Genomic DNA, 72,089 nt, shown 5'->3' with positions numbered 1-72,089 from the left:
CATGGACCCAAATGAACAAAGCTTGAGCTAAACACTTGGACTCAAAAGTTCACAAACCTTTTCCAAGTTTAGCTTAATGCCAACTGACTCCACTAAAGAGTTGACACTGAAAATCTCTCGGTTCAAATGAATTTATTTTCTACTCAAGAATTCACCTAATTATAATGAGCGGATCCATTGAATATTATCTATGTTTACCCTTCATGAATGTCATCAGCTAGTCGGGATTTACTAAATTACCATTTTACCCTTCTAGCTGTTATTTCCTCAACTCCTTTGTCGCTTGTGAATAAGTTAGAAACAATGTATTGACGAGGAGCTAACAAGTCACATTGTTTCATCCAAAAGAGTCAGGACTCAATTTGGACACTGGCCAGTTCATTTATTCACACTCCAAGGAACAAAGCATGAGGTGACATACATTGCATTTCAGCAATCTTGTACATGAATTCCATATCTATGAGAACTTCACAAAGTTACTCATGACAGACTCACAACTTAGTACTTCACCAATAGGCCCTGTTCGGAATGACATAGTGAGTCCGAACTCTGACTTTCTCAAATGAGAATACTAAGGTGTGAAATGGCATGTCTCATTTCAGGATTAAGGTAAGCATGATGCAATTCATACATAGTGACTTCGAGACATAAGAGGTTAAATGGTTTGTTCTTATATTGTCTCTAGAAGTGCACTGGTCAATTCAGTACCTTCGGAAGATACCTAGAAGAACTATAGAGTCCCCAACTCTCAATGCCTCATAACCAGACATCATAGATTCTTCTAACAATCATACTGAGGTCAATAGTCCTTTGACCCTAAGATTGCGAATATATCGTTTTAAGCAAACTACGAAGAGTTTGTTCATGCAAATCTACATTTGTCTCTTCGTAAGTTGTTAGGTTTGTTTATGGACTAAAAGACCAGGGTTTTATCATAAAGCTTCAGACAAGGAAGATTGAATGAACGTTTCAACTTTTTATTAATGAATAAGCAATTACAAGCAAGAGTCTTCGTAAGACTATATGACATCAAATGTACATAAATAGACACTACTACTCTTCTTGTGGGCACCATTGACAACAAACTCCCACTTGACTCAAAGAAGATGTGAGTAGTCCTACATGCCTAATCCCTCTAGAAGTCGGTCGAAGACCATGTTCGCTAGGGCCTTGGTGAATGGATCTGCCAGAGATCTACTTCACCTCCACGTCTCCGCGTTGCGCGATCTCTCGAATCAAATGGTATTTCCTCTCAATATGTTTAGAGCGCTTATGGCTTCTAGGTTCCTTTGAGTTAGCGACAGCCCCACTATTATCACAATAAAGGGTCATGGGCTTGTCGACGTTTGGAACAACTTCCAAATACTTAAGGAATTTTCGAAGCCATACAGCCTCTTTGGATGCTTCACAAGCAGCCACATATTCTGCTTCCATTGTGGAGTCAGCAATGCAAGATTGCTTAATACTTCTCCACACAACAGCTCCACCATTAAGGATGAACACAGATCCCGAAGTGGATTTCCTGGAATCCTTATCCGCTTGAAAATCGGAGTCGGTATATCCCGTCATAGTCAGGTCAGTACCTGAGTATGTAAGCATCAAGTTCCTAGTTCTTCGAAGATACTTAAGAACATGCTTAACAGCAATCCAGTGCTCGGGTCCAGGGTTGGATTGGAAACGGCTAACTACGCCAACGGCGAAACATATATCAGGTCTAGTGCAAAGCATAGCATACATGAGGCTTCCTACGGCAGAGGCGTAAGGAATCTTCCTCATGTCTTCAATCTCTTGTGCAGTCTTGGGAGACTGGTCCTTAGAGAGTGAAGCTCCATGCCTAAAGGGTGTTTGACCCCTCTTGCAGTCTTGCATCGAGAAGCGATCCATCACCTTATCAATATAAGATGCTTGAGAGAGCGACAGGGTCCGGTTTTTCCTATCTCGAAAGATTTGGATTCCCAGAATGTACGCGGCTTCTCCTAGATCCTTCATATCGAATTGCTTTGCTAGCCAGACCTTAACCACAGATAACTTACCCACGTCATTACCAATGAGTAGTATATCATCGACATATAGTACCAGAAACACAACTTTGCCTTCGTGTATTAACTTGTAAACACAAGGCTCATCTATTGACTGTTCAAAGCCGAAGCTCTTTACAGTTTCATCGAATCTAATATTCCATGACCTAGATGCTTGCTTTAGTCCATAAATGGATTTAAGCAACTCACAAACCTTGGTCTCTTGACCTTTATCCACGAAACCGTCTGGTTGAGCCATGTAAATGCGCTCGTCAAGATTGCCATTCAGAAAGGCTGTCTTGACATCCATTTGCCAGATCTCATAGTCGAGAGCTGCAGCTATGGATAGGAGTATGCGGATGGATTTAAGCATCGCGACTGGCGAGAAGGTTTCTTCATAGTCAATCCCTTCTTGTTGGGTATAACCCTTCGCCACAAGTCGTGCTTTGAACGTCTCGACGTTCCCATCAGGACCCCTTTTCTTCTTGTATATCCACTTACACCCTACGGGTTTAATCCCTTCAGGAAGGTCTACAAGTTTCCAGACTTTGTTGACATACATCGAGTGCATTTCAACTTTCATGGCGTCAAGCCAAAGGTTTGATTCAGAACAAGCCATCGCTTGGCTATAGGAAACAGGGTCATCCATGTCGGAGACGGCTACAAGAGAGTCTCCATAAGACATGTACCTGTCAGGCTTTTGAGTAGCCCTCCCACTACGTCTAAGTACTACTTGACGAGATTCTGATGAGTTAGGTTGTGTTTCAGTTGGGGTAAGAACAGTTCTTACAGATGAGGTAGAAGCTTCCTCACCCAACTTTTCTTCAAGCACAATTTTGCTTCTAGGTTTTGCATCTTTCATAAAGTCCTCCTCGAGGAAACGAGCATTCGTGCTAACAAAAGTCTTATCGTCCTCGGGACTATAGAAAGTAAAACCTTTGGTTTCCTTTGGATATCCCACAAACAGGCACAATTCTGACCTACTAGCCAACTTGCTAGTCTTTTGCCTCAGCACGTGTGCAGGGCAACCCCAAATTCGGATGCGGCCAAGATTCACTTTACGGCCAGTCCATCGTTCATAAGGAGTACCAGGAACCGTTTTGGACGGAACTTGGTTCAGAATGTAGGCGGCTGTTTCGAGGGCATATCCCCAAAAGGAAAGCGGGAGTGATGAGTAACTCATCATTGATCTAACCATCTCCATTAGAGTTCGGTTCTTTCTCTCTGACACTGCGTTTTGTTGAGGTGTGCCAGGTGCGGTAAGCTGAGAAGCGATACCTTCTTCTTTAAGAAAGTCATCGAACTCTCCAGACATATACTCACCACCTCGATCGGATCGAAGGGTTTTGATCACTTTGCCAGTTTGCTTTTCCACTAAAGCCCTAAAGACCTTAAATACGTTAAAGGTCTCGGATTTGTGTTTGAGCAAATAGACAAACCCATATCGTGAGTAATCATCAGTGAAGGTAACGAAGTATTCGTATCCTCCACGTGCCTGTTGGATGAGCGGACCACATACATCAAAATGTATTAGTTCCAGCAACTCAGTGGCTCTTCGACCTTTATCAGAGAAAGGTCGCTTAGTCATTTTTCCTTCTATGCGGAATTCACAAGTAGGTAGTAAACCTATTGCAGAGGCTTGGAGTGGACCATCCCTCACAAGTCTCTTAATCCTTTCTAGACTGATATGACCAAGTCTTAAGTGCCATAGGTGTGTTGATTTTGTTAGATCGGAGGATTCAGAAAGTTTGATCCTCTTTGGCTCCCTAATTAGATCATTATCTATTTCGGTGTCTAAAAGAGAAGGTTGGGTGGGATAGATGTAGAAAAGAGCATTCTTCATACATGCATCAGTGACAAAAGAATTATCAGGAAACGAAATACGAATTCCATTATTAATGAACTTTAAACAATAATCTTGCTCACGAAGACGAGCAACGGATATTAAGTTCTTCCCAAAGGTAGGAACAAAATATACATTATTCAAGTTTAAAGTGCGATCTTCAAAAGACAGCGTCACGGATCCCACAGCCTTTGCAGACACCAGGCTCCCATCACCCCATTTGAAACAGAACTCGCCTTCCTCTAAGCTTTTGGTTTTCTTGAAACCATTCAAGGAACAACAAATATGGTTAGTAGCAGCGGAGTCAAGAATCCACGTTGATACATTATCAGCTACTAAGCATGCTTCGGTAACTAGTACAATACTATGTTCCTTTGCTTTGAGATTGGCAGGACAGTTCTTTTTATCGGCCTTGTGAGGTCTCTTCTTAGTTCCAGAGGCGGAGGCTCTTTGCTCAGTAGCATGTGCCTCTCCTTGATTCCTCTTTCTCTTAGTGAGACCTTCAGCAGTGTGAAACTCCTTCATAAGCTTGGTAATAGTGTACTCTAGCTTGTTTATGGAGTAGTTCATCTTGGCGGTATCAAGAGATGCGGGGAGAGTTTCTAAGATCATATCTATGATATTCTTCCCATCAATCTCAGATCCTAGGATTTCCATTTTATTCAGAAAACTAATGATCAGTATCATGAAGTCTCCAACAGGAGTCCTAGCCTGCATATGACAGTTCATAAACTGTCGGACTACTTGTAGCCTTGTTTGACGCCTTTGCCCTCCAAACATCTCAAGGAGATTGTAGAGCATGTCAGCGGCAGTCTCGAAGTCACGATGTTGCTCTTTCAGCATATTGTTCATAGATGCCAAGATATAGCACCTCACAATCTCATCGGATCGAAGCCAGGCCGCTAAGGCGTCATTGTCCTCTTGAGTTGAATCATCATTCGTCAGAGGAGGACACGGGGTGGTGAGTACCCATTTGTGCTTGTTAACGGTAGGTATTATGTCGAGGTTACGTTTCGAGTCTATGTAGTTTTCGTTTTCGAGTTTGTTCGAGGAAAGAATGAAAGAGAGAGAGTTGGGAGACATATTGCCTATAAAAGTTGAAACAAGTTTATGATTAGTCTTTGGTTTAGGATTTAAGTTTGTTTAAGACTTTATAAAATCCAAAGGTGTTATGAACGAAATGACACTTTACTCCTTCGAGGGAAGGCCGCAACGAGTCTCCTTTCATAAGTAAATGACTCATCATTAATGCATAGCCAAGATGTCAATACATCAATTTTGACTAGCCACCTTGTAAATTGGTTTGATCACTCACATCCTTTCGCAGGGCCTCGAGGGAGGATTACTAGGGATTGAGTCTAAGTGTGTAACCAACCACTTAGTCCAAAAGATTGACTTTGAAAAACAATCCGCCGAGGGGAGGTCTTGTCATCATCGTCTCACTCTCGGACGTAGCTCATTGAGCAATGATAAGAGCAAAGCGCCCTTGAGTACTCTCATTTAAGAGAGGGCCACGAGGGTGACTCTTAGTCCGGCGACACTTGCACTTTTCATTAGTGTTGGGGATCGTGGGTTACAAACAACAAGTATAACCCTCCCACTTAGTTTTTGGAGTTGGTTCATCGACTCTTTTAACTTCGGAAACAAATTTCCTAGTTAGAGAGCGACAGAGCGGACAACTAGAAGAGAATCCTAGATCGACATGTTCAGAGCAGTATTAGTGCATAAAGGCACAAGGTACATACTCGATCTTTTCCTATTTTCTATTTCGGGAAAGTGCGTGAGGGAAGTGTGAACTTCAACTCACTCGAACACTTGAAAGTTTGAGATTACACATCTTTTTATTTTTCGGCTTGTCTACAAGGAGACCTCCCACTCAAATTTTCAAGAGCATATAGATTTTGAACATATGTGATATAGATATAGTTTTGAAAACATTTTGAAAACTTATTTGATATGGGTGACAAAATATTTTTCAAGTTTGAAAGTGAAAACGGTTTTTCAAAATTCAAACTAGTTTTGTAAAAACTCAATTTCAATTAATCTTTCGAAAATCAAAACTTTTAATCTTTACACATCATGTTTATAATCATATGAAAAACATTTTTTCTCAAGAAAATTTTCTTATTAGAGTTCTATAACTCATGGTAGTGGGGTTTGAAAATCCGGATTTCTAAAAAACTGGAGTTTCAGACAGCCGCGCACCTTGGAGTAAAATCGCCATATCTGGCGGCTCCGATGTCCTTTTGAGCCGAAACCGGTGGCATTGGACAGAGGACAGACAGAGCTTTAATTTGATTCAAGAATCATTAAATTTCGATTTCTGAGCAGAGAGTTATACCACTTTTAATGCGGGTTTACTCCAGCTCGAAGAAAAAGAAATAAATTAAAGCTTGGTCCTTTTTAGGTGCGAAAAAGAATCGAGTGTAACGGAACGTTTTATGAAGGTTGTTAAAGCTTTTATTTGTGTTTTATTAGCAAGGTAATAACAAGGCATAAAAGAAATAACAACAAGCATAAAACGATTCAAGTAAAAATAAGAAACTAGCAAGATAACAAAACTAGTCACAAAATTTTACTCGAAATTTCTCAAACCTTTAAAACACGTTTTTCAATATAAAAAATTAAAAACTTTTAGAACTGATTCTAATGTGTTTTAAAAACATCCCAAAATCATAGAAAAACAACATGGTTTTTAATTTAAAGGCATGAGCAATAAATTAAAAAAAATCTAAGATTACAATTCTAACTTGTCACAAAATTAGTAAACTTTCGAAAACGATTTTCAAGCTCATAATTTTAAAAACATGTACATGCATCTCTTTGACCATAGCTCTGATACCATTTGTTGGAATTGATCTAGGGTTTAAGAAAAAGATTAAACGCTTCGGGAAGCGGCGGAATTTTAAAAAATTTCTTTTCAAGTAAAAACAGTTTTTACTAACCTAGACAAAGAGCAAGTACATGTAATTAAAACCTATTATGAGTATAGAAGTTTACTAACCTTTCTTGAAGCTTGAACTTTGTAGAAGCTTTTGGAAAGTTTGCAACGCTCGTCTCCTCGCAGCACGTCTCTCTTTCTTTCCTCGGCACCTCGAGCAACCACGATAGTTTCTATCACTAAATCACTCGAAATAAAAGGAATCAGTGAGTGGGCACTTTTAAACACTACGACTTAAGAACGAGTCTTGAAGTCGCAGAGCTAAACTCTAGGTCAAATGAGGACCTAGGTGCCAAAACAAAATCAAAAATAAACTAGAGAGAGAGAGAGGAGTTCGGCCAAAGTTCTAGAGAGAGAGTCTCTCAAATCTCTTAAACTTGGATGAATGAAATGTGAGGAATGAGGCTCCTATTTATAGGAGGAGGATTACCTTCAAAAGGTAGTTTCCTCTTTTCCTATTGCCTTGCACGTCCAACATGCCTCATGAAGGCTTAGGATTTGTTTCCTCATTTGATTTCCTCTTAGTTGGCCGAAAATGCACTTTCCTTCTTAAGGAAATTTGTTTCCCCTTTTTCTTTTGGCAAGTATCTTCATACATCAATGCACAAAATAAACTCTCTTTCCCACTATGGCATGAACGAAATTCAGCCTTATTTTCCTTGGGTTGGACGAAATTTGAGCTTCTAGAAGGAGCTTCTAGATGTTTCTTCATTTGTTCATGACAACATAAGAAAAGCCCATTAAGAATTTTCAAGTAAAATTCTATGAAATGAAATAAATCCTCAAGGCCCAATTACACTAATATGGCTGAGTAATATTTATTTCATTTGTCATCATATGACAATGTCAAAAATATTTATTGACATTTTTTTCGTCCTATGTCCAAAAAGACAAAAATACCCTTTTGACAATTTTCGTAAAACTGTCTCGTTCTTGTTTTGACTTAGCTTTCAGTTTAACTATTCCTACTCGATGTGATTCGTGACAGTGACCTCATGGACCCAAATGAACAAAGCTTGAGCTAAACACTTGGACTCAAAAGTTCACAAACCTTTTCCAAGTTTAGCTTAATGCCAACTGACTCCACTAAAGAGTTGACACTGAAAATCTCTCGGTTCAAATGAATTTATTTTCTACTCAAGAATTCACCTAATTATAATGAGCGGATCCATTGAATATTATCTATGTTTACCCTTCATGAATGTCATCAGCTAGTCGGGATTTACTAAATTACCATTTTACCCTTCTAGCTGTTATTTCCTCAACTCCTTTGTCGCTTGTGAATAAGTTAGAAACAATGTATTGACGAGGAGCTAACAAGTCACATTGTTTCATCCAAAAGAGTCAGGACTCAATTTGGACACTGGCCAGTTCATTTATTCACACTCCAAGGAACAAAGCATGAGGTGACATACATTGCATTTCAGCAATCTTGTACATGAATTCCATATCTATGAGAACTTCACAAAGTTACTCATGACAGACTCACAACTTAGTACTTCACCAATAGGCCCTGTTCGGAATGACATAGTGAGTCCGAACTCTGACTTTCTCAAATGAGAATACTAAGGTGTGAAATGGCATGTCTCATTTCAGGATTAAGGTAAGCATGATGCAATTCATACATAGTGACTTCGAGACATAAGAGGTTAAATGGTTTGTTCTTATATTGTCTCTAGAAGTGCACTGGTCAATTCAGTACCTTCGGAAGATACCTAGAAGAACTATAGAGTCCCCAACTCTCAATGCCTCATAACCAGACATCATAGATTCTTCTAACAATCATACTGAGGTCAATAGTCCTTTGACCCTAAGATTGCGAATATATCGTTTTAAGCAAACTACGAAGAGTTTGTTCATGCAAATCTACATTTGTCTCTTCGTAAGTTGTTAGGTTTGTTTATGGACTAAAAGACCAGGGTTTTATCATAAAGCTTCAGACAAGGAAGATTGAATGAACGTTTCAACTTTTTATTAATGAATAAGCAATTACAAGCAAGAGTCTTCGTAAGACTATATGACATCAAATGTACATAAATAGACACTACTACTCTTCTTGTGGGCACCATTGACAACAGAAGCGTCAGCATCAAGTACTCATTTTTCATGCACAACCAAGGTGGCAAGTTGTACACAGTTAGTACCACGGGCCACATACTGTACGCTAGACTCATTTTCCCAAACGAGTTGAACCCATCAGAAGCTAGTCCCAAACATACGTTACGAGGCTCTGCAGCAAAATCTGGGTATCTCTCGTCTAGATTCTTCCACATCGAACCATCTGCAGGATGTCGCAATACGCCTTCTTCCTTGACGCGATCTCGTTCGTGCTGCATCTTAAGAGATGTGTGTCGAGAAGCGTACAATTGCTTCAATCGATCTTTCAAGGGAAAGTATCGCAATATCTTTTGTGACACATTCTTCCCAATTGGCTTCCATCTGCTCTCATTGCAAATTGGACACACTTCAGCTTTCTCGAGATCTTTTTGAAATAACACACAATTGTTGATGCACGCGTCGATCATATCATATCCCATGCCAAAACGCTTCAACTTCGCCTTGGCCTCGTAGTGTTTTTCCGGAATTCGGTTACCAATTGGATGAGACTTCCTCAAGAGCTGCAACAGTTCTGTAAACGACTTGTTCGTCCAATGGTTCGTGACTTTGATGTGCATCAACGAAACCAGGAATGACAAAGACGAAAACTCTTTGCATCCAGGGTACAATTCCGCTTCCAATTCGACGAATAAGTCTTCCACTTGCTCCTCTGCACGCACTTCACTCGGAGTCGGATCCGCAAAGTCGTTGAAGTCCTCGTGATCCATTATATCATGGAGAGCATCGTGCAATCCACCGACTCCTCTCTGGTTAGTTTCGTTGGCATCTTCTACTTGGGTAAGCACATGACGTTCACCGTGATGATACCATTCGGTGTATCCCAGGGTAAACCCCTTGTTCAAAAGGTGATTCTTTACGACCCGATGTACTGTCATCTCACGTTATTGCAAGACTTACAAGGACAATGATATTGACCATTTTCGTTCGGGAGTCTACTTGCAAGACGGATAAACTCGTTAACCCCTGTTTTATATTGCAAACTCAATCGATTATTCTCGGTAATCCAATCTCTACTTGGATTTTAGATTCCGCTGAATGAGAGGGGAGGTTGAGAGATAAAAATGAATCGGAGAGAGACAGAGTGAGATGGGGAGATATGTGAGACAGAGAAAGAGACGTACCTGGACGGGGTGGGGCGGGGCTGGACGCGGGGTGGCGGGGCAGCGAGGCTGGTCGCGGTGCGGCGGGGCGAAAAGGGAGAGGCTGGTCATGGCGGCGGGGGCAGGGATGGGGGCTGGTCATGGCGGCGGGGCGGGGCTAGTCGCGGGCGGCGGGGCGGGACGACCTGGTCAAAGAGGAAAATGGTGAGATTGAGAGAGACGTGAGACAGAGAAAGAGAGAGAGAGAGAGAGGCGTACCGGGGCGGGGCGGAGAGGACGCAGTGGTCACCAGAGATGGGCCGAGGGGCCGGAGATGGGTCGAAAAGGGAGAGAGTGAGATTGAAAGAGAGAGATGTAGACAGATTTGTCGCACCTAGTACTCATATTTGGTGCGACATGTCGCACCAAATGTCGCACAGAATATGAAATCACACAGCCAGAGAAAGGTCGCTTAGTCATTTTTCCTTCTATGCAGGATTCACAAGTAGGTAGTGAACCTATTACAGAGGCTTGGAGTGGACCGTCCCTCACAAGTCTCTTAATCCTATCTAGACTGATATGACCAAGTCTCAAGTGCCATAGGTATGTTGATTTTGTTAGATCGGAGGTTTCAGAAAGTTTAATCCTCTTTGGCTCCCTAATAAGATCATTATCTATTTCGGTGTCTAAAAGTGAAGGTTCAGTGACAAAATACCATTGAAAATACCATTCTTCATACATGCATCAGTGACAAAATAATTTGAAAAAGAAATACGAATTCCATTCTTCATAAACTTTAAATAATAATCTTGCTCTAAAAGTTGAGCAACAGATATTAGGTTTTTCCCAAAGGAAGGAACATAATAAACATTATTCAAATTTAAAGTGCGATCTTCAAAAGATAGCGTCACGGATCCCACAGCCTTCGCAGACACCACGCTCCCATCACCCCACTTGAAGCAGAAGTCGCCATCCTCTAAGCTTTTGCTTTTCCTAAAACCAGTTAAGGAGCAGCAAATATGGTTAGTAGCAGCGGAGTTAATAATCCACGATGATACATTATCAGCTACTAAACAAGCTTCAGTAATAAGTACAATACCTTTTACTTTGGTTTTGATGTAGGCAGGACAGTTCCTACGCCAGTGACCAGGCTCATTGCAGTGGTGGCATTTGTCGTTAGACTTATCCACCTTCGAAGCCTTTGGCGCCTTCTTCTTCGTTTGAACCTTAGGTTGGTTCTTCTTCTCAGCTTTGCGAGGTCTCTTCTTAGATCCAGAGGTGGAGGCAGTAGCATGTACATCTCCTAGAGCCCTCTTTTTCTTAGTGAGTGCCTCAGCGGTTTGAAGTTCCTTCATGAGCTCGGTAACAGTGTACTCTAGCTTGTTCATGGAGTAATTCAGTTTGAAAGTATCAAAAGTTTCGGGGAGAGTTTCCAAGATCATATCTATTTTAGTCTCCCCATCAATCTCAGATCCAAGGATCTCCATTTCGTTTAGATAGCTAATGATCAGCATCATATGATCTCTAACGGGAGTCCCAGCCTTCATGCGACAGTTCATAAACTGTCGGACCGCATGTTGCCTAGCTTGACGTCCTTGCCCTCCAAACATCTCATGGAGATTGTAGAGCATATCGGTGGCAGTTTCGTAATCACGATGTTGTTGTTGCAACACATTGTTCATTGATGCCAGAATATAGCACATCGCAATCTCATCGGATCGAAGCCAGGCCGCCAGGGCGTCTTTTTCCTCTTGCGTCGAATCTTCATTCGTTTGAGGACAGGGGGTGGTGAGAACCCATTTGTGCTTGTCGACAGTAAGGACTTTGTCGAGGTTACGTTTCCAGTTGACGTAATTGTCGCCTTCGAGTTTATTCGAGGAAAGAATGGTTGAGAGAGGGTTGAGAGACATTTTGCCTATAAAAGTTGAAACAAGTTTATGATTAGTCTTTGGTTGGATTTAAGTTTGTTTAAGACTTGATAAAATCCAAAGGTGTTATAAACCAAACGATAATTTACTCCCTCAAGAGAAAGTCGCAAAAAATCTCCATTTATAAGTAAATGACACATCATTAATGCTTAGCCAAGATGTCAATACATCAATTTTGACTAGCCACCTTTTAAATTGGTTTGATCACTCACATCCTTTCGCAGAGCCTCAAGGGAGGATTACTAGGGATTCAGCCTAAGTGTGCAACCAACCACTTAGTCCAAAAGATCAAGTTTGAAAAACAATCCCCCAAGGTGAGGCCTTGTCATCATCGTCTCACTCTCGGACATAGCTCATTGAGCAATGATCGATGCAAAAATGCCTTGGAGTACTCCCATTTAAGAGAGGGTCGCAAGAGCGGCTCTTAGTCCCACGTTAATTGATTCTTTCATTAGTGTTAGGGATCGTGGGTTACAAACAACAAATATAACCCTCCCACTTAGTTTTTGGAGTTGGTACATCGACTCTTATAAGTTCGGAAACGGTTTTCCTAGTTATAGAGCGATAGAGCGGACAACTAGAAAAGAATCCTAGATCTTCATGTTCAGAGCAGTGTTAGTGCATAAAGGCACAAGGGACATACTCGGATCTTTTCCTATTTTCTATTTCGGGAAAGTGCATGAGGGAAGTATGAACTTCAACTCACTCGAACACTTGAAAGTTTGAGATTACACATCTTTTTATTTTTCGGCTTGTCTACAAGGAGACCTCCCACTTAAATTTGCAAGAGCATATAGATTTTGAACATATGTGATATAGATATAGTTTTGAAAACATTTTGAAAATTTATTTGATTTGGATGACAAAATATTTTTCAAGTTTGAAAGCGAAAATGGTTTTTCAAAATTCAAACTAGTTTTGTAAAAATTCAATTTCAATTAAACTTTCAAAAATCAAAACATTTTAATCTTACACATCATGTTTATAATCTTATGAAAAACATTTTTGCTCATGAAATTTTTCTCATTAGAGTTCTATAACTCATGGTAGTGGGGCTGAAAATCCGGAATTCTAAAAAACTGGACTTTCGGAATAGCCGCGCACCTCGGAGTAAAATCGCCATAACTGGCGGCTCCGATGTCCTTATGACCCAAAACCGGTGGCATTGGAAAGAGGACAGACAGACCTTTAATTTGATTTAAGAATCATTAAATTTCTATTTCTGAGCAGAGAGTTATGTGACTTTTACTGCGAGTTTTACTCCAGCTAAAAAAAAAAAGAAATAATTAAAGTTCGGTCTTTTTAGGTGCGAAAAAGAATCTAGTGTAACGAAACGTTTTAGGAGGTTATTAAAGCTTTTATTTGTGTTTTATTAGCAAGGTAATAACATGGTATAAAAGAAATAACAACATACATAAAACGATTCAAGTAAATAAAAGAAACTAGTAAGTCCATTCTGTTGAGGTGTTTGGACACATGAGCTAAGGTGAATAATACCATGAGACTGACAATAATTGTTGAGTTATGAGTTGAAATAATCCTTGGCCTTATCTGAATGTATGATTTGTATGTCTGAGGTGAACTGATTTTTGATCATTTTGTGAAATTGGATGATGATTGAGCTCGCCTCATATTTGTCTTTCATAAGGTATACCCAACTTAGTCTAGTGTGATAATCAATGAGGGTTAAGAACCATCTAGCACCATTTAGATTTTTTACTCGTGAGGGACCCCAAATGTCACTATGTAAAACTAAGAAAGGTTTTGATGGGACATATTGCTTAGGGGTATAAGTACTACGAGTATGCTTTGATAATTTACACACATCACACTTAAACAAAGCTGTATCTTTATTAATGAATAATTTGGGAAAAATTTTCTTGAGATACACGAAATTAGGGTGGCCTAAACGATAGTGATGCAACATAATATCTCTATCCGCTTGAGAGAAGGCTAACTTATTTTGAAGAATTGAAGCTGAGGCAACTTTGCTGGAATCAGTGTTTGTCTTGATGAGATAGAGTCCACCACACATTTCAGCACTGCCAATCGTCATCCCTGATCTCTTTTCCTGAATTTCACAAGACACATCATCAAAAATTGTTAGGCAACATTAGTCCTTATTTACTTTATAAACAGACAAAAGATTGTAGTGTAATTTAGGCACATGTAGTACAGATCTCAATGTGAGTTGATTGGAGATTTTTACTGAACCAATCCTAGCTACCAAAGCCTTTAAACCATCGGCTATTTTGACATACAAATTCTCATTACTTGGTGTATAATTGGTGAATAGATGGAAGTTGCTTGACATGTGATCTGATGCCCCAGAATCCATGATCCACACAATTGAGAGATTTGTAGTCACATGGTATGCTGTAAGGCTTGAATAGCTCTCTTATTACCTCTTTGAGCCACCAACCGAGATGAATTAGTTGTAGGCGAGTCACTTGGTTGGTTGGCTTTTCTGATGAGGCATGTGAGCATCTCAAGCTGCTCAGGACTGAATGGATTTGAAGATGCTGAGTTGGCTTGTGTCTCCATGTCTCTTGAGTATCTTGACGGCTTTCAGTTTGTCGGCTTTCCATGAATCTCCCAGCATGTCTCACGTCTGTGTCCTGGCTTCTTGCAGTGATCACAGTAGGGTATTCCCTTCTTGGCCTTGTTGTAGGGTGCCTTGGCAGCAAAGGCTTGTGATTCTTCGTGAGTTATCAAAGCAGAGGCATCATGAGGACTTGGCGAGGCTGAGGTGATTTATGTAGTCATCATGAGCTTTCTACAGCTTTCTTCATGTCTGACCATTGAGAATGCCTCGCGGAGTGTTGGAAGTGGCTTGATGCTCAAGATTCTCCCTCTGACCTTGTCTAGTTCTTTAGTGAGACCTGATAAGAGCTTGAACACACGTTTGGTTTCCAAGCTTTTTGCATAGAGAAGAGAGTCTTCAGGGCAGCTCCACCTGTGTTGGTCATAGACATCGATTCTTTGCCATGATCTTGTCAGTGTGCTGTAGTATTGAGTGACAGACGCATCTCCTTGCTTTGATTCATGAAGGAGATTTTCTGTCTCAAATAGCTCTGAAGTGTTTTCTGAATCTGAGAAGGTGACACGTGCTGCTTCCCAGATTTCTGATGCAGTAGAGTAGAGCAGGAAATTTTCACCTATTTTCGGCATCATAGAGTTAACTAGCCATGACATGACCATGTTATTCTCAGCCTTCCAAATTCTGAATTTTGGATCATCTGTCTTCGGAGCTTTGGCTTCTCCGGTGAGGTGATCGTCTTTCATGCGACCATAGATGAACATTTGGACGGATTGGGACCATTGAAGGTAGTTTTGGCCATTGAGCTTGTGGCTGGTGATGGTGTGAGGGTTTTGATCGGCTATGAAAGTGTTTAGGGAAGAGGTTTCGGATGAGGATGCTATGATGTGTGATTGGCCGTATTTAGTCATTTTTTGATTGAGATTAACACTGCTCTGATACCATGTAGAATTAGGCTAGTGTTTGAGAGAATACTCGATGATTTTATTATGCTTCATAATCGTACTTAAATACACAAAGTAGAAGAGATAAAATAGCTAAACTTATAACAACCTATTAGCTATAAAGAAGGAAACAAATATGACTTAAATCCTAAGCTAACTCCTCTAACAACTCCTAAACACTAGGAGACTTGACTAGCACGTCAACTCCTAATACCCGAAATTCTATACAATGAATTCATATGTCTCCATGCAAAATTCCCGATGATAAATATTTTGAAATAAATGAAAAATTTCTTTAGAACCGTTTAAAACCCTTAATGGCCACATACAAAAACAGAGAAAAGCATAAATAATGTGAACACACACATCATGATCTAAAAAAAATGTTCTTAATCATATGTCTCTGTAAGGAGATTTAAATAATTACTACGAAGACGAAAAAAGCTTCTCAGGCGCGCTAATTGGACGACTAAACGGAGGTCACGAAGAAGGTCAAAGCCTCTAGCTCGACCACTTCGCAGACATAACTACCGTCGACCTCAAGACCTCGTTGACCTTCGCAACCTAACAGTAACTTGACACATCTATGAATCCTCTCTAGCTCAGCCGAGACTTCCTTCATTGATGGCCTTCTCTTTGCGTTCAAATTCAGGCATCCCTCGGCCAGAGCTGCGAATGCCGCCACGGATTCCTCGTCCCTTTCTTTCACGACTCGCCGGTCAACAATATCGAAAACACGACTCTCCTCCATGGAGACCATGAACACTGCCGCCAGACTCCATCCCTCGTTCGACTTTGTGACCGTGACCACCTTCTTCCCGGTCAAAAGCTCGACCAGGATGACTCCGAAGCTGTCACGTCGCTCTTGTCCATGAACTGGCTTGATCGGAAATACTCCGGGTCCAAGTACCCGAACGTGCCGTGGACCAATGTGGTGAGATGAGTCTGGTCGATGGAGACCGCCCTTGGTCCCGAAATCGGCGAGTTTGGCTCGGTATTTTTGGTCCAACAGAATGTTGGTCCATTTTATATCTCGGTGGTAGATTGGCATGGCTGCTGAGGAATGCAAGTACGCGAGTGCTCCAGCGCGATTCCTAGGCGCGTTTCCCACATGGCCGGAATATTCTCTCCCTCCGGGTCTTGGATGTATTGAGAGAAAGTACCGTTTGGGATGAACTCGTAGACGAGGAGAAGGACTTTGGCTTCCAAACAGCACCTCAACAGTCTTACCACGTTCCGGTGATTGATCTGATAAAGAACAACGACTTCGTTGATGAACTCTGTGACTTTGTCTCCGTCGAGGATTTTTTACTTTTTGACGGCGACGATGTTTCCGTCGACGAGCATTCCCTTGTAAACGGTGCCCTGGCCTCCTTGTCCGAGAACTCTGTTGTCATTGAAATCTTCAGTAGCTTTCTTCAGCTCTTCTATGTTAAAAATCTTAGTTTTCTCGACGCTTGCTTGGCTGGAAGAGAATAGCTATTGTTGGAGTAACAAACCGCCATTTCGCTTGAAAAACATTTGTTTCTGTTGGATTTTTTTCTTCTCTTTACATACTTGTACGAGCCCCATAAGCCTATAATCAGTAGCAAGGCTCCTACGCCACTTCCAATACCTGCAACATTTTTTTCAACAATAAAAGGAAAATAAGGAAACATGAATGCCGAATACAAACAATAAATGGAATCCAGATTCTCTATTAATTAACCATAAATTAAATTAATTGATTACATGATTTATTTCTATTAGGGACACCGATGAAGCACCAAAACTGGACGGGGCTAAGTAATTATGAAGATGACGTGATCTTAATTATGGCTGAGCTAAACTACGCCGTCAATATTCGTATAACTAACTTTATTTTATTATTTTTTAGGGAAACTTTATTTTAGCACGTTAGTCAATCTGTTGCGTCCTATTACAATTGTATAAGTTTGTCTTGATATCAATTAATCAGCAAGCCAATGAGAAAATCAAAATAATGTTCATCAAAGCAAAAGCAATGTGTTTCCTTTGTTATTACGTGTGTTAGTTGCTTATTTTGTTAGTGCAAGCCTGTTTGACAAGATATCTTATAACATGCTCCAGAATATGTTGAGACATCTTGATCACTGTGTGCAAAATTGTATTTATCTCCAATTTTCTATTTTTCCAGGATGATTCGTAGAAGGCCTTCTACATTTATATTTTCCGCTGAATGGGTAAGTAAACCCTAATTCGACTTCTAGAAGTGTTAACTACTATAGAATAAAGAGGTTCTGCCCTTAGTAGTCTTGACGAATTCATTCACACTTTTAGGTTCTTGAATGTACACGATCGCCAGACTAAGAAACTAATAATCTGATGTGTGTGGTGTGATTCTCTATACATTTTCCTGATCTTTGAGTGTTAGAGAGTTGTTTGGGTTTTGTGATTGAAGTGTTCACGACAGATTGATGTTGAAGATTACCAAACACTAGAGAGAGTATTTGAGAGTGGATGTGAGTGGATCTCAGATTCAGAGGGAGCTGTGTTGAAATTAACGGATAGTACTAGGAAAAAGGTCTTAAAGCAGAGATCGTTCATATATGTCCATTGTTGTACTATTAACTATTTTTCATATGGTGAATTTCTTTCCGCTAGACACACTACCCCAAGAGTAGGTGACGTTGCACCGAGCTGGGTTACCATTCTCCGTGTCATTAACTTTTACGCACTGCATTATATTTCTCTATCTTTTGTATCGAAACAAATTGTCGCATACATTGACTCTACATTGTGTGCGACATCTTGTCTCTGAATAAACAAATTTTCAATCCATATTACGACGACTCTAAAGCTTAATAGAGATAACTTTTTCTTTCGGAAATCACAAGTGTTAGCAGCCTTTCAAGCATACGGTCTTAGGGAGTTCATTGATGGCTTAAAGACGCTTTCCTCCTACCTAATTTGTTGAGCTCGAACAAGCTCTTTATCATAATCTGGCGAGTAGTACATAAAGCTTGTCCGACACAAAACCATAAAAACATAAATTTTTTAGGTAGAATGAGATTTTTGATGTTCTAAAGCAACGGTTCTTCAGTTGAGAAATCAATTGCAGATGTTCATAAAAGAATCTCATACTTAGTGGTGGGGCTATGATTTGTAGTCAAGGAGAGGACAATTGTTAAACAAAATTATTCTAAGAAGTGTGAAGAATAAAATTTACTCAAGGGCATTCATGAAAAATCATATAATCTTAGGTTTAAAATGTAAAAATTAGTAACAAATTAGTATGTAAATTTTAATTTTCAAGAATTTCATAAGGAATATATGTCTACTGGTCCTTAACTTAGCTTTGGTAGTGCTAAATCCATCAGTGACATTATCATCAAAGTCATCAAACAAAATTGAGACGTTACTTCGGGAAAACTTATGGCAATGATCAAGCGCTCGCCTTGTTAAACCATCTTGCTAACGTTCATGCTAACATTTGACATTTGCACAGAAGTAGTGTTATATCCTTTCGAAAGTTTGAAGTATATGGTTTGTTTTTTTTTGTTTTTTTTTTTTTACTGTCAGAGTATAGTTGTCGTTTTGGGAAAAACGTCTATCACTTCTTTTTCTCTTACTATGTCGCCTATAGTTTTTTCCTTATTGTCATTTACAGTTCTTTCTCTGCTCAAGTATAAATACTTGATTCGAAGCTTCACATTAATGATCCATTCTCTTTGTGATCGTTAACCAAACACTATTCTTGTTAACATGGTATCAGAGCGTTTCTCATTGTTGCTGTGATCGGTGATCTTCATCTTCTCCGATTTGCAATTTTTTCGCTCAGATCGTTGATCTTCGTCTTCTTCGATCACCGTGAACCATCACGCCACTCAGTTCTTGACATTTTCTCATCCAATTCCGTCGAAACTAGATGCAAACAATTTATTGTTTGGAGAAAGCAAGTTCAGGATATGCTTCGCGGTCACAATTTGCAGAACTTCCTTTCACGGAAGTTGTTTCTCCGTTGGAATTCACCAAAGAGCGGAATCGTCAATCCAGCGTTCGTCAGCTGGGATTGACAAGATGAATTGATAATTTCTTTGCTAATGGTCTCCATCATTGACAACGTGCTTTCTCGTCTATTTTCGTGTGACACCTGGAACACCTTACAGGTATACTTCGCGTCTCAGGTTCGAGCGAAGATCTTTCAGTTCAAAACGCAATTGAATGCGACTAAGAAAGGTTCTATGCCTATCAATGGCTACCTGTTGAAAATTCGAAACCTAGTTGATCTACTCGTCGTGGTTGAAGAAACAACGAAACCTAAGGAGCACATCGAGTTTATCTACAACGGGGAGTACGAAAATTTCATCATGAGTATGGATACACGATCTGGTACACTCTCAGTCACGATGATAAAGTCTCTTCTTTTCACACAGGAAAGTAGAACTGAAAAGAAGAACAACTCTCAGATTAAATCTCCGGCGATGAATTTTTCTCAGTACGACAATTGGAATCGAGGTTATGGATTGAATTCTGGTCGTAACTCAGGCTACAAGATCTCTCCTCCTAAAGGTGGCTTCAATTATCAACGTGGACGCGCTTCTCAATTCATAGGAAGATGTAATTCCAACTTTACACCGAATTTTACTTCTAGACGTGGCTACACACCACAAGCTACTCGAGGTCGTGGTTTCTGGTGGTTGTGGCCATGCTCAATGTCAGTTGTGTGGAAAAGTTGGACATGTTCTTATGCAGTGCTACTACAGATACGATCAGACATTCTCTAGTCCAGCTCAACTCTCTAGCAACGTGAACCAGAGTTCACAAGAGATTCAAGGGCATTTGGCTGAGTTTGGTGATGATCAATTCACTAATGTTCAGTACAATCTTGGCTCGGACTCAGCCTATGATTTCACTCTTCATGAGTGGTCTCATGCGACCATGTTAGCAACAATTAAGTATGTTGTTAACTCGAACTGGTACCCTGATTCAGGAGAAACACATCACATCACCTATTATGAAGAGAACTTGGGGCAAAGCAGTGACTTCACTGGCTCAGAAAAGGTCCTCTTAAGCAACGGTATGGACCTGAACATTTCTCACATTGGTGAATCCTCTTTTGTCACTCATTCTCATCATACACTTCTTTTCCTAAACAACCTTCTCCGCGTTCCTAATATCTCAAAAAATATCCTTTGTGTGTCTAAGTTTGCAACCGATAATAATGCTTATTTTAAGTTCTATCCAACTGTTTGTTTTGTCAAGGATCGGGTCTCTAGGAAAATCCTACTTCAAGGCTCACTACACGACGGTTTATGTCTTTAATAAAGCCTCTCTTCCGCTAGATAGAAAATCAAGTCAAGTCAGTTGCAAGTCAAGTTCCTCATTGTCTAATAACCATGCCAATATTAATGTCTCCAGTGTAAATACAAATATTAGTTCTACTGTCTTCAATTTGTGGCAGAATAGGTTAGCACATGCTTCTGAAAGAGTTGTAAAAGTTGTGCTTCACTCTTGTAATCTTCCTCTCAGCAATAAAAATTCATTCTCAGTCTGTCAAGCATTTTGTCTTGGTAAACTTCACAAATTTCCACTCATCTTCTGAGTCTATTTACACTCGTCCACTGCAACTGATTCACACGGATCTTTGGGGCCCATCACCTTGCTACTCTGCTAGTGGATATCGGTATTACATCCATTTTATTGATCCGTATTCACGATTTACTTGGGTGTATTTACTGAGACAAAAGTGCCACTGTAGTATTGGGACGAAGCCTTCAGAACCTCAGTCTACTTGATTAATAGGTTGCCTACACCTGTACTTGCCAAAATCACCACTCGAGGTTCTGTTCAACTCTAGCCCTGTCTACGCACAACTCAGAGTGTTTGGCTGCGAATGTTTTCCCCAACACCCGGCCATTCAACACTCACAAGCTAGACTTCCGATCCAAACCATGCATTTTTCTTAGTTAGAGCATGAATCACAAAGGCTACTGGTGCCTAGATAATTAAGGTAAAGTGTTCGTTTCACGAGATGTAATTAAGGTAAAGTATACAACAATATTTCCAACCACAACACCCACAACCACACCTTCATCATCACCACTACCAACTCCCATTCTCTCATCTCCTAATCCTGCTCTTCTCCCTCCCCCCACCCCTTCATCATCATCATCTGACTCTTCTTCTCATTACACAACACCCTCTTCTTCTCAGCACCCTTCAACTTCTGCTTCTCCTCACTCTACTAGTACTTCTTCCATATCCACATCCAACAACCCTGTCTCGGATACACAAATTACCAACACCTCTTCACCATCATCTTCTCACCTTCAGTCTCAAAATCTATCACTCATCCCATGGTCACACGTGCGAAAGATGGGATATTCAAGCCTAGAGTGTATATGGCAAGCAAAGAACTTGAGAGTGTTGTTACGGCTCTCGTGTCTGAGCCTTGGACCTGAGCTCTCGCGAAGGGGGTCTTCAGTCCTCGGGCCTCACGGGATTCTCAAGATTGAGTCTTTAGGCGCGAATTTCAGTTCCCAAAGATGGCCATTCGTAGAGGAGCTTTCGACGATGGGTAGTCAAAGGCATGACTGTTCGGTGTTCGACCATTCGATCGAGAGAACGGAGATGAGAACTTCGTTTGGGGCAAATGTAGTGTCTATCGTCGGACTCCAATACAGATACAGTAACGAGAGAGCCACACGACTCGTCGATTCCTGATATCACTCTCTTCTTCCGAATCCACTCGTTCTGTTCTACTCCGTAGAACCCAACCCTATCCCTTTCCCCTCCTCCGGTGGCCATCGATTTCCTTCACCCCGATGCCTCTGCTCCGTCCAATTTTCTTCTTCTCCGCCATTGCTGGCCCTTGTACAAGTAAGTAGTTCCAATCATTGATTATAATCTTGTATCCTGTTACTTTGATTTATTTTTCTGTAAGGTTTGGCTATCGAATCGAGATTAACAGTAAGAGAACAAGATTTTAATTGTTCGAAGGTGAATTCATTGATGTGACTGAAATTTGATTTCAATTTGGTGGTTTTGTGGACAAGTATTCAGAGTCTTCTTGAAGTTTACATTCTTAGCATAATTTCATCAGCTTTGAGGTTTGCATAGACTTTGTACGGGGTTGAATTTGACTTTTATTTTGTTTTATGTTGTGACGTCTGTTATTATAGCCTATTATTATGGTTATGGTCTTCGGAAAAATGAATCCGTTTGAAGGGTATCGAAAGATGTAAATCACTGTAAGAACTGAATTCTTTTTGAAAAAAAAAATGGGTTACTAAAGTTCAAGGCTGCTATTCCGATATTTCATCGAGACATCAAGTCGACAAATATACTTCTCGATGAAAAGTTCAAGGCAAAAGTCGCCGATTTCGGTATGTCGAGAACGATCTCGCTAGAACAAACCCATTTGACCACTTTGGTCGCCGGCACATTCGGCTACTTGGATCCGGAATATTTCCAGTCCAGTCAGTTCACAGAGAAGAGCGACGTGTTTAGCTTCGGGGTGGTTCTGGCCGAGCTCTTGACCGGGCAAATGGCGATATGTTCAGTCAGAGTAGATGAAGGAATCAACTTGGCAACGTATTTCAGCATGTCGATGGAATCGAATGCTTTGTTTGACATACTTGACCCTCAAGTTCTTGAAGACGGCCCGAAAGAAGATATCGAGGCGATGGCGAGGCTTGCCTTGTCGTGCTTGAGTTTGAGTGGAAGGAATCGACCGACCATGAAGGAAGTTGCGATGGAGCTGGAAGCAATTCAAAAGAATGAGATGAGATCAGAAACTCATCATAGTGCCCGCCAAAACCAGATCAATAAGGAGATTGAATTCACAGATTTTGTTGCGCCTTGGGATGTCGCTTCTGGGTCAATAGATCGCTCTGTTTTTCAGCAAGAACTTCCATTGTTGTCCACGGAGTCAGGCTGACTTAGATTAATGATATTCTCGCTCTGAGTTGTTAATATTATCTATTTTGGTTTTTAGGAAAGTTATTTATATGATCTATCAACGCGGTGTTTGATAAATAATATCAGTTTTGTGTGTACTATGATATATGATTACGAAAAATACTTCTTTTTCATTGCGTCTACGCTGTTTTGCCCTCATTCGTATTGACAGATTGATTATCGTCATTGTGACAAGCATCATATGAATTGGAGGCCTAAATAGCTTGTCCAATTCAGCAATCAGTCAATAGACAAGTCACCAAAGTCAACGACATTATCTTCTAGTTGAATTGGAGCCACTAAATATCAAATCTAAAACAACAGCAATCTCAAACAACATACTTGGCTACGAGACCACAACTAAATCATTCCGAAAGAGTATAATAGAATGAAGGTACTTTGGGGATAGCGTGACACACTGGTCGCTGATCACATATTCCAAGTCTCTCTCTTATAAAGAAAATGATGCTCTTTTTAAAAAAAAAATTATTAAATCCTCCCTAACATAGATAATAAGAGGCAATAATTTTTAAAAAAAAATTATTAAATCCAAAACGCAGAAGAGAGTTCTTCAAGCAAAACGGCGGTCTGAGTCTACGAAAAAAACTACTATCATCCAGCGAAGGAAACATTGAAAAGACAAGGTTGTTCACTTTAGACGAGTTGGAAAAGGCTACCGATCATTTCAGCATTGACCGGATTCTCGGCCAGGGAGGTCAAGGAACGGTGTACAAAGGTATGTTGGAAGATGGGAAAATCGTTGCCGTAAAGAAATCCAAAGCCTTAGACAAAAGCAAACCCTCAGGGTTCATCAACGAAGTCCTCATTCTGTCGCAGATCAACCACAGAAATGTGGTTCAACTTCTGGGGTGTTGTTTAGAGACCGAAGTCTCTATCCTTGTCTACGAGTTCATACCAAATGGAAATCTCTCGCAATACATTCACGGACAAAAAGAAGAGTTCCGTTTAACGTGGAAAACGCGGGTACGAATTGCAACAGAAGTCGCCGGAGCTCTCTCCTACTTGCATTCGGCGGCGGCTATTCCGATATTTCATCGAGACATCAAGTCGACAAATATACTTCTCGACGAAAAGTTCAAGGCAAAAGTCGCCGATTTCGGTATGTCGAGAACGATCTCGCTAGAACAAACCCATTTGACCACTTTGGTCGCCGGCACATTCGGCTACTTGGATCCGGAATATTTCCAGTCCAGTCAGTTCACGGAGAAGAGCGACGTGTTTAGCTTCGGGGTGGTTCTGGCCGAGCTCTTGACCGGGCAAATGGCGATATGTTCAGTCAGAGTAGATGAAGGAATAAACTTGGCAACGTATTTCAGTATGTCGATGGAATCGAATGCTTTGTTTGACATACTTGACCCTCAAGTTCTTGAAGACGGCCCGAAAGAAGATATCGAGGCGATGGCGAGGCTTGCCTTGTCGTGCTTGAGTTTGAGTGGAAGGAATCGACCGACCATGAAGGAAGTTGCAATGGAGCTGGAAGCAATTCAAAAGAATGAGATGAGATCAGAAACTCATCATAGTGCCCGCCGAAACCAGATCAATAAAGAGATTGAATTCACAGATTTTGTTGTGCCTTGGGATGTCGCTTCTGGGTCAATAGAGTCAGCCGTAGATCGCTCTGTTTTTCAGCAAGAACTTCCATTGTTGTCCACGGAGTCAGGCTGACTTAGATTAATGATATTCTCGCTCTGAGTTGTTAATATTATCTATTTTGGTTTTTAGGAAAGTTATTTATATTATCTATTAACGCGGTGTTTGATAAATAATATCAGTTTTGTGTGTGTACTATGATATATGATTACGAAAAATACTTCTTTTTCATTGCGTCTACGCTGTTTTGCCCTCATTCGTATTGACATATTGATTATCGTCATTGTGACAAACATCATATGAATTGGAGGCCTAAATAGCTTGTCCAATTCAGCAATCAGTCAATAGACAAGTCACCAAAGTCAACGACATTATCTTCTAGTCGAATTGGAGCCACTAAATACCAAATCTAAAGCAACAGCAATCTCAAACAACATACTTGACTACGAGACCACAACTAAATCATTCCGAAAGAGTAGAATAGAATGAAGGTACTTTGGGGATAGCGTAACACACTGGTAGCTGATCACATATTCCAAGTCTCTCTCTTATAAAGAAAAGGATGCTCTTTTTAAAAAAATTATTAAATCTTCTCGTTAGAATCATAATTTAGAATGAATCATTACTTTTGCATCAATCATATACATAATGAATACTTAGTTTGTTGTCGTTCTTCCCTCCTATCTCCCTCAAGAATAACTTTATCTATTTAGAAAAACGGGTATTCTTATTTTATTTTATTAATAGGGTATATTTTTCTTAAAAAAAAAAAATTCTTAGCGGCTGAATTTTTCGGGGTTTCAACCACATTTTTTACGCCCGACTATGGCTGTATGTGACGACATACCACAAAAATCATAGCTATTTAGGTTTTATTTTTAGTTCTTTTACTAGTTAGCTTCTACTACACGTTTTGGGCAATGTTCCCAACCCGGCCCCATGGCCCCGATCATATCGAAATTCTACATTGCATTTTTTAACAGGAATCCTTGTGATAGTGTGGAATGGGATTTTTTCATCTCGAACTTCAAGAAGCCAAAGATCAACCTATCTAGTCTAATGTTTCTGCTTTAAGTCTGAGCGTACGAGTGCTAAGACGGCGATTCCATTGGTTTTTCCCTTGAAATATCTTACCCATGCCTATGAATCCACTATAAAAAAATATCAAATTTCAGTATACAATGCACTTGGCACTAATATCCAATAGGCTAAGCAGAAGCATGGACCACTAGCACAAGTAAAACTGGTGAAGCCCTCTAAAAGAGAGAAGAAGAATAAAATCGTCGTACCGACATCAACAAATCATTTGGAGGTAATAACATTACACTGTTGTGTCTTACGCAATGATAAGGTTGTCACTAAATCTAGTACTTAATGACAAGCTTGTCAACAAATACAAAATTCGCTAATCATACTTATATCCTGCAAAACTTTGAAACGCGAACGAGGATACAATATATTTTGTACTAGTAATCCTAGTGCTGATACTTTTAATATATAATTACTAAGTATATCATACATAATTAAATTAGATTATATTTCTCTTTTTTCAATTAATTTTAATACTAAACTTCGTGATAATACTTAATACATTAGAGGTTAATAGATTTGAACGAGTCCTCGTCCAGATACCCGCACAAGATCATTTCGACCATTATCATGTAAGAACTAGTTACCTCATATTAAAAAAATTAAAATTTGAATGGGCTTAACATAGCTTTAAAATATTATAAAGATAGTGAGTGACAGGCCCCAGTAGTACTAAACAATTTTCACGTCGTTGTTGATTGATCATTTAAACAACTAGTTGGATTAAATTAAATACACATGCAATGAGAATAATTGGCTAACATTGATTACGCAAGTGAGGACTTGATCAAAATTCCTACGTTGACAATATCATAGTCTCAAGCCACCATATTATTTTCCACAAAGTGGGAAAAAAAAAGTGATAGTTTGTACAAGTGTTATATGAATAAGGAGAAGACTTTTAGATAATATTATTTTATTTATAAATTAGCAATTAGTCGGAAAACTTTGCATACCAGCTATTGTCTATATATTATCCAAGATACTGAATTCAAAACCAGCATCGGGTCTTGAAATGGTTTTCTTATAATTAGGTGAATACGTTTCGCGCCATAGTTCAAAACCTCATAAAAGACTTTTGAGGTACGTACGTCTTAGTTAGCAATATTATATCATTTCAATCTTAGCTACGTGCATGTTATTCACTTTCGCTTATGTGTCTGTTAAACCTATCCTCTGAGATTGAACAATATTCGCTATCACAGGTTGAACAATATTTGATATCCGACGTATACAGATATCATTGGATTCCTTTATAAATCACTCTGCAAACAGCTCTCAATCAGTGTGCTTGTTCAGACTCTCTTGACTCCGTTCCAGTATGTATATTCTTTCTTATAGATATGTGACTTATATTCTTATTCCGTCTTGAAATCTAAATAAAGGTTTGACGGTTCAACTGAAAGTACTCGATTTTGATATACAAATTTTCTTTTGGCGAAAATTTATTATATATATTTACATCACTTGTTCAGGAAAATTAACTTAAGAGAAATCACATCCTTTTCGATGTCCTTCACGTTTTCTATAACCACTATGAACTCACAGATTGCAATATTATTTTTGAATAATCACCATACTATTAAACAAGTTATTTTTCTTGTCGTCTGAACGGCCACTTATAATAAGTGTTTTAACTTTTAACTGAATGAAAAGTGGGATTTCCATTTTTGTGACTCAGTAATTCCTTTCTAGAATTTAGTGTATTTTCATCAAAATTTAGAGTAACTAAAAGTTGTAGTGTGCTTAGCTAATAAACTAAGAAAACAGTTTTATTATTTTAGCTCGCAGACAACGCAATTGGCGTTTGGCGTGCATGTTGTATAATATATGTTTTTGCCTAGCTAAAATGAGTTGACCTATTTGTCTTACTTGAAATCACGAAATCGATTTGTATATTTTATGTGTTGGCGTTTAGAGTGCATGTTGTATATTTTAACGCAATAGCACACTTTTTTTTTTGGGTTAATTAGTTTTTAACTTCTTATATTATTATTTTTTACCTTCAAAATTTATAAATATATCTCCTCAAACTGTTTTCTTAATATTAGTCCTCCCTATTTGACAACTGAATTTCATTATTAATTGAACAAATCAGGCGTCTACAAAGGAACTCTCTAGGAGAATAATTCGCATATATCATTACAAAATATATCGGCATAAAATAATTTATGATATCTAAGCATAATTATATATCACACTAACTTATGAAACTCAAGTTACAAACTCCATTTTCAACAAATTTAGTGTATATGAATTTTTCTAGTAAAGAACCTTGACATTAAAATTGTTGAATATAACAAAACGTAATATATATATATATATAGCGTCTATGAATTTCCCTAGTAAAGATGTAGATATCAAATTTGTTGACAATGACATACTATATATATATATATATATATATATATATATATATATATATATATATATATATAAGTGTGTGTGTGTGTGTGTGTGCGTGTGCAATATAAAGCCTATACATGTCTGTGTAATTTTCTGCTCCTAAGAGGTAAAATTTATCGATGACAACATAAGGTTTACGTCTGAAATGCATAAACTTTGTACAAGCATTATATTTTTTCTAAAACAATATCAAGCATGAATCTGGATTAAAAATTCTATTTTCTAAAAATGTAGTATTTACGAAAAAAATCTCGACAGAAATATCCGTAGACAGGAGTATTTATCACCTGCCATGAACTTCACTTTCAACAAATTATGAATTTAAATTATGAGCAATTACCGGTGTTAGATTAATTTAAATTTCTCTTGTATGTGTAGATGTTTTACCCTATTATCAATAGAAGTAACGTACTACTCTCAAATAAATAAAAAAATATGATTGTCGAATTTTTTTTTTTTTTCCGTAGATATTTGTTACAAAATGTAGTTTGAAAACTGGAGTTATATATGGCGTTTTTCTTAAACATTTAAAGGTGATACTTAACTTGGTCTAGGGATAATTTTATATCACATTAAAAGTGAAGGTTATATACTCTTAGAAGTAAACATTTTATATTGTACGCCATGAAATTAATCCACGTCGAGCATAACATTTATGCCACATGTGCATACATTTCACATTGCTCGTTAGTCTAACATTTAAAATGTAGCGTCCGAATATTTTGCAGGTAATAAGGTCAAAGTATAGGTCGTTTATAAATTCAATCATACTACATGTTAAACAATAAATACACATATACACACTCTCACTTTAATTCATTTATAATCAACAAATTAGCCAATTAAAACTGGATGAATTTTTAATTAGTCAACGTTTTGTAAATTTTAAATAAATAATCAGTGTTTTGTATGTTTAAGTAAATTTTAGATAAATAGCCAATATTTTGATAAAAAATTTCAATTAATTTACCCGTGTAAATATTTAGTCATGACTATTTACCAAAAGCTTACTAAATATTTGACTAAATGATAAATCAAAATTGCAAATATAGCTATATATGTACTGGACTTCTATTTTTATCATGTCTAATAATATGCTGTGTATTAATTGTTCCATACGTACACTTCTACGATAATAATATCTCCATGATTGTTCATCAGTGTTTGTTGATTGATTTTTATTTTATTTTATTAAATATCCAAATTAGTCTTCAAAAACAGTCAACTGTCCTTTGATTCTGCTCAAATTGTAGTCTAATAGTTTTTTGCTCATTTTTCTTCTTTTCAATACTTGTACCACCGGGAATCATGACCACTAAAGCCAATAACATTTTGTAGGCGTAAAAGAAAATTGTAGAAATGGGCAAGCTAGACTCGCTGTCTATAATAGTGATTATCGTAACGTGCCTGCTAAGCTTAGCTACACCTGCATCGGCATGGGATAGGATAACAGCGCCGATCTCCAAAGCAGGTTGCGAATCAAAGTGCGGCAATGTGAGCATTCCGTTCCCCTTCGGAATGGGAAACTTAAACTGTTTCATGGACGAGTTGTTCGAAGTTATCTGCAACAAGTCTGTTACTCCGCCGGCGCTGCTTCTAAAGCTCATCCCATTGGAAGTTATCCGCATATCTGTGTCAGGGAATCAAAATTTTCCCATGGAAAGCGAATACAACGAGGTTCTAGTAAAAGGCCCGATAAGTTTCAACTGCACAGACAACAAGAAGACTATCCCAAGGAGCATTAATCTGACCGGGGCCCCATTTTCGTTTTCGCAAAGAAACGTGTTCGTTGCAGGGAGCTGTGGAGTCCGAGCCATCTTGGAATCGAGTTCGGGAAACGTTTTCACAGAGATTGGTTGCACAACGAACTGCAATGGCAATAGATCGTTCTCTAACGCAGGCCTTCACTGCGACGGCACAGATTGTTGTCAGACCTCCATTCCTTCCATCCTCGATTCCTTTGCAATCAGGTTTAATAGTACCGGAGCAGAGACGAGTGAGGGCGATGGATGCAAATTCGCGTTTGTGTCGAGTAAACAATATTGGAATGATCACATGAATCAGTCAGAGAATTTAGCCAGAATTCATGGCAAGGAATATGTTCCCCTCATACTCCACTGGGAATTGGATAAATATTCGAACTCCGATATATTCAAAGAAAATACCCCAAAATATATTAATAGAGAAAGGACGCGCTCTGTTTGCTATAACAATTCGAAATACTACAATTCAATCGAACGGGGCTTCCAATGTTACTGCTTTGGATTGCGGGGAAATCCCTATCTCCCTCGTGGCTGCACTCAAGGTTGGCATTTGAAACATCTTATTAAATTTCATGAAAATTCTTATCAAAGACTACACCTAAATGTTTTCACATGAATATTTGTCAGATATAAATGAATGCGAGGAAACTCGGCGGTCCTGGTGTGCTTCCGGGTCCACCTGTGTTAATACCTATGGGTCTTACTATTGCAGTAACAAGAGAAAGAGTCTGATTATCGGTACGTCTCTTTCTACTTTACATCTAGTCGGTAGTTATTTTTCTTGATAATATATACTTTCTCACGCTCAACTGAAACAAACCATGGCTTTGATAAAATAATGACGAATAAAAGTTTTGGAGTTTGTATAAACGTTTGAAATATGAGATATTAGATAACTAGAGGAAAAAGATTACATTTACAGTTTCCTATGTAGAAATCAGTATAAGAATGATACTAATATTAGATACATTTTTTTTGTTTCATTACTAGGTTTTGGTACTTCTCTTGGAGCCTTGTTTCTGCTACTTGCTTTAGGGGGCTCATACCAGAGCATAAAGAAAAGAAAAGAGACCAAACGCAAAAGAAAGCTCTTCAAACAAAATGGCGGTTTGATTCTACAGCAACTATCATCCCGTGAGAGGAACATGGAAACAACAAAGTTGTTCAATTCAAGCGAGCTGGAAAAAGCCACCAATCGATTCAGCTCTGACAGAATTCTTGGCCAAGGAGGTCAAGGAACGGTGTACAAAGGAATGTTGGAAGACGGAAAAATTGTCGCAGTGAAAAAGTCAATGACCGTAGATGAAAGCAAACTCTCGGAGTTCATCAACGAAGTCGTCATTCTATCGCAGATCAACCATAGAAATGTGGTTCAACTCTTGGGGTGTTGTTTAGAAACCGAAGTCCCTATCTTGGTCTATGAGTTCATACCCAATGGAACACTTGCGCAGTACATTCATGAACAAAATGAAGAGTTTCCTATCACATGGAAAACGCGGATTCGAATCGCGTCAGAAGTCGCCGGAGCACTCTCATACTTGCATTCTGCGGCGGCTTCTCCGATATACCATCGAGACATCAAATCTACAAATATACTTCTAGACGAAAAGTACAAAGCAAAAGTTGCCGATTTTGGCACATCTAGAACGATTTCATTGGACCAAACCCATTTGACCACTTTAGTCTATGGCACATTCGGCTATTTGGATCCAGAATATTTCCAGTCCAGTCAGTTCACGGAGAAGAGCGATGTGTACAGTTTCGGGGTTGTTCTAGCCGAGCTCTTAACTGGGCAAAGGGCGATATGTCCAATTAGGGCCCAAGAAGGAAGAAACTTGGCCACATATTTCATTAAGTCGATGGAAGAGAATGCTTTATTTGACATTCTTGACCCTCGAGTTCTTGAAGATGGTCAGAAAGAAGAGATCGAGGCGACGGCGAGGCTTGCTTTGTCGTGCTTGAGTCTAACTGGAAGAAATCGGCCGACCATGAAAGAAGTTGCGGTAGATTTGGAAGGGATTGAAAAGAAAGAGAAGAAGTCAGAAGCTAATTCTCATTTCTCCCCAAAACGTATGCATGAAGAGATTCAAATTGTTTGCGCAGAGCGTTGGGATGCCACTTCTCTATCAACACACTCAGCCATGGATCGCTCTTTATTGCTTCAAGAACTTCCTTTATTGTCCATCGAATCACGCTGATGGAGATCTTTGCTCTCTCTGAATTATTTATTTTATGTATGTGAAGAAAGAAAGTACTATGTTTGAACAAATCCCACGATCCAAATTGTTGGCCCACACTAATATATTTTATGTATGGAGATCTTTATTGGTTTAAGGACATCCACATGCTTGAGCTGATTGGTTAGCTTGCAGCTTTTGTGGAAGTTCTTTCTTTTTTGTTAAAGTGAGAAATGTTTTTTTTTTTTTTTTTAATGAAACGGAATTTTCATTAAAAATTGGGTAAAAAACCCATCAATACAAGAGAATAACACATCAGTACATGAAACACCAAGACTTAAGTCGAAGTAAATCTAACACTAAGTTCCGGTAATCGTACGTTTTGTGCATGCTTCCGACAATGGGAAAAACGACGAGCACAAATGGAGTACACATGAGGCTCGTTCAAAAACCTAAAGATGGTCGATGAGAAAATCCAACCAACTTCGGTCCGATGACCACGAAGAAGATGACTCTTCAACCTAACAGGGGACGACGGCTAATCCGACTCCAAAGCAAACCAAATAAAGCAAAGCACAACAATAAAATAGAGATTCATGACAACACCGAAAAATTAAATAGACTGAAATAAACGTTAAATAAGCAACCGAGATCTGATAAACAACACCAATATGATGGACGGAAGATGAATTAGAGGGGTCCCGCCGCACCACCATCGTCGACGAACCCAACCGCACTGCCAATGTCGACGAGCCCAGCCGCACCGCCATCACCAGCGAGCTACTCTGCACCACCATCGCCGACGAACACAACCGCGCTGCCATCGCCAACGAGCCACTCCGCACCGCCAAGACCGGCGAACACGACCGCGCCGCAAACGTCGACGAGCCACTCCACACCGCTGCTGCCGCCGATGAAACTCGCCGCATCGCCTTCGCCCGATGAATTAGGCAGCGCCGCCTCCACTGTCGCCTCCATCGCCAACATTGACCCCAAACATAGACCCAAACTTCCATCATTATATTCGGATATCACTTCTCTTCCTCCGGTCACTCTCACGTCGTACCTCCCCCCCCAAGGCCGGAAGACACCCAGTGATGGTAATAATGAGAATGATTACTTAATAATTTCCGAGTGTTGTTTATTCTAACTTAATAAAACCATACTTGTAACAGGAAGATGTAAATGACAGACACTCAAGGGAAACACCACACAAGGTACGAAGCGAGGATAGGCCAACAACAACCGTACCCAAGACTAACCCTTCTCCAGTGATGGTAATAATGAAAATGATTACTTAATAATTTCCGAGTGTTGTTTATTCAAACTTAATAAAACCATACTTGTAACAGGAAGATGACAATGGCAGACACTCAAGGGAAGAAACGCACAAGGTTGTCGAAGAAACACCAATCGTGGCACCTCAAAATACAACTACTGAAACCTTAAAGGTATTACGTTTACATATAACAAAAAATCGGAAATTGTTGTTAATAATTGTAAATAAATTGTTTCATCGTTGTAATAGGAGGTTGGTGGGGCAGCAAAAAATGGGGCAGCAAAAAAGATGCCAGCGCAAATGACGTTGACAGCCATGGTACAAATATTTCCATTCAATATACTATACACTACTACAAATATAGTTTTCCGGTGCGGATGACTTTTGGGTGCGACTTTTTGCACCTAAAAGTCGCACCCAAAAAGACTTTCGGGTGCGAAAAGTCGGACCCAAAACTCAAACAAGCACTGGAAAATTTTCGCGAATTTATCCAAACTATTAGGTGCGACTTAGTCGCACCCAAATGTCCTAAATTTTTCCGCGACCAAATGTTGCCCCTCTTTTTACAAATATCATTGGGTGCGACTTTGTCGCACCCAAAAGTCCGTGCACAGGTCATTGGGTGCGACTTTGTCGCACCCACAAGATTCATTGGGTGTGACAAAGTCGCACCCAAATTCTAGGTCAGGATATAAAAGAAATTTTCTATGCGATTTTCATTCATATAAACCGAGCCTGTCTCTATCTCTCTCTCACATTCCGACCCTCTCTCCGAGTTCTCTCCTACCACCACCACCAGTCCACCGTCTCTCTCCGACCACCACCGACGGGTACCCTTCCCGGCCTCTGCTCCCGCGGCGAGCGACCACCACCGACAGGTCCTTCTTCTTCGGTCGAGCTCTCTGCGCTCGGGACCCGCTTCATCTCTCCCCTCTCCGCGCTCGGGACCCGCTTCATCTCCGTCGTCGGCCTCCTCGTGTTCGGCTTCGGCTCGGGCTCGGCGATTTCAAAACTGTAGTTTTTTTTTCCTTTTTCTGTTGGTTTTTTTTAGTCTGCAAGTTGATTTCGAAACTCAGTGCGTATGTGTATTTTTTTTCTTTTTGTTTCAGTTGGTTTGGCTAAAGCCAGGCAGCGACGCCCACGAACTGTCGTGGAACTCTCGGGCTCCGTCGCAGCACCGCCGTGCCCTCCTGCCTCTCGCAGCCTCGCCGTGCTCAAGCCCCGCCTACAGGTTAGCCTCTCGCAGCCCTTTTAATTATGTGTTTTTAATTACTTTAGATTAATTGTAATTAGTATAATTAGTCTAGTAGTTAATTAGTTAGGTAATTAAATACTTTAGTTTTATATGTATATGCGTATTAATAATGTAGTTAGTTTGATAATTGTAAATCTTAAATATGATATAATAACTAAAATTGATAAAATTGTTAATTATGTAATTGAAATTAATTTGATATAATTATAAAAAAATTTAATTATGTAATTGAAATTAATTTGATATAATTAGTAAAATTGGTAAAATTGTTAATGTAATTGAAATTAATTTGATATAATTATTAAAATTGTTAATCATGTAATTGAAATTAATTTGATATAATTAGTAAAATTGGTAAAATGTTTTATCTAGTTGAAATTAATTTAGTTAGTAATTTTTTAAGTTAATATAATATAATTTAAGTTATTTGTTCAATTGTTAATCATGAAATTGAATTTAGTTGAGTTATTGTATAATTTAGTTTTAGTTTACATATTTTTTATAAATGAGTTGATATTATTGAATTTTTGTTGTAATCGAGCCACAGAGGTTCGATTTAGAGTTTAGTTGATTATGAGGATAATTTTGGATGATTTGTATATGTTTTTTAAATGAGTTTGCAGGTTTTTGGTTTGTTAGAATTATAGGGAAAATTCTGCCGAAATTTCGGTAGAGTTTCCAACCAATTATTCTAAAAACCCTAATTTTTTCAATTCGACTTCAGATAACATAAAATTCATAATTTCACCTTTATAGTTCTTCGTCCCTTAGCAATAACTCTTAAGCCGCACTATTGGGTATCAGCGCCAACATAAGTAATCGTTTTCAGTCGTCTTCGTCCCTTAGCAACAATTCTTAATAATTGTTAATTTTCTCTTTCGTTTAGCGAAATCAATGTCCAATCCAAGTAGAGATTGGATCACCGAGAACAATCGGTTGTCCTTGCAGTATAAAATCGGAGTTAATGAATTTATCCGAGCTGCAAGAAGATTTCCGAACGATAATGGCGAATATCGATGTCCATGCAAGTCTTGCAACAACGTGAGATGGCACGACATTGGGGTTGTAAGGCATCATCTGATAAACAAAGGGTTTACCCCGGGCTACACAGAATGGTATCATCATGGCGAGGTCGTGCGTTTCGTCTGTCATCTTGAAGAAGTCCCCATCGGAGAAACAGCCCAGAGAGGAGTAGGAGGAATACATGCTGTTGTGGAGGATATAAGAGATCACGAGGATTTCGACGGTGTTACCGAGCCGGCTCCGAGCGAGGTGCGTGCGGAGGAGCAAGTGGAAGACTTGTTCGCCGAGTTTGAAGCAGAATTGTACCCTGGATGCAAGGAGTTTTCGTCTTTGTCATTCTTGGTTCAGTTGATGCACCTTAAAGTCACGAACCATTGGACGAACAAGTCGTTCACAGAACTGCTGCAGCTCTTGAGGAAGTCTCATCCAGCCGGTAATCGAATACCGGAGAAGCACTACGACGCAAAAGCAAAGTTGAAGCGTTTCGGCATGGGATACGAGATGATCGACGCGTGCATTAATGACTGTGTCCTATTCCGAAAACATCTCGCGAACGTCGACGTGTGCCCGATATGTAACGAGAGTAGATGGAAGCCAACTAGTAAGAAGATACCGCAGAAGATATTGCGATATTTTCCCTTGAAAGATCGATTGAAGCGACTGTACGCATCTCGACACACGGCGCTTCAGATGCAGTGGCACGAAAGAGATCGCGTCAGGGAAGCTGGCATTCTACGACATCCTACGGATGGTACAGCGTGGAAGAATTTGGACGAGAGATACCCAGGCTTTGCTGAAGAGCCTCGGAACGTGCGGCTTGGGCTAGCTGCGGATGGATTCAACCCGTTTGGGGATATGAACCTATCGTACAGCATATGGCCTGTAGTACTTACTATTGGGAATATTGCCCACTTGAATATAATGAATAAATGATTACTAAATTCGATAATAAGATTACTTTATTAGCATTATATGATTAGTGGGTTGAGTTCTAAACAATTAAAATCAATAACAACTATCTTCCATAGCCTCCGTATTAAACTGAGTCACGTGTTGGGCACCTGAGTTCGGGCGGTGAGCTAAACCGAGGTCGATGACTGATATACGCTTGGAAAGCTATATCTAAAGTCATATATGTGGAACACATAGGTGAAGGCTGATCACTATGTGGGAGCATTCTACACTTGTGGTAAGTGTACGACTTGGACAGGTCTTGGTGTAGATGTGTCGTTTAAGGACCGTTACGACACACTAATCGAGGCCACTATGATGGTCACAGTGAGACTTGATCTAAATCCTGAAGTGATCATGGACACTGGGTTATGTTACTGAGCTCTTTGACTCATTCGCTAAAAGGCTATTCATGCTAATCACAGCTTATGTCTTGGGAGTTTTCTCAGAGCATAATTCGAGTGGGAAATGATTTACAGATACGGAATCCAGCCTTCCTGAAAGAAGGTTAATGTTCTCTCACCTAAGGGTTGATTCCAGAACCGATAGATTGCTAGCACTTTCGAAGTAAGTAACGTTCGAAAGAATCTTTCGCTGGGGAAGCAACAACGCTTAGGACTGATATGTATCAAGAGAAGTATAACGGAAAAATTGACTTCTCTTGACACGGGTTGAACCTGGAGGATCTTGATCACGAACTGACTATATCAGTGGACACTCGTCACGATGAGTAAATATAATTCTAGTATAAAGGAGAGTTCAGTCTTGAGTTACAAGGTGGAGTATTTGACCAAGATTAGACGAATCGATGGACAAAAGAGAAATGACTATTTCATCTTTTTCATCGGATTTGTTAAGCTCCTATTACTAGGTCCATAGTCCCCGATTCGGCTCTGATAAAGGCGGATAAGAACTTTCGTATAATAATGTTTATCATTATTAATCTCACTTGTTGTAATTGTGATTGACAGCATTAATTCTGGAAAATGGGTATTCGCATAATTAAATAAATATTTATGGTAGAATTGTTTATTTATTGTTTGATCAAGTAAATAAACAATTATTAATTATTTGTTTGTTGTTGGACCAAGTAAATAAATAATTAATTGGGTTTCAAGCAATTGGGCCTTGCACAAAATATGAAAATCGGATTTGGGAATTTTTGGCACTAGGGTTTGCGCAAATTCCCTCGTGGCCGTGTGCCTAAAATTCGAATTTTATAATATTGGTATTTACCAATATTTTCTCTTTAGTTGTTTAAATAAAGGAGAGAGAAAAAAAATTAAGATATTGTCCTATATTTTCTCCTTATTTAAAGGAAAGTATTTAGGAGAATATTTAGGAGAATAATATATTCTCCTTTATTATCTCACTAAATAAATTATTCTCTATTTAAATAAAAGAATAATATCTCATAGATATTGATCTGATGGATGAGAGAAAAAGTAGGATTCACTTGTTGAGATCCAAGGGCCTAGATTAAATCCTCTAGTGTGAACACAATAAAAGGAAATAAAATATTCTGGAAGATTCCATGAATATCTCATTTTACTACTATAAATAGGGGTTCATGAGAAGGCAAAAAGAAGCAATTATTTTAAGGAATTTTATTTGAAAATTTCGTGCTCTCTAGCCTACCTTGGCCGAGCACTTCTGCCTCTCCTCCCCTCGGAAATTCGTTTCCATTCTTAGTAAAATAAGAGAGAGATGTCGAAACACCTAGTTTCGTGATCTAGTGAGATAAAGACTGTGCCCACTCATCTTTCTTATTCGTCTCGGAGATTACGTTTCGGAAGACTAATGTGTCATCCTCGAGTCCTTCATCAAGACGACGCAAGGAGTACGCGATTGGATTGGAGCGTTCTGTAGCTGAACCGAAAATCAATGTAAGTACTCGTTTACTCTTATATCGGTTGCTTGACTTATATGCTCTCGTGAATTAAATTAATTAAACATAACTAGATCTTGATAATTATAACCATAATTTAATTAGCTTATGATCAGCGTAATTAATTATTTTTCCGCATTAATATGGTTATATGGTGGAATAATCTCAAACGAGTCGCATCGGAGTGATCGTTCGTGTCCGATGCGAGCTCGATCCACCAACACTTACAGCGTACAACTTGCTTCCTTGGTTGTGCATGAAGAAAGAGTACCTGATTCTCACGCTTCTGATCCCGGGGCCTTATTCACCAGGAAAAGATATGGATGTTTTCTTGTAGCCTGTTGTTGAAGAGCTGAAAGAACTGTGGGAGAATGGAGTCCGCGTTCGTGATGGAGCCAAAGATGAAGTGTTTCGGTTGCGTGTCGCGTTACTCTGGACGATAAACGATTTTCCGACTAGATCGTATTTATCGGGATGGAGCGGCCAAGGGTATCTCGCTTGCCCTACGTGCAACTTTGACACGCCGTCCCTAAAAGTCAGAAACAGGATCGTCTACTACGACCATCGTCGATTCTTGAAAAGGCATCACCGATTGAGGAAAAGCAACGATCACTACAAAGATAAGCACGAGAAACGAAATAAACCCGAGAAGTTGACTTCGCAAGACATACTCGCTCAGTTGGCTGGTGTTTCTTGCACGACTACTGGCAAACACGCTGCCTCTGTAGGCAAAAAACGAAAGCGAGCTGAGTGCGAACTGAATTGGACCAAGAAAAGCATCTTTTACGAGTTTCCGTACTGGTCTGAGTCGTAGTTGAAACACAACATGGACGTGATGCATGTAGAGAAGAACGTGTGCGAAAATCTTCTCGGGACGATGCTCAGCTTGGAAAAGAAGAACTATGACACCGAGAAGGCGAGGTTTGATTTGATGGACTTGGGCATCAAGACCACTTTGCACTTTTAACCAAATGGGGGCGGGTATTACAAACCGCGAGCGTCGTATGTTTTGACCCTTGAGCAGGGACAGCGATTTATTGAGTTCTTAAAATCTGTCAAATTTTCCGATGGTCTCGCTGGGAATTTAAAAAAAAATGTGACAACTGGGGAGCGGAGTGGTACATCTATACCAACTGTCCTGAAGTGGATCCGTATTTGGGGTAAGTAATCGATCCACATGCTTCTCTAAGTTATTTCGTTGTTTTATTTTGTTTAAGCAATGTTTTAAACAACAGCGAGCATTTGGATTTCCTGAACGAATCTGGAGTTCGCGATATTGAAGCGGAGCATAGAAAGGGATTCAAAGATTGGTTTGCGAATAAGGTAATAACACAATATTGTAGTTTTTTTTATAAACACACAAGTGCTAACCAATGCTTTGTTTCGTAATAACCAGATTTTTGAAATGAAAGCTAGTGGCTCTGACGTGTCTGACGAGATCTACTCGCTTTCTATCGGTTCCCTTCAAGTCACTTATCAATATCTCAGCGCTTTAGTTGTCACCTGATTTAAAAGTGACTTCGATTCTTAATTTATTTATAAAAATAAAAAGCTGCTGGTCCGAGCCTTGTTCAGCCCACCTAAAATCGAGCCTCACCTTCGACAACAACTCATAACAATGCAACGCTTAACGACCATATTAACGAGTCCGAACAAAGCTAAAACTATAATTTCAACATCACAACTCAAAACTAACAATTCTCAGATTATGGGTTTTATATTCACAGCCAAATCAAACTCAAAATGAATCACACAACTTCACCAAAGCCAAACGATTCACACGGCCAAGAATTCACACGGACAAGCTCAATATTCAAAACCTAGATTCAATGAAAAGTAAACAACCTCGGCGTGCTCGCGGCGGCGCTCACTCAACCTCGGCGTGCTCGCGGCGTCTTCTCCAGCCTTCTCTCCCGCTTTTCCCGTCGATCTCCTCTCAGCACTTTAATGTGAATATTCTTCTCCCAGCTCTGGAGCTGCAGCGTCTTCAGCAGAAAATTCTTCACTATCTCTGGCTCCCCGTTGATCAGGAACGCCAGCGCGCTCGGCACAAAATCCCTCACAAATACCTGCAAAAAAAAAAAATCCCAAACCAAACTCTATATTAAAAAAAAGTCTGTGCGACAAAGACTAGACCTAAGAGATTTTGCTCTATTGATCAGGCCGAAATGTGAGGGAAATTTCAATCATATTTTTACCCCTCAAATTTTCCAGGTTCCAAAATTATCGTATCAAGAAAATAAACAGACTTTACATCACTAGTCACTGGATTTAAACTAACACAAATTCTGCGTGGCATAATAATTATGCTAAAACTTATTTTTAATTCTAATTTTCATTTTTAGAATTATTCATTCTAATAATAATATTTTACTACCGTAATAAAACCAAATAAGTTGAACACCCACAATTAAATCCCTAAATCGGCTAAAGCACGAGAAAACAATAGAAAACCGCTCATGACGCCCACCTAAACCGAGACTAAGAACTCGACAAAAACTCGTGACCGAAACCAAACCACTCATCAATCAAAATCCACAACAAATCAGTCTCAAATCATCAACGATTCAATATTTCAATTTAAATCCATCATCACACGGCCAAGACCCAAAAATCAACCCAAACCTCTCAGATTCTTGGTTTAGTATCACAGCCATATCAACAGATATTCCAACATCACAAACACAACCAAGGTCGCGAGACTAAAAAGAATTCTTGAAATTAAGCAACCATCCTTCAAGAACAAATACATCAAACACACATGAACAATAACAATAACTCGTCCAAAGAAACCCAAAACCACCAATCTCAATCACACGGCCGGAACCAAAACCACAACCAAACTTGTCCAAAACCAAGAACAAATCCATAACCACAAGAATCATCACCGAAATCCATTCTAAAACATAACAAAACCATCAAACTCAATTAAAATAAAAAAAATCCCCAAATTCCTAAAACGAACCCTAGAATCCGAATTAAGAAGTGGGGAAGAAGATTTTCTTTACCTTGCTTCCCGAAATCCAGTGTCCTCGGCGCCGTCTCCCTCTTTTCCCGACGTCCTCGGCGTGCTCGCGGCGGCGCTCACTCCTTCTCGGCCGCGCACACGAGGTGATGCTCGGTCTCGGTGGCTGCTGTCGGCCGCGCGTCCTCTTTCTCGGTCGCTCTATTTCTTAGTCTCGCTCTCTCGCTATCTCGCTCCCCCTCAATCTCTCTTTCTCTCTCTCGGCCGCTCAGCCCCCTTCTTCTTCTTTTCTTTTCTCTTCTTCTCTTTCCTTTCCCTTCTTCTTCTAATCGCATAGAATTTGGCAAAAGAGGGAACGAAATTTTAGAAGTGAAATAAGAGGAAACAAAATCCCGCTAAATTTTTAGACCGAATATTTTGGACTTTTGGGTGCGACTTTGTCGCACCCAAAGGTATGATGTTGGACTTTTGGGTGCGACTTTGTCGCACCCAAATGTATGATGATCTTTTGGGTGCGACTTTTCGCACCCAAATTTAAAAAAAATCAGCGAAATTTTTTGGTTTCTTCAGTGACATTTGGGTGCGAAAAATCGCACCCGAAAGTAATTTTTGGTGCGACTTTTAGGTGCGAAAAGTCGCACCCAAAAGTCATCCGCACCGAAAAACTGTATTTGTAGTAGTGTGCTTTGTTAACGGCGTGAAGTTCATTACTCATCATCGCGATAATCAACGAGTCACTCAAAATAGCGGTGTATGTGTGCCTGTGGATGATTTCACTTACTACGGTCGGATGAAAGACGTCATGGTGCTGAATTATAGGTACGACTGTCGTGTTGTATTATTCAAATGTATATGGTACGGTGACAAGCACGATTCTCGGCGACTATTGCACAACGATAAGACTACTGGAGAAATGAGTGCTTTTACCACGAGGAGCACGCGATGCTAGACATTCTCGGGAACCGTCAAGATTAGTATGTTGGAATAGGTCCAGCGGTCTCGAGATCATCTTGGGCTATTGCTCAGGCTCAGGACCAAAGCTCGTCGTTAGGTTCGTCATCGCGGCGCGTTCGAGATCCAGTGGTTGGCGAGCTCCAGGCTCAGTTGGCGGCACAACAAGTCGCTATAGAGGAGATGAGACGAGCCTCGCAACATCAGATGGAGGAGATGCAGCGACAAATGTTCGCGTTCACGTAGCAGTTTTCGCCCTTGCCTCAGATGTCGCCATGTACGATGCCACAGATGTCGCCCGGCATGTTGCCACGGATGCCTCAGACGACGCCATCGCCTCAAATGCACCCGCCGCCTCAGATGCACCCTATGCATCAGACAACGTCGCCATCAGTTTCAATGGCAGATGCTCAGACGACGCCGCTAGCTTCAGCAGAGTTCCAGCGAGAGCGTACGAGCGGCAGTGCACGAGGAGGTAGCAACAGTTCTGGAGGAAGATTTGGCAGAAGAGGGAGTAAAACATTCAAGGAGTGGTTTACAAACCGAGGAAAGGGAAAGGGAAAGGGAAAGGGAAAGGGAAAAGATAAAGAAAAAGATTGAACATTTTTTCAATTATTTGTCGTACATTATAATTATTATTGTAATCGAATTATTATTGTAATCGAAGAAAACGGTTAATTTTTATTATGAATATTAATTAATGAATTTTCTAATTAATAAACTATTTAGTACATATTATTTTATTACAATCATAGAATTAATTATAAGCATAACAAAACAAAAAACAAATTAAAAAAATACTATCAGGTGCGACTATCCGCACCCGAAAATGAAGCGGGTAGACCTTTGGGTGACCATAGTCGCACCCAAAGGTCAATATTCTCCGCCAAATTATGGCGGGAAGACCATTGTTTGGCGGGAAGGCCAGTGGGTGCAACTTGTCGTACCCTAAGGTTTGGCGGGTAGGCCATTGGGTGCGACTAGTCGCACCCAAAAGTTTTGGCGGGTAGGCCTTTGGGTGCGAAAAGTCGCACCAAATGGCCTTCCTGCGGACTTTTTCGCATCACTTTTCTGACTTATGGGTGCGAAAAGCCGCACCTACAAAGTCGCACCTAAAAGTCATGATCATCCGGTGCGACTTTTCGCACCCACGACCTTTAGGTGCGGACTTTCGGGTGCGGAAAAGTCGCACCTAAAGCCGCACCTAAAGGTATCATTGGGTGCGACTTTTTGACTTTTAGGTGCGAAAAAAGTTGCACCCAATACTGTTTTTTGTACTAGTGATAAAAAATATAATTAACTTTTTAATTTTTAAATTTGTAATGGACATGCATTGTAAACAAATTGTCAAACACAAACAATGATGAGCATTCAGTAAGTTTAACATTTTTTTACAATAAATGTAAATAAGTCAAATTGATTCATTTGTAAAAATTTAATTTCAGGAAATTCAGCCTACAACATCAATGTTCACGCCCTCATCTATTGTCAATGCAAACAGTGAATCAGCTGGTCGTACAAGAAGCAGTCAAAGATTAGGCAAAAAAGTGGTAAGTAATTTAAGACTCTTTAAATTTAAAAGAAAATTTCTGGAAATAACTGTAAATAAAATTTTGTTCATGTGTATAGTCTCCATCCCAGCTAGCCCCCGAGAAAACTCAAGATGTCCCAAACATACCGGAACCTCAACAAAGCGATTCTTTAAGCCTCCTAGAACAGATCAATGCCGACATGACTGGTGATGTAGCACCCAAAAAAACCGACCAAACGTACTCGGGTCAGCAAAAGACAACTCAAAGAACATGTAAGATATATTATTTTGTATTATTTTTTTTAAATAATTACTGTAAAGTTTTAATTTAGATTATTCTGTTTGTAAATATGAATATAAACGGGAATTGTCCCCGATATTAGGAAACCTTGACAAATTATATAGTCCGATCCAATTAACGAGACTCAACGATGATGTGATGTTTTTTATAGAAAACATCGGAGACTTTGATGATAATGATCATATTGATCATACGCAGGTGGATGAAGAAAGTGAGCCCGAAGTTCCTTTGGTGAGGAAGAGAAAACAGCGAACAGGAAGCACAACTGCCATTCCAACCGTAACTGAACGGCCTCGAAGGGAAATCAAGAAATCAGCTGCAACAAAAACGCCATACGTCACATCTCCGAAGAAGACAAAGAAATCTAGTGGTGAACAAGGAGACAACCCACCGAAGAAACCGACGAAAGGCGAACCCAGTAGCCAGTCCGATGAGCCCAGCCATCCCGATCATACCAGCCATCCCGATCATCCCAGCCAGCCCAGCTTTTCCCTAGGCATATGAATAATTATGCAAACAAATTGATTTAGTTATTTGGTACAATGGTTTTATTCTTTCGATCTCCTTGTTAAATTTATTTTGGAACTTGGTTTACATTCTTCGATATTAGTTTGTTTCCATGTTATAACATGGTTTTATTTCATGTTGAACATCATCGGTGAATGCTTTGAAACATATTTCATTTTATTATCATTTTTAATAGTTGCAATTGATAAATAGCAGTGCTATTTTTTATTAATAATTGCTACATCATTTTACATTCTGGAAATAGTTGACAATAAACGGAAATGAAAACCTAAAAAATTTGGGCGAATGAATTATTAACACATATCATTTGAATATAATATCAGCCTAAGAATAACCTTAAATTTTGGACGAGTTATTATAACTTATTTAATTAATGTAGCATCTGCAGAAATGATAATGACAAATATAGGAAAATGCTAACATAGAACCTTGAAAAGTGAAAAACAAGTCAAAATGTCTACAATCCAAAATACTTCATAAAAATAGTAAAAATTAAAAGTGCAAACAGGGGAAAAACATTGATCATTAATCATTTGAATAATTGCATCCCCTCTTGTTATGGCCCTGGTTTCCACATTTGCTGCAACGTTGACGGTATGAGTGAAATAACTCGGACTTTGATCGATACCTCTTCATTTTTTGCCTTCCAGCTTGTATTTTGTAAACTGGTGGATTAATTACATGAGCATCTTCAGGCAAATCCCACTCGCCTAAGTCTTCAATAGGGACAATATCTTGAGCGTAGATGGCAGCAAAATTACACAGATATACATTGTGTTTTAGCGAAATGTCAAGTTTAACCTTTGGTTTCAAAAAAATGTCGAGTTAATACCCTCTGTTTAATTAACATGACGAAATTATACCCTGAAATAGACAACAGTGGCACGAATCTTCTTTTAATTGAATTTTTATTGACTTTTCATTGACGTTTACTATAATATTTATATATAAACACCAATAATCTTTATTCATTCACGACATATATGTAATTTATTTAAAAAAATAAAAAATAAACTACAGTCTTTTAGTCATGAAAAACACAGAAAGATGCAAAATGAGTAAAAATCGACAATTGATAGTCATCAAAATCACAAATTCGAACAGATAATCAAGGATTCCTAGATGCAATTCGAACACGAAATGAAATAATCTATTGGGAGATATGAATTTTATTATTTAATTTCAATTTATGGCTAATTTTATTTCAAAATTAAGAATTTGGAAGTTAGGGTACTGACTTCGATTTGATTCGTTTTTTCTTATATAAGAATTAAGATCAATGAAAGAGAGATTTGTGATACTGTTATCCATTTCAGGATATAATTTCGTCATTTTAGTTAAACAGAATGTATGAACTCGACATTTTTGAAAATCAAATGTTAAACTCGACATTAATTCACTAAAACACATGATATATATGTGTTATTTTCCCTTAATATAATCAAGATAATTCATTCCCCAATCACAGTAGCTAATTTAATCAGCTCGAACGACACAAAAAAACACACAGGCCATCCAATATTTCTCAATAAGCGTGCTATAATAAATAGTTAATTCACCCATGTCTCTTTTTTTCTTTCTTTTTTAATGGATTCACCCACATCTCTTTGCTCAGCTAATAATCTGTCACTAACAACTAAATATGCCATCCAGTCATCCACGACTGTTAGATAGGTCTCTATCTACAGAAAGTTTGACTCACCTAACACAAACAACACTTTATCAGTTATATATACGCAAAAAACACACCACCGGCTTTGGAAAACAAATATACCCGAAGCCCACACACGTGTATAATTATAATATTATGACTACATACTCACTCCTCGGAGGCGGCGATGAGACAGCGAGGCTGTCTGAGTTATCGTCGGAGGAGATCGAAGCGGTTCTGTCGGAGGGGAATTTGGCGGCGCGGTGGTGGTTGAGAGTGGCGGCGTGGGAGACGAGGCTGCTTTGGGTTCTCTCCGGAGCCTCCATTGTAGTGTCGGAGTGTAACTACATGCTCACCTTCGTCACTCTCATGTTCTGCGGCCACCTCAGCGCCGACGACCTCGCCTCCGCCTCCATTGCCAGCGTCGGTATCCAAGGCCTCGCCTACGGTATTATGGTACGTATATATATACCCATATCTTGATTCTATATATGTGTGTTAGGAAATTATATATATACATTTTTACTTAAAGTTTGTTAGGAACTTTTTTTTTTTCTTTTTTATGGCAAGTTATTATCAACTTATTCTTGAGTACCTATAATGTCATTTGAATGACATTATTAATTATGACTACATAGCTCAAATTTTAATGGTCCATGATAGTATTCCGCTTATTTAGCACCTGCAAAAAAATAAATAAATAAATAAAAATGAAGGGTAGTTTTAGTACTTTAGTCGTTCAGTTTGTAGTCAATTATGACTAGTTAACCAAACACAACTCAATATGTGTTGGAGAAAATATACATACATGAATAATTTACTCTTCGACGTAATCATATAAATATTGATTTATGTTGTAACATGAATACCGTAAGGAGTGGCAAAAAAGTTTATTTATTTATTTTATTTCTTCCACGATAAATAAAACATAGGATCCATGAGGTATATATATAGACATATTTACAATTTCACATTGTTATATAACTAACGTTTTATAAATCTTAAATAAATAATCACGTCCATGTATTTACACGTGCAAATTGACGTAAATACCTCACCCTTTTTATTTCAATGAAATGTCAAATAAAAAATATCACATCATCTTTATGATTATTTATCAAAGATTTACGAAACGCTGGTTTTATAACAATTTCAAACGTTTTACTTGGTCAGTTACCTAATTTTTTTGTAAAACATCTATATACGACTTCCCGCTTCTTTTTTCAGGGCTCCTAACTAAGGTATAATTATTAGATAAACATATTAATTCAATCCATCTTAAAAATAAAATTAAAAAAAAATATATTAATACAAAAATTGTGATGGAACTATTATTAAAATTTATTCAGTTGGGGATGGCAAGCGCGGTACAAACAGTGTGCGGGCAAGCCTACGGAGCCAAACAATACTCGGCGATGGGAATCATATGCCAGAGAGCCATAATAATCCACTTGGGCGGGGCCGCGATACTCACATTCTTGTATTTGTTTTCCGGTCCCATCTTGATCGCGATGGGCCAATCCGAGGCCATATCCATGAAAGGCCAGCTCTTCGCGCGAGGCCTCATCGCCCAACTTTACGCTTTTGCCCTCAGCTGTCCCATGCAGAGGTTTCTCCAAGCCCAAAACGTGGTCAACCCGCTCGCCTACATGTCCGTCGGAGTCTTTTTGCTCCACATTTTGATGACGTGGCTGGTCGTGGACGTCCTCGGGTACGGGCTCCTCGGAGCCGCCCTCACGCTGAGTCTCTCGTGGTGGATTTACGTTCTCGTCAATGCTCTCTATATTCTCTTTAGCCCCACTTGCCGGGAGACTTGGACCGGGTTCTCGTTTAAGGCCTTTAAGGGGATTTGGCCTTACTTTAAGCTCACTATCGCCTCCGCTGTCATGTTATGGTATGTTTTTTTTTTTTTTTTTGAATTTATATATGCGCTACATGTTTTGAATAATGAACGAAAAATACTCTTAACATTCTGTTCCGCGTTATGACGAAATTTTAAATATGACAAAATTTTATAATTAAGTACGCACTGTTATTGATAATAGACTCTTATTAAATACTTTATCTCGTGTATTATTAAAGATTTTAAGCTCGTTTGGCTTGGACGATCATGAGCTTTTTTTAGGCTGGACCAGTATTTTAATTTTTGGGTAAATTTACTTTATTTGCGTATGAGCTTTGAAAGATGATACGTAAGCATTAAAGATTAATAGCCATTTTTTTATGTAGAGTCTGTAGACTATCAACTTACACTAAAAAAAATCATTATTTTAATGATGCATTAAATAAATTAGAGTTCATTATTTCACAATACAACAACTTAATATAGCTGAATTACAACTTTAATGAACATGAAAAATAATGAACTCTAATTTATTTTATGCATAAAAAATAATGATTTTTTAAACAACGTACATTAATGAACATAAAAATTAATTTTCGGTGTTTTTTTTTCTAATAATGAGAAATAGTGGTCCGTACTCCTACCATACGGATGTACTAACAAACAATTTGTTGTGTATTAAAATTTGTAGCTTAGAGATATGGTACAGCCAAGGACTAGTACTCATTTCAGGGTTACTCCCAAATCCCACACTTGCCTTAGACTCCATCTCTATTTGGTAAGTCCATGTCAAGTATTTGTCATTTTCATGGTGGTCCAATTAATTAATTGTTACCCAAAGTTAATTTTTTTCGGTTATCACATGGCACGGAAAATTAATTACCACAGCATGAACTACTTGAACTGGGACATGTGCTTCATGTTGGGCCTGAGTCAAGCTGCAAGGTCAGTCATTGAAAAGCATTACACATTAATTATTTGGTTTTAATTGATTAATATACATTTTTATATAAAATGTAACATCTGATATCTTATGATAATTGCAGTGTCCGAATTAGTAACGAGCTCGGGGCTGGTAATCCAAAGGTCGCAAAATTTTCGGTGTTAGTAGTGAACGCTAACAGCGTAATTATCAGCATAATATTCAGTTCGATCGTCTTGATCTTTCGAGTCCAATTAAGCGAATTATTCACGAGTAGCTCCTCGCTTATCCAGCTGGTATCGAATTTGACTCCATTGCTAGCCATTTCTGTTTTCCTTAACGGAATTCAGCCCATCCTCTCAGGTATATAATTATAAATATATAAATAAAAATGAAGAACACATTTTTCATGATTAAATTATTGATTTATTTCCTAATTTTGAATCATTTTGTTTTCAGGCGTGGCAATTGGTAGTGGTTGGCAATCTGTTGTGGCTTATGTTAATCTTAGTGCTTATTACATTGTTGGTCTACCAATTGGGTGTGTGCTTGCCTTCAAAACCAGTCTAGGAGTTGCTGTAAGTTTTCCTTCAAACTATTTTCTATTTAAATTAATCACGACTCTAAGCCCTTTACTATTATTGGTAATTTATTTTTCTCAGGGGATTTGGTGGGGAATGATTATTGGAGTTTCTCTACAAACAATAACTCTGATTATTCTAACTGCCAGAACAAATTGGGACGCTGAGGTAATATTCTATATTTCATTGTAACTTGGATGATGATCATAACCTAGAAGTAATTAATTGAATTAATATCCTTACATCAAAATATCTAATCAGAGATATGGGTTCTATTTGCAGGTTATAAAAGCCGCTGATCGAGTTAAACAGTCTGCAAATGAAACTGCTACCTTAGATTTGATATCAGGCGTATAGAAGAGCTGTACCTAGTCCGATCAAAATATATATTTAGGATATATTATTATATTCTAAAGTTTTGAGTTTTATTATGAGTGGTCTATCTTTACGTGCAATGTCAAATATTTGTGTTGTCCTAAATTTTTGTCAAGTTTACTCCAACAAAAAGTGGATGTCAAATTACTTGCCGGTTAAAAGTTTTCCAAAGAGTTAAATTATCGAAAGCTTAACACATTTGTCCTTTTCCTATCAAATAAAAATAATTAAAAAAAAAAACATTTTGTCCTTTGACGCAAACAAAACAAAACAGACGAAAGTTTAGCACATTTGTCAAATGTACTACTAAATTTCCTTTCTTTTTATTATAATATAAAAACACTAGGTAATTAACGGCTCCTAATTTCAAATCTCTTACATAGTACATAGCGGTAGTGGACTGTTAGGTTTATATCCAAACGAAAATATAATATAAAAATCATGTAAGCATAGGTACGAAAACATATATATTATTTTGAGGTAACATATTAAATCATTAGGTGTATAGTCTGTACATGAGCCTAAAATAAACACATGTTATTAAATAAAGAATAAATTACTATAAGTTAAGAGACTTACTATAGTAATACACAAAAAATAATACTCGCGTGTAGAGAACTTAGCGTCATCATTCGTATAATTTATATCTTGATTGTGATTGTGATAAACCTCACTATAAGTTAAATGAAAAAAATTTAAAGATTTCATTTTAAATAACAATTATGATTGTGATAAATCCTTACGGATATAATAATACTGACCCAAGATTGGAGGCCGAAATCATGATAAAATGTCCGTGTACATATATTATGGCAATAGTCATGTGGTTATTTTGGTATGTATAAATAAAAGAATATTTCGAAGTCTCTAAACTCACTCACACATTTTAAAAACTAACACCATCTTGGATGGGATGATTAATCGCTTATGAAATAAGCGTTGATGCTCTATTACGCTCCACGTATGAAGTAACCCTTGGTGCTTTGTCATCGATGTAACACTCGATGCTCTGTTATGCTTCGTTCACGAAGTAACCCTTGGTGCTTTGTCATCGATGTAACTCTCGATGCTCTGTTATGCTTCGTTCACGAAGTAACTCTTGTTGCTTCAATCAACTGAGCACTTTAGTTATTATTTGTTAACTAACTAAGTAGTCGAACACCGATTTTTCGCTAACGATCTTGGTCATTTGAGCTTGTATAACTGAGATTTTCCTTCTAGGCAATATGCTTGAACAAACTCGAGCTACATTGTCAATTAACAGGATATTGAGGTGTTTTAGTTGAACACAAGCTCAACATTTTTTTAGTCACCCATAACAAAAACCATAATATTATACAAGTATATGACATCTAAGATCTTTTCGGATTAAAATTAATTTTACTAACTATGTATGAATCTCATTCGTCCGATCTTCTAATAATTTTTCCTCGGACACTTGATGATAAAAAAAACCACGAGTTGGATTCAACACTATAACTCGAAGATTTCTCATAAAAATTAAACTATGAATTTATGTGAATAAGATTAGTAGAAGTCTAATTTTCCAGTCACTTGGCTCAACAAAGTAACAACCAAAATGTGTGAGAGACAGAGAGGCTTGGTCGAAAGAAATTACTTGTTCACATTTTTTCCTTGCGTTCTATGCAATAATTTAAATTTGAATATTGTTGGAATAAATGTATGTTTGTTGATACTAGAGAAGAATTTATTATCAATTTATTGGCTGATTTGTGATAAATATTCGAGTGGGGTCCACTCTTAGAAACTGAAAAGTTTGACCAGATTTTTATTCCCCGTTGCGAGAGATATAAGATCGGTAATTTATTTTCCAAAATTAGAACTAAGATGAATGAGAAATTGATGCTCAAAGTGTGTTGAAAAACATCAAAATTCTGAAAGAAATTGTTTGTATTGTGGTTGATTTACGAGAGTCTCACATGGAATGAGAATGAACAAATGTGTGAGCTTATATAACTAATTTGTTCAAAAGGGTTTGGTTTCCCAATGGTTACCTAATTTTGTAGAGGGGTAATGACTTAGGGAAGTCCATATCAACCACAAACGTGCGCACGTCGCCGTTCGTCCGGTCGATCGTGCCAAGTCGAGCCAAACCAAACTAGGTTGGGTTGGGATTTCCTAAACTTTTTAGACGGTTTTTAAATTGTTTTCTAAATCAATTAGCGCACTTAATAGGCTGGTTTAACCATGACATTGAGGCTGGGATGAACGGTTTTGTACAATTTTCAACACATCATAATCGCTTAAGGTTTTTACACATTTAAGGGGTTTAATGTGTATTAAAGGGAAACTTTTTTTGTCCAAAAACATTATGATGGGCCTATAAAATGTTGGACGCAGCTCTCGGTCGGGTGGTAGTATTCTGCCAGAAGTTCAAGTTCGCCGGAGTTGAAAAAGTTGGTGCTATGTCCGTCTCGCACATCATTATATCCTAGGAGGTGCTTGCTCATGTTTTTCCGTCACTCGGTGGGAGAGCAATAACGCTGTAAAAATCGTCAAACGAGCCTCGACATATTTTTCCATTTCTTTTGTTTAGCGGTTTTGGTTAATCCGATTTTATTTATTTTGTTTTCCATGTCTATGTTTTATATTAGTTTCAATTTATTATTTATTAAATAATATTTGCAATTTGTCTATTTATTTATTTTCCCGCCCATTAATATTAACAGTATGGCTCACAGATATTTAATTTTTAAAATAATTAGTGCACTTAATAGGCTGGTTTAACCATGACATTAAAGCTGAGATGAATATTTTTGTACAACTTTCAACACATCATAATGGCTTAAGCTTAGGACGGGCAGCAGTTTTTGTCCAAAAACGTTTTGAAATGGGTCTATAAAAGGCTGGATGCAGTTCTCGTTCAGATACAAGCTGAACACATATTTTCTCTCTAAACTTTCCTCTCAAATTCTCTTGGTCGCGTGATAGTATTCTTCCACAAGTTCAAGCTCATCGAAGTTGAACAAGTTTGTGCTTTGTTCATATCGTACGTCGTTGTTCTTGGAGACGATTGCTCATGTTTTTCCAACACCCAATAGGGGAGCAATAACGCTTAAAAAAATCGTCAAATGAGCCTCAACATATTTTTCCATTTCTTTTGTTAACCGGTTTTGGTTAATCCGGTTTTATTTATTTTTTCTAATATACTTTTTCCATGTCTATATTTTATATTAATTTCAATTTATTATTTATTAAATAATATTATTGCAATTTGTCTATTTATTTTATTTTCCTGCCCATTATTAACAATATGGCTCACAAATATTTGACAATATGTGTCATGTGTCTGATATTTTAAGATCCACTTAGGCCGCCTATGGTTGAGCCACAATGAACTTGAAATGTCTCTCTATTTGAGACGATGAAACATCAAGTTGCATCATGTTAAATGTCCAAGGAATCCCTTCAATGACTACTCAAATCCTCCTCGACATAGTACTTAAACATATAATTATCACATCCCAATTTTGTAACATACAGTCTCTTTTCCTAGCCTCCCACACGCTGCCAGTACGTGTTGCATGGCTTGAAAATCAATTGGCTAGTCAGCCAAGAATGCCCTCACATCATCTTCCTATCCCCTTAATACGAGATGTCTCCATAGATCATCTTCTTCTTCTATCTTGATCTTGATGTTCTTATTATTGTTAGAAGGTGTGGAGGCTAATATAATAGGAGTGAAAAAAAAGTCCCACATGGGAAAGGGAGAGAAACTTTGTGATCTCCAAGAGTATATAAATAGGGGTCCATATGGTGTATTCTATTCATCCCAAAATAAGAAACACTTGTATACTGTAGACACCTCCCTATTGGGTTTACATTGTACAGCGGCAACGTGGACTTTCGCATTGAAAGTGAACCACTATAAATTCTTGTGTCGTTTTTTTGTTATTTATTTATTTTGTTTTCTGTCTAGGAGTGGGGTTTCGCCGAAGAAATCCCAACAACTGGTATCAGAGCTTCTAGGTTTGCAGTTTCTTTAATTTCTTAGTATGCTCTGTGGTTGCGGCTGAGTCCAACCTTCCACATCAGAAAAGAATTATTGAAACGGAGTTCGGCTTGTGGAGAGTGCGACTTGGTCATTAGTTGCGCATAAGAAGCGGCAGAGAAGACGATGGGATGCGAAGAAGGCACGGTGGATGGGATCGAATTCGACGGGCCAGACTACGCATTCTGGAGGATGCAGATGAGGATTATCTGTATGGCAGAAAGCTTCATCTACCGCTGAGCGAGAGACCAGAGAAGATGGACGAGACATAATGGAATCTCCTCGACAGGCAGGTTCTGGGAGTTGTTTGACAGACGTTGTCGAAGAACGTAGCTCACAACGTGGCGAATGAGAAGACCATAGCGGGGATGATGAATGTCCTATTAGACATGTACGAGAAATCCTCGGCAAACAACAAGGTGTTTCTAATGAATAAGTTATTCCATCTGAAGAAGGATGAAGGCATTGGAGTGGTGGCGCACGTGAACGAATTTAATACAATTGTCAATCAGCTAACATCGGTTAAAATCGAGTTCGACGACGAAGTGCGAGCTCTGATCCTGCTCGCGTCCTTACCAAACAGCTGGGAGCCGATGAGGGTTGTTGTTAGCAACTCGGTTGGAAGTACAAAGTTGAAGTTCAACGGAAGTGCAAGATCGCATCCTCACTGAAGAGATGCGGAGGATTGATTCTGGCGAGGCCTCGACGAGCTCGGCCTTGAACGTGGACAACAGGGGGAGAAACCATAATCGGAATCAGAACCGAAGGAAGGACAAGTCGAAGTCACGAAATAGGCGTGGCCAATCCAAGTCCAGAAAACCTTTCGAATGCTGGAACTCTGGCAAGACGGGCCACATCAAGAAGTACTACAAGGCGCCGGTGAAAGAGGAGAAAGGCGGTGCCCACGCCGTCACTGAAGATTTAGCAGATGCGTTACTACTAACGGTGGACAACTCAATCGACTCTTGGGTGCTCGACTCAGGAGCGTCTTTCCACACCACTCCCAACAACAACATCCTGGAGGACTACGTCACAAGAAACCACGGGAAGGTCTACATGGTTGATGGCGAGCCTCTAGACATTTCTGGTGTCGGCAACATCAGGCTGAAGATGGGAAACGGGCAAGTCTGGAAGATCAACAAAGTCATTCACGTGTTGAAGATGATGAGGAACCTAATCTCAATGGGTCAGATCGATGATGAAGGCTATACCACGACGTTCGGGAACAACTCGTGGAAGGTGTCAAAGGGAGGGGCACGCTCTACATGACGTCGAGTTGCCGAGACATGGTGGTCGTGCTCGACAACACTGAGAAGACCGAGTTATGGCACAACAGACTCGGGCACATGAGCGAGAAGGGGATCAAGATGCTGGTGAAAGACGGCATAATCCCGAGGCGGAAGACGGTGGAACATCACACGTGCGAGAGCTTCATTCTTGGGAAGTAGAAGCGAGTCAGCTTCACGAATGCGAGCAGAGAACTGAAGGTGGAGAAGCTCAAGCTGGTACATACCGATGTATGGGGACATGCTCTTGTCCCTTCACTCGGGGGATCTCGCTACTACGTGACGTTCATCAACAACTCCACGAGGAAGGTATGGGTTTATTTCTTGAAGAATAAATCTGATGTGTTTGCTACCTTCAAGACATGGAAGGCGATGGTCGAGCTAGAGACGAGTTCGAAGGTGAAGTGCTTGAGGTCCGACAATGGCGGGGAGTACGTTGACTCCGACTTCAAGCGGTATTGTGCTGAGAATGGGATCAAGATGATGAGAACAATCCTAGGAACTCCCCAACAAAACGGCGTAGCAGAGAGGATGAACCGAACGTTGAATGAGCGAGCTCCGAGTATGCGGATTCACTCTGGGTTGCCCAAGATGTTTTTGGCCGATGCAATCAACATGGCAGCCTTCTTGATCAACCGAGAACCGAGCGTTCTTTTTGGTTTCAGAATTCCAGAAAGAGGCGTGGAATGGAACGAAGGTAAACCTTTCTTATTTGAAAGTGTTTGGTTGCTTGTCTTATGTTCATATTGATGATTCTGCTAGAAATAAACTTGATCCGAAATCTAAGAAGTGTTATTTCATTGGCTATGGTGACACTGAGCTTGGCTATCATTTCTGGGATGCCAACGAGCAGTACAAGGACAAGCTGAATGGGAACTCGGCGAGGAAAGCTCCTGAGGGTGAGAAGTCAACGATCGACCTAAAAGACTTCTCGACGACCGAGGTGGAAGAAGAAGACACTTCGATGACCGAGGTGAGATCAGCGCGAGGCGGTCGCAAGATCGAAGAAGAATGAGCTTATGAAGACATCGAGCTCGAGGTGAATCAGCAGACTCCGGTCACCGAACTGCGGAGATCGTCTAGATTCAGGAAACCAGTCCACAAATTTTCTCTGTCTCTCAACTACATCCTTCTGACTGACAGAAGAGAGCCGGAATGCTATGAAGAGGCTATGGAGGTCGATGCATCGACCAAATGGGAGCTCGCCATGAATGACAATATGGATTCACTAATCACGAATCACACTTGGGAGCTGGCGGAGTTACCAACTGGGAAGAAAGTACTGCACAACAAGTGGGTGTACCGGATAAAGGAGGAGAGCAATGGAAGCCAACGGTTTTAGGCGAGGCTGGTGGTGAAAGGTTTCCAACAGAAGGAGGGAGTCGACTTTATGGAAATCTTCTCTTCGGTCGTCAAGCTCGTGATGATCAGAACCGTGCTAGGGTTGGTTTCCAAGGAGAATCTGTATCTTCAGCAGAAGTATGTGAAGACGGCATTTCTTCACAGTGATCTTGACGAAGAGATCTACATGAGGTAGCCCAAAGGCTTCGAGATAAAAGGAAGAGAGGAGCTCGTGTGCAAGCTCCAGAAGAGTCTCTACGGGCTGAAGCAAGCCCTGCGCCAGTGGTACAAGAAGTTTAACAACTTCATGAAGCGAGCTGAGTTCGATAGGTATGAGGCCGACCACTGCTGCTACTTCAAGAGACTTGAAGACTCCTACGTGATTCTTCTGTTGTACATCGATGACATACTGATCGTAGGTGTCGACCTACACGAGATCAACGAGCTGAAGAAGAAATTGTCCGAAGAGTTCGCGATGAAAGATCTAAGAGCCGCAAAGCAGATTCTCGGGATGAGGATCAATAGGACCAAAGAGAGCATCGAGCTCCCACAAGAGGAGTACGTGAAGAAGGTTCTTCAATGCTTCAACATGGAGGATGTGAGCTCATGTCAGCACACCGCTGGCTAGCCACTTCAAGCTGTCCAAGGAGCAATTGTCGGTGACGGAGGATGAGCTAGCGTACATGGACAAGATCCCCTATGCTTCGACCATCGGAAGCTTGATGTACGCAATGGTGTGTACGAGGCCGAACATTGCTCATGCAGTGGGACTTGTGAGCAGTTTTATGAGTAACCCGGGGAGAGAACACAGGGAGGCTGTGAAGTGGATCCTCTGATATCTAAGAGGCAGGTTGAGCTCGGCGTTGATATTCAGGAAGTCCGAGCTACGACTTCAAGGCTACGTCAATAAATCTTCACAATTTTTTATTTTTTTTGTTACGATTTTAAATCTTTATAAATGAATTTTAAACGTTTAAAATAAGAAATTAACATCCCGATTACACTATTTTATGCAGTAATGGGTGATATTTTAGTGTATGTCAAGCTTAGTGGTACATGGGTTAAACCATATGTATACAAGGAGGGTGCATCGTTTGTACTTGTGCTTCCAGATGGTTTTGAGTACAACCATCTCACGGACGCCTTGTATGCTGAGATGGGGCTCTTACCGTCCACACATTCCATTGTGGTCAAATATGAGACACCATTTTCGGCATTGCCAATAAAGATTACAAACGATAGCCACGTCAAAAGTTACTTGTATTTGAGGAGCCGAGACATTTCCATGTCAAATTATCATCTTGTTATAAATAATATAAACAAACAATGTTTATTGACATTGATATAAAAAAAAATAGGAATTAATTATTTTTCAATAACTCACTGTGACTTTTTATTGACATTAATATAAATAAGTTCCAATGTTTATTGACATTAATATAAATAAAATAAAAAATAATATGAATTAATTATTTTTCAATAACTCACTGTTACTTTTTATTGACATTAATACAAATAAGTTCCAAGGTTTATTGACATTAATATAAATAAAAAAAGAACATGAATTAATTATTTTTCAATAACTCACTGTGACGTTTTATTGACATTAATACAAATAAGTTCCAATGTTTATTGACATAATATAAATAAAAAAAGAACATGAATTAATTATTTTTCAATAACTCACTGTGACTTTCTATTGACATTAATACAAATAAGTTCCAATGTTTATTGATATTAATATAAATAAAAAAGAATAAGAATTAATTATTTTTCAATAACTCACTGTGACTTTTTACTGACATCAATACCAATAAGTTCCAATGTTTATTGACATTAATATAAATAAATAAAAAAAGAACATGCTCATGTTTGGAATTTCAAACAGAACATGCTCATGTTATTGACATCAATACCAAAGAACATGCTCATATTGACATTAACAAAAAAGATGGAGAATTTGCAGCATAAAACATGCTCATGTTTAGAATTTCAAACAAATAGTTTTGTATGCGCTCATGCGATTGCGGCATGTCATATTCGTAACCTTCCACCTGTGGACTTTTGTACCACCGAGTACTGGAAAAGGTGTTATTTAATAAGTTTTAATTTAATGTTGTAACCATTTTGTAATTCTGAATATGATCTAATACTTTAAAATTTAATGTTACTTAGAACATGATAACGTTGAAGTACCAATCTCAAACCTGCCGGTTTATTGACATCAACGTTAATAAAATAGACGGTTTATTGACATCAACGTTAATAAAATAGACGGTTTATTGACATCAATGTCAATAAAACAAATGGTTTATTGACATCAATGTCAATAAACTAGACGGTTTATTGACATCAATGTCAATAAACTAGACAGTTTATTAACATCAATGTCAATAAACCAGCTACTGTCAACCCCGGCAACACCAAACACATGTTATCAAAATTGGGAATCAACAATATTGTATAAACACACATTTGAGCGCAGTTATCCACCCGACGTTCTCTCGGTTCTACCCGGCCTCGTCTCACCGACGCTCGTGCGGCAGCTCCGTCATGTCTCGGGCCGTGTCCTCGTCGACCCAAACCGCCGCTGTGGGCTCTGCGTAGCCCGCCCTAATCGAGCCTAGACCCTCGAGAACAAAACTCAAACGAAGACCAAACAAAATCCATAACAACTCAGTTACACACGACAAAAAAAAAAACAGCATACACGGCCAAGTCTCACGGCCAAGTCCAAAACACGTCCAAAAATCAGCAAATCCATGGTAAATTCATCCAAAATTCGAAAACAGCCCAAATCAACAATCCCAAGAATAATTCCAAACACAAAATCGACTCACAATATCAACAATTCTCAAGATTATCAAAACCCCCAATTTCTAATGAACATACCCTTATATTCGGCCAAAATAATCAAGAGAAAATCCAAACAATAATCTTAATCCATGAATCCGAGTAACAACATCACAACCGAGCTCAAATCACGTCCAGAGTACATCAATTTCACGAAATCAAACCAGAAAATCAAAAATCCCAATCTCATGAACAAACCCTAATCTAAAAATCCATTTTCGGGTTTGATTTTTCTTACCCAATTCCTGTGAAATTCACTCTCCTCGGTGGGTTCTCTTCCTTTCCCGGCGTTCGCTTCCTGGTCGGTGTCCACGGCGACGCGCGGCGTTCTCGTCTCCTCGGCCAAGGCGTGCACGGTGGAGAACTGGTGGCTTGAGCTGTCGGCCGAGCTTCCTCTTCCTCCGCGAGCTCAACTCTCTCTCTCTCTCTCTCTTTCTCTCTCTCTCTCTCTCTCTCTCTCGTTCTTCTTCTTCCTCGCTCAACTCGGCGACAAACCACGAGAACCCCAAACTAATTTTAGGGGTTTGAAACCCCCGTGATAAGCCTCGACGGAGTTCTTTCTTTCCGTCAGCTTCGCGCGCGGTCCCGATGACACACATCGATCTTCTTCTCGCCGCTGCTCCTCTTGCTCTCGCCGTCTCTCCCTCTCTCCGTCCTTTTGAGAAACTTAATTTACAAAATGAAGCTTAAATTCCGAGTCGCTACACAACTTTTTTTTGGACGCAAGAGAGAGAGAGAGAGAGAGAGAGAGAGAGAGAGAGAGAGAGATTTTGGACGAAGAAGAAGAAAAGAAACGCAGAAGAAGAAAATAAAAGATTTTGGACGGTTTCAAATTTTAATTCCAAATAAAATTAATTGATATAGGTAATAAAATTAAAAGAAAAAAAATTTAATTTTCTTATAAAGAGAAACTAAATTGAAAGGATATAAATGTAATAGCTCAATTCATGTAGTCATATTTTAGGATTAAATTAGACTTATTTGATTTTGATCCAAAATTATTGTGGAAGTCATAGAATATGAATAATCCTTTTTTTTACACTAAAAAATCCTGTTTGTCTCTATCAAATACCCATCAGCGACCTTAAGATTAAAGACACGGAGAATCTTCGTGTTAAGTGGCATTAGAATATATAAGCGATTTTAAAGGTTATACATAAGTGATCACCTATACTAGAACAAATTATTAGGTAGACCAATATTTCAACCGCGAATTTATGATGGTCGTTAATTTCAAAATTTAGAGCCAAAATGGAGTTAATTTACACAGATAAATTAAAAAAATAATAAAAAGAGTTAAGGACGCTTCTTAATTATTAGTTGTGCTTGTGCTTCTGTCGAGCCGTTAGGTACATATTGACCAACACCAACCTCATTTACCAACCCCAAAAAAAACCCCTAATACCTCAAATTGCTTATAAAGTTTCCATAAAAAAAAACAAAACACAACAAACTAGGCAATCTACGAAGAACCAAGCAAATAATGTAAAATAACTTAATAAGATCCTAAAGTTGACCTCTTTTAAATTCATTGACGCAATCGCAGGTTCAGCAAAACTAATTATATATTATTTCCGAAGACGCAAAATCCACAAAGGAAAAAGTAGGTATATTAATAGACATGGAGTTTTAATATACATTGGCAAATCAAATTAATTAGACTCAACTACTACTCTACATGACCAAATTATGTCACGTGGGATTACCGGCTCAATGTCTAACCACTAAGGAATGGTAGTTAAGACTGAAAATATCATGCCACATAAATACACAAAATTCATGCATAACATTCACGTCACATTTTTTTATTTTTTCCTTCTCAAAAAGTATATTGCAAATTAGTAGTATAGTAGTAGTGAAAATATGGCGTCTGAGGATCCAGAGTACCGTACATTGTTGCTGGGACTGGACTCACACTCGCATATACCGGACTTGACTTCGGCGGTTATAGAGGAGTTTATGGAGCACAAGCCCGTGGCTGCTCGGTGGTGGCCACGGCTCGTCGCGTGGGAGTCAAGGCTACTTTGGCTTCTCTCCGGGGCATCGATTCTCGTCTCGATTTTTAATTACATGCTTAGTTTCGTCACGCTTATGTTTGCCGGCCATTTGGGTGCTTTGGAGCTTGCTGGGGCTTCTATAGCTAGTGTTGGGATTCAAGGTCTTGCTTATGGGATTATGGTATGTCTATTATTTGTTTCAACAAAAGAAAATAATGAAAATGTCACTTTTTTTTCTTAGCTAACATTTATTAATTTACCTTTTTATTTGTGCTGAAATTTATTCCTTTACCTCAGTAGTTTGTACTCAAATTTTCAACAAGAGCTTTACAACTTTTAAGTTATTATAGACTATTACTTAGCACAAGTCAACTAAAAAAATTGAAGTCTTTCTCGTATATTATGTATTATGTACAAGACGTTAAAATGTGTGCATAATAAATATATATATATATATATATATATATATATATATATATATATATATATATGATAGCTATTACTGTGTAGGCTTTTTTCCAAAATCAAACAAAGTTATAACTGAGACAAATGTATTAATGAGTCTTAATCTAAAATTTGTTGAGATTAAACCATGAATTTGTTGATATGATATCAGTAAATTTTTAATTTGTTGACGTACAAATATAATAATACATGTCCTAGTAATATTTTCTTTTTAATTTTGAGAAAAATCTTCAATATGACTACTATTCAGGTACAAATCCTAGTTTAAGACCAAAACATAACTCTTCAGTGACTATTCATTTGTTCTACCATGGCGTTGACTCTTTTCGGTCTTGGTCAACAGTTGGGAATGGCGAGCGCGGTGCAAACGGTGTGTGGGCAAGCGTACGGAGCAAGGCAATACTCATCAATGGGAATCATATGCCAAAGAGCGATTGTGTTGCACTTAGGCGCGGCAATAATCCTCACATTCCTGTACTGGTTTTCAGGCCCAATACTGATCTTGATAGGCCAAACAGAGTCCATTTCCGAGCAAGGCCAAATCTTCGCCAGAGGCCTAATCCCACAGCTCTACGCCTTCGCTATCAGCTGTCCGATGCAAAGGTTTCTTCAGGCCCAAAACATTGTGAACCCACTGGCCTTCATGTCCATGGGGGTCTTCGCTCTCCACGTGCTTCTCACGTGGCTCTCCGTCTATGTCTTGGACTTTGGCCTCCTCGGAGCTGCTCTGACGCTGAGCTTCAGCTGGTGGCTTTTGGTCATTGTTAATGGGCTTTATATTCTTCTGAGCCCAAGGTGTAAAGAGACTTGGACTGGCTTCTCTATGAAGGCTTTTAATGGAATTTGGCCTTATTTCAAACTCACCCTCGCTTCTGCAGTTATGTTGTGGTGGGTTTGAACTTTGAAATTCCCAATCCCATGAATCAACATGAACATAAATTTTTTTTGTGACATTTTTTTTTTTCTTTTTCTAATGCAGTTTGGAGATATGGTACAACCAAGGACTAGTTCTCATATCAGGGCTACTAAGCAACCCCACTATCGCTCTTGACTCCATTTCCATTTGGTATGATTTACTACTTTTTTTTTTATAACACTTGTCACATTAGTTTGGTTTTTTCTCTCTTGATGAACTCTTATGTTCTTATGTTTTATTTTCAGCATGAATTACTTGAATTGGGATATGCAATTCATGTTGGGACTAAGTGCAGCAGCAAGGTAAAAAAAAATATGACTTGCTCCCTTTGTGACCATTACAGATTAAATCACACAAAATATTATTTTTATAAAATATGAATTTTTATTTTATTTTGTAGCGTACGAGTGAGCAACGAGTTAGGCGCGGGACATCCAAAGGTGGCGAAGTTTTCCGTGTTCGTAGTGAATGGCACAAGCATTTTAATCAGCATCGTTTTTAGTGCGATAGTGTTGATATTCAAGTTCGGGTTAAGCAAGCTCTTCACCAGCGATATAGAGGTCATCGACGCAGTTTCTGAGCTCACGCCATTGCTTGCCATCTCTGTTTTCTTGAACGGAATTCAGCCGATTCTCTCAGGTAACCAAGCCACCTCTATTATTCGCACTTAGATGAGTTCATATTTTTTTTTAGTGATGCTTATATTTGCATATAATTTGTATTGAAATTGCAATTCAGGTGTGGCTATTGGAAGTGGATGGCAAGGAGTGGTGGCTTATGTCAACCTTGCAACTTACTACATTATTGGTCTTCCTATTGGCTGTGTTCTTGGCTTCAAAACCAGCCTTGGAGTTGCTGTAAGACTAATTTCACTTTCTTTTTATTTTTCATTTTGTGGGAATAATTTGATTTCTACAATTTTATCACTGGCTTCATTGATGACTCGGCCATTTCTTTTTTACAGGGTATTTGGTGGGGAATGATTATCGGTGTTCTCTTACAAACATTGACACTGATTTTTCTCACTGTAAGAACAAATTGGAATTCGGAGGTAAATGACAATTTTGGCTAACTTCAAGCTTACCGATATAAATAGCTTGCACTCCAAGAAATCCTTTTTCATTAAATCGTGTTTATGTACTTGTAGGTTGAGAAAGCCGCCGAACGCTTAAAATCGTCTTCAAATGAAGAAACCGCGGACTTGATTACAGAAAGCTGAAGATTCTACTTTATTAATTAAACTCCCTTCAACTTTATTAATTAAACACCCTTCAACTTAAATTAGTCATCTTCTTAGTTTATTCAATTTTCACTTTTTTCTGAGGGATTTCGTTTTCGGTTTTTGTTTTTATATCTAGTTATCTGCAAGAATGGTAGCAACTGAAATGAAAATCATTTTTCCAGTGAGCTCAAGAAAACATTTAAGAGTTAACAATTACTTGATAAATAATTTGATCTTACAGAGGATTCCACGGCATTATTTAAACCCCGTTTAGGGCAAAAGATCAGAGCAAAACTGACATGCACTATAGAGCGATTTCGTCGTGATATACAACTCTTGATTAAATAATTTCATTTTTCGAAAAATGGATGGCATATTACCTACATTTCTACGTACCAAAAATTAAAAAAAAATTACTCGTACATCAACAAACCTCAAGCACCTGTAGAGCTTCAAGGTTTTCTTGAACTTGTTCACCATCGAAACTTTTCACTCCGATTTGTTCCGCGGCGTGAAAGTCATCATGATCATCGGCATCGTAATCACCATCATCTTCATCATCATCATCGTGGTCAGAGAATTTGGAAGCCGCATCGAGGTCGCGCTTCTTCTCCTCGGCATCTCGGTCAAGAAGCCCCACTAGAATTTTGGCCTCCCTTTCTTCTTCAGGCGTTTTGGCGAGAGACAAAAGGACGTTATTGGCCTTCCTGTCCGGAGGAAGTCCCATGGATTCCATTTCCTTGTACCAAACGACGGCGCTCTCGAAATCTCGGTTCCTTCCATACGCGTCCATGATTACGGTCAACGTCTTCTGGGTCGACTTTACACCGTTCGCCTTCATTTCCTCGTATTTCTCCATCATCTTCTCCAGATCGCCCGCCCTGGCGTACCCTTTGATCAACGTTCCGTACGTGACGTCGTTTGGTTTCAGGCCGTCTTGTTTTATCCTTGTGAAGAATTTTTCGGCGCCGTCCATGTTCGAGGCGTTCACAAAAGCCGATAACATTGTTGTGTAAGAGTAAAGGTCCGGTGTACATCTGCCCAAAACAAAGTAATTATGACAATGAAAGGGTAAATTAGTAATTTCATTTATCTAATCATCATGCTTTAGTATAATGGTTAACCGTGTTTATGGTGACGTGGAAACTTGTACCTGTCTCTTCTCATACTCTTGAAAACGGTCGTGGCTTGATCGACCATTCCCGAAATTGCAAACGCGTCCAGTAATATGTTGTAAGCTTTGTGGGTTGGCCTGGTACACATAGATAATCACATCAACTTGTAAGTAGTCGAGAAAATACATGCTGAGTTTGTCAAAAGCACATATCCCATACGATCATTTCTATAGGACGTAAAAGATCAAGAACACTTATATGCTACTTTGATACTCTACCACTAAAACAACTACCATAACTGTAAAACATTACCAAATATAACTCAAAGTGTAATAATTATTACTTAAACATCCCATGTTGAACAAAAAAAAAAGTTTACACAGACCTGACTCCGGCATCGAGCATCTCCTCGAAAACAGCAAGCGCTTCTTCTTCCCTTCTCGCTTTGCCGTACGCCTTTATCAGTAAAGCATAGCTCACCACGTCGGGTTTTAGCCCACATCTTTGCATCTGAAATTTGGGTTTTCTCTCAGATTGTAAGAAACTATTGAATTAATATACCAGATTGACATTCAGTTTACCATCATAGCATACCGATATTCCACTCGTGCTTGAAGATTAGACAACCAATTATCCGAAGAAGATCAAGATGATTACATCTTACAATCTTGAATTTGATACAACAAAAATAAACTAAAAAAAGAGGATAATTCGATCAATAAGATAACTACTCAAAACTTCAACTTAGTGTAATAACATGAAATAAGCAACAAGAATAACTGATCAAGCATCACAAGCTCTGATGCGGATACAGTATAATGCAAAAGCTATAAAAATCAGTAAATCTATTATTACGGGTAGTTCTTTTACCTGGTTATATATATTGGACACCTCCTTGTAATTGGTTTCGAATGACATCAAACTATTGTAAGTGATGGTGGATTGTGGTACTCCTCTCTCGGCCATTATAGACAATAATCTCCGAGCTTTGTCATAACTTCCAGCCTTCTTATGCATATAAATCATCATGTGGAACATCTTCTGATCTGGCTTCCGAGGTGAGTTAGCGTCGTCCAAAAGGGTCTCGAAAATTTCTTCGGCTTCTTTGAACTTGTATCCCTGAAGTAAGAGCAGGTTTTCTTATGATGTCAAAAGAAAGACGCCAAATAATCGATGAAAGATTTGTTTACGACAATTATAAGAGTAGAGTACACATGGTCAGTAAAAACTACGAAATAGGTCCGGTTTAAAAGCTTTATTCTAATTCCAAAAAATATAAATATAAAAACCTAGATTCAACCAAACAAGTTTTTTGACAATTGTTTCTCTAGTTGTAGATTTCAAATTTCTTGCAATTATATTGGCAATGCAGATTTAACGCTTCTTAGAAGAAGGCTTAGAGAGAACTATACACTAACACAAGATGTTAGGATTACACACCTAATTTGACGAACAAATGAAGGTTTGGTATGGCTAAGAACAGAAATCAATACATACAAATTTATAGTGGTACATTTCAATCCAAGAGCACACCACTGTAGAATATAAAAACCAAAAAAAAAAAATGGGATAATAAAGTTCAAGGTTACAATCACAATAACACACAAAAAAATGGCACACTGAAACCCCAAGCAGAAATACAAAGAATTAGGTAGATCCGCATGAAAGTCTCTGAGTAATGTCTTCATTGGGTAGGCGATAAATTAGGCTCCGCAACTCAACAAGAGAAAACAGGGAAGTCTAATGCTCATTTAGAAAAACCATACATTTCCTAATAATAATTTAATTATTGTTGGCCTTTCGAAGTTTGGCCAAAAGACAGCTTTAGTTCAAGATTTTAATTTTCATTATAAATATAGTACCTCAACAAATATTTTCAGAATGATTTGATACGTCAAAGCAGAAGGTTCAGGACCTGAAGACTTCATCCTCCGAAATATCGCCTCGGCGTTGTTGTATTTCCCTCCTTTCCCATATGCTTCCATGAGAGAAGTATGGGACACCACATTCGGCGGAAAACCTTTCTTGTTCATCAGAGTCAAAAGCTTCTCGGCTCGGTTGAAGTCTCCTTGCTTGCCGTAAGCCGTTATGAGCATCACGAAATCCATTTCGCTGAAGTTCCACCAGCTCTGAGTCCTAAGCCATTCAAGGATCTAGAAAACAGCAACAAATCAGAAAATCCCCAAAAAAAAAAATACTAAACTTGCACCCATAACACATTCAAGTGTGGACCTAACTCACACCCAAAAGCTAGCTTTGTCTAGATACTCAATCATTATGGGACTTTCTGATATAGTCACTCACGCCCAAGACTAGCCATCTCGGGTGTGAAGTAAGTGGGAATCAAGATCGAGACTGGGTCTGGCTCCGATACCATGTTAGAAGTACGGGCGTAAACACACCCGAAAAGCTACCTCAAAGGTTGAGGATCGTTGATGACTTACATACAGTGAGCGCATTGTCTAGATACCCGACCTAATGTGGGAGTTTCTGATACATACCTCGCCGACAATTTTCCATCTCCTGAGTTGCTTGAACCTAACCAAAGTGCCCAGGACGACATCCTTGGGGATCTCCCGGTTTTTCAAGCTCTCGTGCTTCAACACCGCGACCGCCGAGCCCGTCTCCTCGATCTCGTTCATCATCCTCCTCCAATTCTTCTGCTCAGCTTCGTCGGCCGCGTCTATGAAAGTTTCCTCTTTTCTCCGCTTTCTCATGAACTTCCTCGGCTCGAGCATTCCCATGCAAACCAGCCTTGCTCTGCGGCCCATCTTGACGTTCGTTCCAAAAGGACTCGTATTTGCATTTGATTTCCTATGAACTCCGAGTACACGAAAGGGTGAGATTAAAATCACTAACCTAAATAGAGTAAAATGAAGAGAACGAGCCTACTACAACTAAATTTCATTTTCAGACTAGTCCAACAATATTAGCACCGAATCAATAATTTGTTCCGAGACTTGAGCACGCAGAAAGGAATCGAATTTGACACTAAACCACAACATAAGTGAACACCAACACAAAGCTATAGCAATAGCAACAGTGAAACCCGATAGTTGGCACAGAAATAGAGACAAAAGTTTCGGTGCCGAAATTAAAGGGGTTTGCGAGGGTTTAAGGACAAACCTCCAGTCGTTCAGAGGAACGGAGACGAAGGGCTTCAAGAACAAGGCTTGAGGCATTCTGGGTCGCTTGCAATGAATGTTCCAAATGCCCAAAGAGAGTGTAAAGAGATTCAGAGTAGGATTTCCGTGAAGAAGAAGACTGATATAGAGAAGTTTGATATTTGTAAATGAAACGAAAATAAAATCTTATCTGAAGTGGTAGGACCAGCTCGGACTAAACCGGACTATGGCTCAGTTAGTTTTACTTGAAGACAAATTTCGACCGTAAAATAAACAAAAATTAGGAAAATAGTAAATTTAAACGTTTGACATTACTATAAGGGCAGTGTAGCGAAATATCAAAAAATGAAACTATAAAATTTGTTTTTAGCCTATGTTTCACAATTTTTAAAGAAATAGTCAACAGACTTATGTGGCAATAATTAAGATCTGATTTACCCTTATTTATTAACAAATTCTTCACTTTCTCTCTCCTACTTTTTTCCTACATTTTTTTTACATAAAAACTTCAAAAAATCATATCTATCTCATATGAACTCAAAATTGATTGATTCCAAATCCTACGGATTCGTGACGCCGAGATCTTCAAAAATAGATCCATTGTGTTTGATGAAAAATCATGTTTAATACCATAGATGTAAAAAAATCACGTTACTACATTAAATATGGAAATAACTGAAAATTTTTGAAATTATCAAAAAAATAAATGGAAACGTAACTATGATGCATTAAACATAATTTTTCATCAAACACAATGGGTCTATTTTTGAAGATCTCGACGCCACGAATTTGTAGGATCTGAAATCACTCAATTTCGAGTTCGTATGAGAAAGATACGAATTTTTGAAGTTTTGATGCAAAAGAAATTATTTGAAAAAAAAAAAAGAGAAATGGACGAATTTGTTAATAAATAAGGGCAAATCAGACCTTAATTATTGCCACATAAGTCATTTGGCTATATCTCTAAAAATTGTCAAACATAGGCTAGATCCAAAATCACATGTTTAAAGTGACCTAGTTACTTACAAATCTATTACTATAAATGGATAGCGTTTGGTAAATTTTGGGTAAATAATCACTTTCAGACATAAATCTTAGATAAATAGTCAATGCTTAGTATATAGAAATGATTATTTACCTAAAATTTATGTCTGAAAATGATTATTTACTTATAATTTATTAAGCGTTGACTATATAGCAAAATCAAACGTTTAAATTGATAATTTTTCTAATGGACTCTAAAATAAATAATAAAAAAAAAAGATTTCCTCCAAAAAAAAAACTCCTCAAAATAAAATTATAATGAATAAAAAATATAATGGACCCAAAGATGACGTGGTATTCTTGATTTGCCATTTTATTGAAATAAAATAGTGTGATATTTACGTCAATTTATATGTATAAATACATGGACCGGTCTATTTACATAAGATTTATGAAACGTTAGCTATATCGCAATGTGAAAATATAAATATGACTATATCGCAATGTGAAACTATAAATATGGTTATATACTAAATGGACCCAAAATTATATCAGTTTGAGTAGAGTATAATTTTTAAGTATCATACACAAGATCTTACTCATATCACTTAAATTTATTATTATAGTTATGAATTTTAAGCAAATTTTAGTGTACGTATTTATTAAATTTTATTTACTTTTTTTATTGAATTAATTTTTATTTTTTTTATTTTTATAAATAAAACATATTAAATGGGTAAAAAAAAATACACATAGGTTACCTTATACCATCTAGGGTTTTATCCCGACTCAAACCCATTTAAAAATAAATGGGTATGGGTAGGGTCTGATTTTACAGGACCCTACTTAGATCCTACCAATTGTCATCTATATATCTAGTCAAAAATTTTAGATATTTATGCGACTATTTTTTCCAAAATATATATATATATAGGATTTCTACAAATCGAACTTAAAATCAGAAACGAATCACATAAATACGAAGAATAAACACACACACGATGCGAGAATTAAGACCACTTTTTGTTCGCTACAAATTTCACTATAAGCTAAAGTCGAGGTACAATTTTATTTGGTGCTCTACAATCGAATATCGGCACACCGAGTATTTATAAGAAAAAACTAGAGCGAACAAAGAGATATGAAGTTCTCATATTACTCTCTGGCGAATAACCTTTACAGATCGATCCAGTAATCATTAACGTAAGGTTTTTAGTCGTCAAGGTCGATTGATCAGGGTCCATGTTGAAACTGTAGTTTAGAGGGATTTAAGCGAAAGGGAGAGAAAGACTTTGACTGAATTTACTGATCAAAACTTTATTACTTGTTCTAGTATTGTTCATTTGTATTTATACAACGGTGAGAATTGAATATCTAACAGCCTCTACAAAATTTATACAGCAAAATAACTACCGCTTAGGTGCGCGCGCGCCAAAAAAAAATAATAAAATAAAAAATCACTAACAGACTTACACTAATTAAGCAACTAAATATTGCTAACATGTCCTGCTATTACAATTTACAAGACATTATTGTGACTTACACTAATTAAGCAACTAAATATTGCTAACATGTCCTGCTATTACAATTTACAAGACATTATTGTCGTATATTTATACATACTTTAATTTAAGTAATTGGATACCGTCGGTACAGCCTTTCATCTTTGACTGAAATCTCTGCTTTGCCACGTTCAACTTCACTTCCCCGAGACTAATTGAACAAACAAATTACCAGTAGTTTTAATTAGTTTCTTTATTTTTATTTTTTTTGTTCGACAAAATATTATAAGATGTAGTGTGCTTAAATTAATAGTTGACTAAGGTCAAACCAATGTCTTAATATCAAAGTTTTGATTTTACTGAAAGGTAGGCCATAATAATTTTAATACCGTTACCAATTTATACTGATTCAAACTATCGATATATCAAATAACGATGAATATATGGACAATTCTTTATATAAAATATGTAAAATATTTATAGGTTTTAGAAAGTCCAAACTCCATATCACAAATAAAAAAAAAACAAGAAATTTTTTATATATACATATATATATATATATATATATATATATATATATATTAAAAATAAGAATAAGATTAAAAAAATTATTTATATCAAGAGATAAAGAAGAATAAATAAAGAAAAACAAACAAAGAAATTTATTTCTTTTATTTTTTGCATTATAAGAACGAAAAAAATTTAACGATAATGACTATCGAACAAAACATCTATCTATACGTATCATTTTATGTATCATTAATTAATAAAAGAAATTTCATGTAAAATAGTATAAAAAATTACAGTTTTTAACAAATATGTATATGTTCATTGAAATTACAATTAATTAT

At 38.4% G+C, this 72,089-nt stretch overlaps 5 protein-coding genes and 3 pseudogenes across 5 annotated transcripts; 5 read left to right on the top strand and 3 right to left on the bottom strand.

Annotated features, from left to right (window-relative positions):
* Positions 1-14,681: 14,681 nt before the first annotated feature.
* On the bottom strand, positions 14,682-15,377 carry LOC149407215 (uncharacterized). Its single transcript, XM_089619281.1, has one exon. The coding sequence runs from the start codon at positions 15,375-15,377 to the stop codon at positions 14,682-14,684; it is 696 nt and encodes a 231-aa protein (XP_089475407.1).
* Positions 15,378-15,879: 502 nt separating this feature from the next.
* Positions 15,880-18,111, bottom strand: LOC149407214 (wall-associated receptor kinase-like 9; annotated as a pseudogene).
* A 4,084-nt stretch (positions 18,112-22,195) lies between these two features.
* On the top strand, positions 22,196-23,465 carry LOC149407213 (wall-associated receptor kinase-like 1 pseudogene; annotated as a pseudogene).
* Positions 23,466-23,886: 421 nt separating this feature from the next.
* Positions 23,887-25,246, top strand: LOC149407212 (wall-associated receptor kinase-like 1). The gene has a single exon (XM_089612076.1). It carries the CDS (start codon positions 24,069-24,071, stop codon positions 25,014-25,016), a length of 948 nt encoding a protein of 315 aa, XP_089468202.1. The 5' UTR covers positions 23,887-24,068; the 3' UTR covers positions 25,017-25,246.
* A 4,549-nt stretch (positions 25,247-29,795) lies between these two features.
* On the top strand, positions 29,796-32,397 carry LOC149407211 (wall-associated receptor kinase-like 22 pseudogene; annotated as a pseudogene).
* A 14,458-nt stretch (positions 32,398-46,855) lies between these two features.
* On the top strand, positions 46,856-50,619 carry LOC149407210 (protein DETOXIFICATION 41-like). Its single transcript, XM_089619242.1, has 8 exons — positions 46,856-47,155; positions 48,049-48,593; positions 49,234-49,320; positions 49,431-49,487; positions 49,589-49,827; positions 49,924-50,042; positions 50,127-50,213; positions 50,328-50,619. Exons 1-8 carry the CDS (start codon positions 46,856-46,858, stop codon positions 50,400-50,402), a joined length of 1,509 nt encoding a protein of 502 aa, XP_089475368.1. The 3' UTR covers positions 50,403-50,619.
* Positions 50,620-61,720: 11,101 nt separating this feature from the next.
* On the top strand, positions 61,721-64,914 carry TT12 (MATE efflux family protein). Its single transcript, XM_089612065.1, has 8 exons — positions 61,721-62,090; positions 62,718-63,262; positions 63,354-63,440; positions 63,536-63,592; positions 63,691-63,929; positions 64,029-64,147; positions 64,255-64,341; positions 64,438-64,914. The coding sequence occupies exons 1-8, from the start codon at positions 61,776-61,778 to the stop codon at positions 64,507-64,509; spliced, it is 1,521 nt and encodes a 506-aa protein (XP_089468191.1). The 5' UTR covers positions 61,721-61,775; the 3' UTR covers positions 64,510-64,914.
* Positions 64,915-64,919: 5 nt separating this feature from the next.
* On the bottom strand, positions 64,920-68,924 carry LOC149407208 (Tetratricopeptide repeat (TPR)-like superfamily protein). Its single transcript, XM_089612052.1, has 7 exons — positions 68,754-68,924; positions 68,129-68,441; positions 67,490-67,780; positions 66,498-66,746; positions 66,013-66,137; positions 65,666-65,764; positions 64,920-65,549 (listed from the first exon to the last, which is right to left on the bottom strand). Exons 1-7 carry the CDS (start codon positions 68,807-68,809, stop codon positions 64,937-64,939), a joined length of 1,746 nt encoding a protein of 581 aa, XP_089468178.1. The 5' UTR covers positions 68,810-68,924; the 3' UTR covers positions 64,920-64,936.
* Between the last annotated feature and the right edge of the window lie 3,165 nt (positions 68,925-72,089).

This window comes from Urtica dioica, chromosome 1 (assembly GCF_054948205.1).
Source record: "Urtica dioica subsp. dioica isolate 48M chromosome 1, U.dioica_male_clone48M_v1_H2, whole genome shotgun sequence".
NCBI lineage: Eukaryota > Viridiplantae > Streptophyta > Magnoliopsida > Rosales > Urticaceae > Urtica > Urtica dioica.
This window is presented reverse-complemented; position numbering and strand designations above follow the sequence as displayed.

What these genes read in the sequence shown, in the direction of transcription:
- LOC149407215 (XM_089619281.1), bottom strand. Translation starts at nt 15,377, where the DNA reads ATGACTAAATACGGCCAATCACACATCATAGCATCCTCATCCGAAACC.
- LOC149407212 (XM_089612076.1), top strand. Translation starts at nt 24,069, where the DNA reads ATGTTGGAAGATGGGAAAATCGTTGCCGTAAAGAAATCCAAAGCCTTA.
- LOC149407210 (XM_089619242.1), top strand. Translation starts at nt 46,856, where the DNA reads ATGACTACATACTCACTCCTCGGAGGCGGCGATGAGACAGCGAGGCTG. An exon ending in AATTCAGCCCATCCTCTCAG is followed by an intron (nt 49,828 to 49,923) that starts GTATATAATTAT and finishes TTTTGTTTTCAG; the next exon opens with GCGTGGCAATTGGTAGTGGT. An exon ending in AAACCAGTCTAGGAGTTGCT is followed by an intron (nt 50,043 to 50,126) that starts GTAAGTTTTCCT and finishes TATTTTTCTCAG; the next exon opens with GGGATTTGGTGGGGAATGAT.
- TT12 (XM_089612065.1), top strand. Translation starts at nt 61,776, where the DNA reads ATGGCGTCTGAGGATCCAGAGTACCGTACATTGTTGCTGGGACTGGAC. An exon ending in CTTGACTCCATTTCCATTTG is followed by an intron (nt 63,441 to 63,535) that starts GTATGATTTACT and finishes TTTTATTTTCAG; the next exon opens with CATGAATTACTTGAATTGGG. An exon ending in GAACAAATTGGAATTCGGAG is followed by an intron (nt 64,342 to 64,437) that starts GTAAATGACAAT and finishes ATGTACTTGTAG; the next exon opens with GTTGAGAAAGCCGCCGAACG.
- LOC149407208 (XM_089612052.1), bottom strand. Translation starts at nt 68,809, where the DNA reads ATGCCTCAAGCCTTGTTCTTGAAGCCCTTCGTCTCCGTTCCTCTGAAC. An exon ending in TTCTGAAAATATTTGTTGAG is followed by an intron (nt 66,747 to 67,489) that starts GTACTATATTTA and finishes CTCTTACTTCAG; the next exon opens with GGATACAAGTTCAAAGAAGC. An exon ending in TGTCCAATATATATAACCAG is followed by an intron (nt 66,138 to 66,497) that starts GTAAAAGAACTA and finishes CCCAAATTTCAG; the next exon opens with ATGCAAAGATGTGGGCTAAA.